The sequence below is a fragment of the Mya arenaria genome, chromosome 8 (genome assembly GCF_026914265.1).
Source record: "Mya arenaria isolate MELC-2E11 chromosome 8, ASM2691426v1".
Taxonomy (NCBI): Eukaryota; Metazoa; Mollusca; class Bivalvia; order Myida; family Myidae; genus Mya; species Mya arenaria.
In genome coordinates this window covers 45,687,699-45,742,022 of record NC_069129.1, presented here as the reverse complement: position 1 = coordinate 45,742,022, position 54,324 = coordinate 45,687,699, and the positions used below count along the sequence as shown (strand labels likewise).

The 54,324-nt window shown below is 39.3% G+C and overlaps 2 protein-coding genes across 2 annotated transcripts; both read left to right on the top strand.

Moving 5' to 3' along the window:
- The first annotated feature begins 21,638 nt into the window (after positions 1 to 21,638).
- On the top strand, positions 21,639 to 23,209 carry LOC128244249 (uncharacterized). Its single transcript, XM_052962269.1, has 3 exons — positions 21,639 to 21,863; positions 22,369 to 22,627; positions 23,004 to 23,209. The coding sequence occupies exons 1-3, from the start codon at positions 21,639 to 21,641 to the stop codon at positions 23,207 to 23,209; spliced, it is 690 nt and encodes a 229-aa protein (XP_052818229.1).
- A 5,178-nt stretch (positions 23,210 to 28,387) lies between these two features.
- Positions 28,388 to 28,991, top strand: LOC128244248 (uncharacterized). Its single transcript, XM_052962268.1, has 2 exons — positions 28,388 to 28,628; positions 28,861 to 28,991. Exons 1-2 carry the CDS (start codon positions 28,388 to 28,390, stop codon positions 28,989 to 28,991), a joined length of 372 nt encoding a protein of 123 aa, XP_052818228.1.
- The last annotated feature ends 25,333 nt before the right edge of the window (positions 28,992 to 54,324 follow it).

Here is a 54,324-nt window from a genome sequence, read left to right as displayed (position 1 = left end):
TAGGTGCGTGTGGGTAAGGGGAAAGAAATGTAGAAATGTTTTTATGTCAAAAGATGGCAATCAAAAACCTCCAAATAATTGCAGAATTTCAAACCGTCATGGCAGGTTTTTGTCAACATACATATAAATGGTCGTTCACTGGGGAACACCAGAAACTAACTCGCCTACTGGTAGGAAAAAGGTAGGGAGGAGAGAGCTCGTACAATCACCAGTTGGTACCTGAGGTTGCTCTTACCACAAGTTTGTGACAAGTAGTACTTAAAAAAGATTTTTTGTTGTGTGTCAGAATCTGGATGCTTTAAAAAAAGAATTTAATTATGAAAATAATTATACGAACTGAAAAAAATGCCATGCATGCAAATGAAAATTCTTCCCATACTTTGCATGATAACATTCCACAAACTTAATGATATTGCTATTTGATTCATTTTGCAAAAACTAAATGTCCTTGTTCCAATATGCTAACAAAAGTAATAAATGTTTGTAAACACTTCATTCTTAATTTATTTTGAATAATTTACAGGTTTACAATATGTTGCCTTAACAAAACTACTGCCAATGACACTACAGCTCGTACTAAGCTGTACTAAAGTAACTAATAGTCATGTGTAACCTTAAGCAGCGAAAAGAAAATGCATTTGGATATTCTCGGCTACATTCGTTAACAAAAACAATGGTGTTTGGTGAATTTTGATGGTGTTTGAAAATGTATGTTGTTTTAACAATTCGGAACGTGATTATTTTATAATATATAATGCAATTGATGTAAAAAGGATTAGTTTTAACAGGTAAAGTGTTCTTTTTTTGTTTTAATAGACTAAATTGCAATAATTTCAATAAATTTGCGACCAAATTCTGATCGGCATTTTGAACATGTTTACGAATTTTATTATGAATGACGTCCAGGCAAACAATCATTAAAAAAATGCCTGGACGGCATTTTAGAATGACTACCCAGGGACCCTAAGTAAGGCACATTCCCCGCTATATTTAAAGCGAAGACAAAATCACCGCATTCACTAGGCACTGCGGGGCCACCTGAAAGGTAAAAACACGGCACATTTCCCCGGCTATCCCCGGTATACCCCCGGACCTGGGGGGTCCGTGGTTTCAATTGACTGGTGCATAAATACTGAAAAACTTAGATACATGTATCACCGCGAGAATTTAAAATTATCTATGATCAAGTTTATTTATGTCGTTCAAATAATGACAAACATGTGCCTAGTGAACTGACAGTGTATAAGTCAATTTTTGACGGAAACTTTCAAGCCAAAACGCTTAAAAGTCAATGCATTCATGACTAAATAGTAGGTGTAACCCTGTCAAACGAAACGTCACTTTGGTGTGACCTAAATGCTTATACAATTCTAAATAATTGACAAAAAGCTTTTGTAATATTTGAGACAAAAATAAATTTATTTGGTTATCATTCTGCACGTGCAATTTTACTTTGACCTATATTTAGATCTCAGGGGTAAGATATTTCGTTCCAAACCAATCAAGCGATCTCAGAGGTAATATATTTCAGTCCAAACCAATCCAGAGATCTCAGAGGTAATATATTTCGGTCCAAACCAATCCAGAGATCTCAGAGGTAAGATATTTCAATCCAATGAACTCAGAGGTAAGAAATTTCAGCTCGAACGGAGCTAATGAACTCAGAGGTAAGATAGTTCAGCCCACATGGATCCGACAATGGCAGGGGTGAGCAAATTCAGCCAAAATGATCCAATGACCGCAGGGGTAGAAAGATCATTGCGTGAACTAAAATGTGTCACAACAATCAGTGTCATTTCAAAACCGCGGTCAAAAAAAGCTGAGGCGGTTTCACGGTTGTGTCCCCCGCCCCATCTCCCGGGTTCCCCCACTGACAATTTAGCTTGTAAGGATTCTGCGCAAACTATGTTTTTTAAAGGTATCCAATACACGATAATGTGAAAATTCGATGTCTGATTATTTTGGTATCACATGAAAGGTAGTTAGAGCCATCAAGGCATTCGTAGCAACTCGGCCATCTCCGGCAAGCTTCGTGATAGACAATTCCTGTTGGATACTGGACGAGGTGTTCCGATTGACAACGAGGTTTGACTGTATTTCAAAGATAAAAAAATGCGAATACACTGTTTTGACCTTTAAACATTGAAATATCGGTCAAAACACTTTCCGGATTTCACTCGAAATAAAGAATCAAGGTATTGACGGCCAAAATTTTACCTGTGATATATTTTCGGTCGTTTACTTTACGTAGAACTCTACTTGACGTTGTTTCCACCACTACGATGATGACGTAGACGTTATAAAAACAAAACGAGCCGAGACAGTCGCCGAAACTGCAGGGACGGTGGAAATAGCGTTGAAATCCGCCATAGCTTCAGAGTTCCCTCTGGTATTTGTTTTCTGGTTTTGAATAACAATTATTATTAACATCAGTTCCCATCAATTTAACGGATGTTACAAACTAAATGAGAAGTTAACGATTTATTTAATATGATTTAGCGACATACGAACACGTACAGGAGTATGGAGTTCTGTTAGTGTGGTGAAAATATTGCTGTACAATAAGAATGCATATCATGAATTATGTTAAATGTTCATAAACCTACATTCTTAGCCGATGAAATTGCAGATGGGTGTCCATTAATCATTAGGGATTTCTTTTTTGCGGATGTTTAAAGATTCGCTTACTGTCAATCATTCGATACACACTCGATCCTTGCGCCTGATTTTGCGTTTACTATGAGCCAGCCAATGAGATTTTATTCTAAGTCAGTAGGATGACCTGAAAAAAGGTTATAATGCTTATGGAGGGCTACTTCGATACGCATTCATAATCATTAAAGTCTTACTTCACTTTATCTGTCTATAATGTATACACTGTACACTCTTGCGCACAGTGGTCAGAATTCGGCTCAGGGAGAACAAAATTTGATAAGCATATAGATAGCTGTCTTATCTACGTTCTGTACCCTGTGCGTATAGGAGTGTACGTGCGGTATAGTTTTCAAATACAGACATACTGTAACAGATCATTGAGAGATTTCACGAGGTACCTCCGAGCTTCTGAGTCGGTACGAAATAACTGACCATTAATAAAGCTCTTATGTGATATATTGGCCTCTTTTATTGCTGTGAATTGACCCCCATTATCACAATAATTGGTATCGGCTGATCGAAGTCCTTTGCGGCGATTTCGATGGGAACAATGCTTCAATAAGGCGCATGTAGGTAAATCTGCAATGTTTATTGATCTATTAGATAGACTTGCTGAACACGCATGGAACCCTGGGGAACCGAGAAAGGTCGACACTCTATCGATACTGAGTCAATATATATGGCAGGAGCAGATAGGGTGCGGACAATTAGAACCTATTAATAACTTGTAACAAGAAATATATGACATGATTAAACATCGAGAATAAACACGAACACTCGCTCAAGTTGGGAACGTTCGCACGCAAGATCGCTTAAATGAAGAGAATAAAAGTCCCCATTTTCTTATCAAGAGTCTTTTTCATTCGTAGAAAGAATGCAAGGATTTGGTTTATGGATTTTCGTGTCTTTTCCTGGTATTGGTAAAAACTTGACGCTCCGGGCTCTTCTTAATTTTCTCTCTCTAAACAGATCAGTAAAGCTGCACTCTCACAGATTGAAATTTTTGACAACTGTTTTATTTTATTCTTGAAACGCGCCAATTTATGCCAAAATGCATGTACACCAGTCATATAAGACTGCTGACAAAGAAAAATAGATCGCAGATTTTTATTTTTTAGTTCCAAAGTCGATGTTTTATGCATTTTTCTTTAACCGTTAGTAACGGGTTTAGACATAAAACATAAATTTTGGAACGGAAACATGAAAATCTACGATCTGATTTTTTGTCAGCAATCTTATACCATTTGTTTGTAGATATTTACGCAAAAATGTGCTCTTTCCTAGACAAAAAAAATGTATACCTGTGAGAGTGCAGCTTTAACAATCCGAGCTTTTCATAAAATGCTCTCATTAATCCATCAAGCCGATGTTTAAAGCCCAATTTGGTTGTTGCGTTTCTAGATAACGGGCAGGTGCCTTTTAATTATCCATATCTTGTTCTCAGAATTTCACTTAATTAAATGCCACTTTATTCATTTATTATCTCTCAGCATGGAATAATATATCTTACATCACGCGTTTCCGTCTGTTTTGGCATTACTTATTATAATTATAAATTATGTAACAAACAATAATAGTTACTGTTTTAATTGAGACTATTATATGTCCAGCTCGTTCAAATTTCATACTTATCATCTTATCATTGTATATACATCTATGTTTATATTGTTTAACAATTTATGTCACGTAATTAAAATGAACACGCGTGTGATCAAATTACTTAATGAATGGTGACTCAGAGAAAAGCAACATAATTCAATTCCGTGTATGATGTCAAAATGGTGCAGTTTATAAAAATAGATACGCACATGTATACTATGATGTATCCATAAAGTCTTGTCGACATATTTTATGTAGACCTGCGAACTGGGACACGACATGTCACAGTATTTATGTCGACTTGTTGACTTATAAATTAGATACGTCGCCTTGGGAGTTAGATAAGTCGGCATAATTATTGCGACAGGTCGTATTCTAGCTCGCAAGTCGACACCAAACAATTCGACTTCATTTTTTGTCGACTTGCGAGTTATAACTAGATAAGTCGACATAATTATTGCCACCAATGTTTATTTGTAAACTCAAATCTATGGAGACAAGACACTAGATGGTCATAAATCGGCAAATACCGTATTAGCCTCGAATTATCAATACGAGCTAGTATGTGACAGATTTTACATTATTTTACTCGATTAAAATAATTTACCGACGCTATTTTTAAATTTACTGAGATGTACGCGGTAAACACACCCAATAAATGTCGCATTGGAAAATATGCAAAAACTGCGAAATAAGATGCATGTGTCGTAAGTGATACATCAGTAAGTTGTACACATCGATATAAATTTTATGGAAGTTTTTGACATTTTTTTCATTTACTTACAATGGCATTATCTGGTGTCTGTCCAAGTATTTTGTTGACATGTTGTTGTTTTTTTATTATTTTTTGTTTTATGAGTCACCCCCCCCCCCCAAAAAAAAAAGAAGAAAAGAAAAAAAAAGAAGAGAGAGAGAGTAAAACTTAAAGCCAAAACGAGCTACAAACATTTTTTAGGCCTTTAAATAGTGCAAAATTGGTGATTTCGTGTTAAACTTCAGTTGAAATAACAAATAAGAATTCATGTTGCACTCACTTTATCTTTGCGAATGTGTTTTTTTAATCATTTATTTTACATAGTAGGGCCACCTGGTTTCAAAATATCACATGTTGACGTTTTTTAACAAACACAACCGCCAGATTTATTTGACCCATGTAATAGATCACATGAAATCTTACTCATTGACATAAAATGTCTTAACCTTAGGCCAAATAAAAAATAGGTCTGTTTCAGGTTACCCGACCGACCCTAACCTATTTTTCCCTGAAAAAATGTGATTTGGGTACGAAAAGCATTTGTTACGAAATGTGTGTACGTAAAGTTGAAAATATTAGAGTTGGATTTCTGAATGTATTTACCGTACTTCACCTTAACAGTTCAGACACATTAAAACAATTAATTTTTCGCTCTCCGAATTCATAGAAAATAACCATTTTTACATTTTATCTACATGTATGGTAAACCTGCCTGTTTTCTTCATGTCTGCATTTTACCATTTATTACTTTATCCGTAGTTATCAATGTTTATTACGCCTATACGTGTAACTCCTTCATCAAGATAATTAAAATGCCATTCAACAGCATTTTATACATGCATTGAAATGAATTAACACCTTTTATCGGCTTCAGATCAAAGAGTCATATTGTGTGACGTCACATAACTCTCAGTTATACCCACGAGGATCTCATGGAGAACATGGATATTGTTATGCAGGATTAATGTGTCTGGGTGGTGTTTTCGATTGTAACTCAAGTATTGCATTTCTAACTTTAATTCATCACATTAAATAGTTACCTGTATCATTGAATGTGTTCACTTTTATTGTTCTATTGATGTTACAATGAGTATTACTGTACGATTATTGCTTCATAAAGTCTATATTAAAAGTGTGGTACAAGTTTATTGGCGGATCGTTTTACAAACATGTCATGTCTGTGTTTTCTTAATCTCTTGATCGCCCTTGTTGTTTCTTTAATCCTCCATTAAATATATCACACATCCTTTTCAACAGGCAATAAATCGTTTAGGATGGGTAGTCACTAACTAACTTGTCACAGTGATACGGTAAGGTAATCTAGCCAGGCATTGTAACGATAAAGATCAATAATTTTTGTCTGTGAGACTTAGTAACTGTAAAAGTTACAATCGATGTCCTTTGGGTGTCCAAAAATTAGGTACATAAAATAAATTATTTTTGAAAATAAAAATGGATGTCCGAATTTTTAGATTGTCCGAACTCTAAGGTGAATTACGGGTAGTTTGTTGTTGTGTGACAGGTATATTTCAATTCTTGAACTATATTTTCTTGTCAGATACAAATGTGTCAGATACTGACTTTCGGATTGATATGTCAGACTTAAGTGTGCAATTTTGGCAATAAAACCTGCATGCTACTTGTTCTTCAAACCTGAACCCCCAGATCCTCTTGACAGCATTGAGGTTTCCTTGGCTGATAGCTTATATGGTAAATTTGCTGTCCCACTCTTCATATAATTATGTTACAGGGAGGTAAGCATTCTACAGAGGGTGATTGAAAGCAAAAGGGTGCATAAAGAAAAGTAAACCCGTTCCTGGAAAGTCTTAAATAATAGCAGAGTGTTGTACCATAACTTAGTTGAAATCCAATCATCATTGTCAAAGTATTTAACCAGACAAATAAAGAATGTTTCCTTTGAAGCATGGAACATGTTTAAAATCTACTGATAAACCTGAAAATTGATGACTTTTATTTCTGTTACTTTCTGAGTTACTTTAGTTACTGAAATCAATATATAAAAAAAAACAAATATTCCGACCTACCTACCCTTTTTTTGGCAGCGTTACCTGAAACGCACCCATTTTTTTGTTTGGCCTTATTCTAAAAAACGCATTATTATTTACTTCCACGATGCTTTAAGAGATAAAATGCTGAAACATTAGGTTGAATACTAAAACATGATCGACTATGAACTATCTCATGAATGTGTTTTTGTGTAGGCATGGGCAAATCGCCTAATGTATTTGAAATGCACACTAACACTTCAATCTCCATTATACTTAAAGTGACACTCTTATTTAAAATTAATACATACATTCGAACCCCGTTGGCTCGAACTCGCATGGCTCGAATTACTCGTTGGCTCGAACTAGATGTAAAGGACCGATTTCTTGATATTGGAGGTAAACATTCCCGCTTGGCTCGAATTTTCCGAGTCTCGAGGTATTTTTACCGGTCCCTGGAAGTTCGAACCATCGGGGTTTGACTGTACACATACGTTTTTAGTGATAAACCTTTACCTGATTGCTAAATAATGTATTTATTGAAAAAAAAATAATTACTGATAACAAGATTGTAACCGTGCATTTAATGGCAGAAAACGCAAAAATATTAAATGATTGGTGAATGCTAAAAGATTTACTGTGGTCTACTATAGTCTCAAAAGGTAGAAATACCGTCTTCCATGCTTATTTCTTTCAAATTAAACTCACTATCATTCGTAAGAACTACTGTTTTCGACAGTTATTCATTATTTTGTAATATTAAAACAATTGTAATAATTGTGGTAAATCTTATTTGGGAGTAAGAGTGCATCTTTAAGCAGCTGACATTACTCTTAAGGTCCAAAAATGGTTTGGCTAGGGTTCCATCGTTTTCAAAAACAGGTAGGGTAGGTAGGCTTAATAATTTTTCCTATCATGCTTTATATAAGAATGTTGTATTCATCATTGGCGAATGGTTATAAAGTAATCCTTTGTACAGTCGAAACCCGTTGGATCGACATCGCTTGACTCGATATCCTCGTTGGCTCGAACTTTGGATAAAGGACCGATTGTTTTTTAATCTACGTAATCATTCCCGGTTGGCTCGATATTTGCGACGCTCGAAGTGTTTTGGCCGGTCCCTGAAATATCGAGCCAACGGGTTTCGCATGTATAAAGAGTTAAAGGTTTTAAACTACATATTAAACATATTTTTATATTATATTTTATATTGTTTGTTACCAAATAACTATACAAACGGTGGGGTCGGTGCCTATTTCTTAGGTAGAGTCGGGCTACCCGAACCAAATGTATTTTTTAAGGCCCTATTAAGTTTATTCCTACCCAACTTCCACGAAGAGGTCATGTGTTTTTGATAACAATCATGCCCATCTTTTATCATAATATCGGGCTCGTGCCCTCTCTGCCAATCATCAATACACTCGATCTACCATCCAGAATGATTTGCTAATTGGCTTTCATGAAGTCATTAATCAGTCAATAGTGAATTGACCAACGGCTGCTATAGCGCCATTGCCGCCTCTGTGGATTTGTGAAATATTGGCATCATACATGTATAATATGTTGTCTTGTGCAGTGCGGAATATTAATAGTATTTAAAGCTAATTTAATAACTCAAAAGGATACACTTATTATCGTTTCTTATATGATTAGGTATGTACTATCTGAGTTTTAAAGCTGCACTCTCACAGATTTACCATTTTTACAACTTTTTTATTTTTTGTCTTGGAAAGAGCAATTTTTTGCGTAAATATCTGCAAACCAATGATATAAGATTACTGACAAAATATCAGCTCGCAGTTTTTCATATTTACGTTAAAATTGGCTCATTTCAAGACAAAAATTTTTTATGTCAAAACGGTCAATATGTGAAAGTGCAGCTCTAAATATAAAAAATAACGTTGTTTTTGTTTTGATTATCAATTTTTATTACATGCTTTCCGGTAAGTCATAAAAATGTATTAGTGAAATAAAAATGATATTTCTCTGTTTCAATCAGTGATATTTCATTGCTTTGAACTTTAGCCCGCTTTACGTCGAAATCAAACGTCATCGCACGAAGGGTTGGGACCCAATTCCAATGACATCTATTACAAAATTATAACGTGACGTTCTTGTACAAGTTGGAGCGTTTTTCTATGAATCTTCAATTAAGTCATTGTATATCCTTTGTATGCATATAAGTAAAGAGGTTTTTTTTCAATACAATATCGCATAAAAATTCATCTCCTGAACACCAAAAATGTTCGCTACGCCACTCGTGAAACATAACATTTGGTGCTCACTGAAACAAACAATTATCCTCTACACCCGTCCGATATGCTTTCAGGATGGTCACCAACAAATATTACATTCACCATCGGGGGTGGGGGTTTGGGTTGGGGTTAGGGCGGGGTTCGAGACAACATGTGTTAAAGCAATTTTTTGGAGTCTGCATACTTGACGTGCGCACGTTCGATATGTTTTCAGGATGGTCACCAACAAATATTACCTCCACCATAGGGAGTTGGGGTTGGGGTGGGGCGGGATTCGGGTCTGCATATGTTTAAGCGATCTTTTTTAGTTTGCACTCTTGACGTGCGCACGTTCGATATGTTTTCAGGATGGTCGCCAACAAATATTACCTCCACCATAGGGAGTTGGGGTGGGGGTGGGGCGGGATTCGTGTCTGCATATGTTTAAGCGATCTTTTTTAGTTTGCACTCTTGACGTGCACACGTTCGATATGTTTTCAGGATGGTCGCCAACAAATATTACCTCCACCATAGGGAGTTGGGGTGGGGGTGGGGCGGGATTCGGGTCTGCATATGTTTAAGCGATCTTTTTTAGTCTGCACACTTGACGTGCGCACGTTCGATATGTTTTCACGATGGTCGCCAACAAATATTACCTCCACCATAGGAAGTTGGGGTGGGGGTGGGGCGGGATTCGGGTCTGCATATGTTTAAGCGATCTTTTTTAGTTTGCACACTTTACGTGCTCCCGTTCGATATGTTTCAGAATAGTCACCAACAAATATTACCACCACCATCGGGGGTTTGGGTGGGGTTGGGCGAGTCTCAAGTCTGCATATATGTTAAAGCGATCTTTTTTAGTCTGCACACTTTACGTGCTCCCGTTCGATATGTTTCAGAATAGTTACCGACAAATTTTACTTCCACCTAAGTCGTACTAATTGTAAATATCTCATTATTTAGTCGTTTGTTCGTTTCCAGATGGATGGTCGCTGCACTGCTCTCCTAAGAGTCCGTCTACCCGTCCGTCCGTACGAGCATTGTCAATCACAGGTTATCTGCAAATTGTAAGTATTAAACTCATTATTTTAAAAGCAAAGTACGTTTATAAAATGTTCAACATTTCTGTATTCAATATATTTAAACTTCTGCGACGTTTGATATTACAATGATATATATATATAACATTTTGAAACAAGAGCTGTCACAGTATGTGACGAATGCCCCCGAATGTGACATTGACCTACGAACAAGGTCAGTACATGAAAAGTTGATCTTGCCTTTACGTGTCAAATACATATGGCAAGTTATTATAAATTGCCTCTAAACATAAAAAATACCACCCATACTTGACAACCTACACTGTTATGTCCTTATATTCAGAATCCCCTTGTGAATAAACACTTAGTGTATCTTTTACCTTAGAGGTAGGGACATGGGTCTTGCACACGACACGTCGTCTTGGTATGTGGAACACATGTAGCAAGTGATTTTAAAATCTGTCCATACAAGGGAAAGTAACAGCCCTGACACGACAACCTAAACTCTATGTCCTTATATGCAGCACTCCATTGTGAATAAACACTAAGTGTGACCTTGACCTTTGAGGTAGGGACACGGGTCTTGCAAACGACACGTCGTCTTGGTATGTGGAACACATGTGGCAAGTTATTTTAAAATCTGTCCATACAAGGGAAAGTTACAGCCCGGACACGACAACCTATACTCTATGTCCTTATATGCAGCACTCCATTGTGAATAAACACTATATGTGATCTTGACCTTTGAGGCAGGGACACGGGTCTTGCACGCAACACGTCGTCTTGGTATGTGGAACACATGTGGCAAGTTATTTTAAAATCTGTCCATACAAGGGAAAGTAACAGCCCGGACACGACAACCTATACTCTATGTCCTTGTATGCAGCAGTCCATTGTGAATAAACACAAAGTGTGACCTTGACCTTTGAGGTAGGGACACGGGTCTTGCACGCGACACGTCGTCTTGGTATGTGGAACACATGTGGCAAGTTATTTTAAAATCTGTCCATACAAGGGAAAGTTACAGCCCGGACACGACAACCTATACTCTATATCCTTATATGCAGCACTCCATTGTAAATAAACACTAAGGGTGACCTTGACCTTTGAGGTAGGGACACGGGTCTTGCAAACGACACGTCGTCTTGGTATGTGGAACACATGTGGCAAGTTATTTTAAAATCTGTCCATACAAGGGAAAGTAACAGCCCGGACACGACAACCTATACTCTATGTCCTTATATGCAGCACTCCATTGTGAATAAACACTATATGTGATCTTGACCTTTGAGGCAGGAACACGGGTCTTGCACGCAACACGTCGTCTTGGTATGTGGAACACATGTGGCAAGTTATTTTAAAATCTGTCCATACAAGGGAAAGTAATAGCCCGGACACGACAACCTATACTCTATGTCCTTGTATGCAGCAGTCCATTGTGAATAAACACAAAGTGTGACCTTGACCTTTGAGGTAGGGACACGGGTCTTGCACGCGACACGTCGTCTTGGTATGTGGAACACATGTGGCAAGTTATTTTAAAATCTGTCCATACAAGGGAAAGTTACAGCCCGGACACGACAACCTATACTCTATATCCTTATATGCAGCACTCCATTGTAAATAAACACTAAGGGTGACCTTGACCTTTGAGGTAGGGACACGGGTCTTGCACACGACACGTCGTCTTGGTATGTGGAACACATATGGCAAGTTATTGTAAAATCTGTCCATATAAGAGAAAGTTACAGCCCGGACACGACAACCTATACTCTATATCCTTATATGCAGCACTCCATTGTGAATAAACACTAAGTGTGACCTTGACCTTTGAGGTAGGGACACGGGTCTTGCACGCGACACGTCGTCTTGGTGTGTGGAACACATTTGTCAAGTTATTTTAAAATCTGTCCATACAAGGGAAAGTTACAGCCCGGACACGACAACCTATACTCGATGTCCTTATATGCAGCACTCCATTGTGAATAAACACTAAGTGTGACCTTGACCTTTGAGGTAGGGACACAGGTCTTGCACGCGACACGTCTTCTTGGTATGTGGAACACATTTGGCAAGTTATTTTAAAATCTGTCCATACAAGGGAAAGTTACAGCCCGGACACGACAACCTATACTCTATGTCCTTATATGCAGCACTCCATTGTGAATAAACACTAAGTGTGACCTTGACCTTTGAGGTAGGGACACGGGTCGTGCACGCGACACGTCGTCTTGGTATGTGGAACACATTTGGCAAGTTATTTTAAAATCTGTCCATACAAGGGAAAGTTACAGCCCGGACACGACAACCTATACTCTATGTCCTTATATGCAGCACTCCATTGTGAATAAACACTAAGTGTGACCTTGACCTTTGAGGTAGGGACACGGGTCGTGCACGCGACACGTCGTCTTGGTATGTGGAACAAATTTGGCAAGTTATTTTAAAATCTGTCCATACAAGGGGAAGTTACAGCCCGGACACGACAACCTATACTCTATATCCTTATATGCAGCACTCCATTGTAAATAAACACTAAGTGTGACCTTGACCTTTGAGGTAGGGACACGGGTCTTGCACGCGACACGTCGTCTTTGTATGTGGAACACATGTGGCAAGTTATTTTAAAATCTGTCCATACAAGAGAAAGTTACAGCCCGGACACGACAACCTATACTCTATGTCCTTATATGCAGCACTCCATTGTGAATAAACACTAAGTGTGACCTTGACCTTTGAGGTAGGGACACGAGTCTTGTAGCCACACGTCGTCTTGGTATGTGGAACACATTTGGCAAGTTATTTTTAAATCTGTCCATACAAGGGAAAGTAATAGAGCCGGACGGACGGACGGACGGACGGACGGTGCGATTTTAATATGCCCACCTTCGGGGGCATAAAAATACTTATATATAAGATCATTAACTTTTTTTAAATATTCTTAAAATACGGTATAATCATGATGTACATTTCGACTATCATGCTAATCCATCGGTGCACGTAAATAACAATTAATTAACACAAATGTAAGGTATCTCCAGGAAGACGACTAGTATCTTTTTAGTGGTGCGGCGGGGAATCGAACCTGCGACCTTGGATGTGTTACTACTAGAACAGGGGTCCGATTTTGATTGATGTTGGGTGGTGGTAGTAGTTTATACTCCGGGTCCCGGCGTGAGCACATTGAGGGGTCCCAGAGTGACAGATCAACCACAGCACACCTATCATGGGCGGTGAACCAGTACTAGGTGCCTTCACTTCTGCAAGAAACTGACAACTTTTGTACATGCCAGGGGCAGTGGAACAGTGCGAATGGTCGTAGAAAGGATTTCATAACCAATCAAAACAGAAGTGACCTGGTCCGCCCGGGAATCGAACACGGGTTGTCCGATTAACAGTCCAACGCTCTACCGACTGAGCTAACCGGGCGGATTGCTGTTGTTGTTGTTGTTGGGTTTATAAAGGTCTACCCGCGCCCTATGGCTGCATAATGGCGTGACCCCGTCTCATCCCCTAGTGCGACTGAAACATATTTTTGAGGCCAAAGGAGGAGTTTTATTCCCACCGTTTTGTTGGATATTCGCCAAACGAAAAATTTTGATCTCCTAATGCCGCGGCCCCTACGATGAAGGACACCTAGAGTGGTCCCAATTGATGCCGAAAGGAATGCTGTTTATATAGTAAAAGAAGCCCACGTGATCTAAACTGGCCAATGGCGGCCGGACCGGTGACATGTTAATCAATCATCAAAGGACCGCCTTGACAGAACAGAAGGACCGGTAAGGCGATACTCCCAGTGTTGGGCGGTCCGGCAGCCTTGACAATTTGTTTACAATATTTAAGATGCACTCTTACTCCCAAATAAGATTTATCACATTTAATAATATTGTTTTAAAATTCCAAAAAGGATGAATAAATGTCGAAAACAATGGTTCCTATGAAGGATACCGAGTTTGGTTTGAAAGAAATGAGCAGAAATGAGCATAAAACACGCTATTTCTACCTTATGAGACTATAGTAGATCACAGCAAATATTATAGCATTCACCAACCATTTAACATTTTTGCGCTTTCTGCTATTAAATGCACGGTTACAATCTTGTTAGCAGTAATTAATATCTTCCATAAATGCATTATTTAGTAAGTAGTTAAAGGTTTATCACTCAAAAATTATGTTTGTTATACTTGTGTGTGTATAAATTTTGAATAAGCGTGTCAAATAAAAGCGCATTTAAGTGTCTAGATAAAGACAGTGGCTAGTTCAGCCTTAAAGACATCAACTGAGGCCGCTAATACGAAGCCAAGTGGAAGGCTGTTCCACTCCTTACAAGTTCGGAGGAAAAAGATTGCGCCGATAGCTTGTTGCACATTGTGGTATCTTGAAGTAGTGTGTTGATGCTTGTTGAGAGAGATGAGACTGTGGTAGAAGACGGTTGGTTTAGTTGATGGCAATTAGTTTTAGTTATCCTACGACTAAAATCCTTTCTTTAACAGGGGCCCTATTTTTACTTTTAAAAAAATATGCACAAAAAAGCAAAATTTTGTCGTTTAGATATATAATATTGTTAACGCTATGATCATTATACAGTCGAATACCTTTGGCTCGAATTCATCGTTGGCTCGAACTGGTTGTAAAGGACCAATTTCTTTGTACTGTATGTAAGCATTTCCCTCTTGGCTCGAATTGTTCGAGGCTCGAAGTATTTTAGCCGGTTCCTGGGAGTTCGAGCCAACGAGGTTCGACTGTATCCTCAATGTTATTACGTATTGTGAGTCGGAGATGATCAAATGTTCAGTTATAGTTCTTGAAGGAAATTTGACAAAATATCTTTCACATTTCCGCCCAGGAGTTTTCTTGGTAATTTTCAACGCCATTGCTTATCATTTAGTTTCATCATTGAGTACAAAAGTGGCAATATCAAGATTTGCCGAAGGGTAACACGAGTGCATCCGGTTGATTTTATACCTTAAGCATGTCCTGAATCACGATCAAGTGCATCTATAGGTCTAGACAAATATGTTCAAACATCGATCGTAATTGATTAAAATATTAAGAAAACTGAACAGCAATATATATATATATATATATATATATATATATATATATATATATATATATATATATATATATATATATATATATATATATATATATATATATATATTTATATATATATATATATATATATATATATATATAATGCGCTCACAGGGGGTACTTCGAATGATTGGGGAATAGCACAGTAGACTGGAGCCCCTGTGTCTCTTTGTTTTCAGTCCCTGCTGATCGACAGCCACTGTTGGTAAGCCTTAGAGTATTTGAGGTTGGCTGTTGGCTGATGTAGTTTTTTCAACATTCAGAGACTTTTGTTCAAGTTTTCCATTCCTTTATTCTGTGAATAATGTTCCTTTCAAATCAGAGATAACAAATAACATAAATCCAATTGCAAATCCAGTATGATTTAAGTTTATTTCATGTATAGTCATATGAAATCTTCATATGTGGCAGGACTATTAGAAGTCTTTTGTTTATATGCCACTGTGGCTGCGGTTATTCCACTTTGAAGAATTCAATTGAAAGTGTAAAGTGTAGTCCTGATCCTGTTGCTGTTGAGTTCATAAAGGTCTGCCCGCGTCCTATAATGGCTGCATTATAGCTTGACCACGCCACTTACCCAAGTGTGACTGAACAAAATTTTGAAACCAAAGGGGGAGTTTTACCCCCATCGGTTGATGGTATATTCGCTAAAGGAGTATTTTTGTACCCAAAATGCTGCGAAACCTGCAATGAATAACATCGAGAGTGGTCCCATAGGTTAATATCTTAGCTACTACTTGAGGTATCGCATTGATACTTGATACTATGGTACTCAACCAGCCAACCTACTTAAATAACCAAGTTAGATAACTCTACTTTACATATAATGCATAAAATAGGCCTTCATTATTCAACTTAGAAATTCTGGTTAAGGTTTTGCATGCAAGCTAGGACACATAGGTTAAGCAACTACTTGGCTGAGAAAGACAGTGATGAAATCTTCAAACACATAAAATGATGTATTATCAGTCTGGTAATAGTTAGTATGATTTGGCTAGGCTTGTTTTGAGGTAATACTGAATATCTCGTTTTTGGATCATCTGGGGTGTCAAAGTCCCTTTAATGTGTGTCTGGGTGGGAATCAGCCACCGGGACTGAGTAGGGGACAATGCTAGTACAATGTCTATCATGGGTATAATCCCCATATTGGGTGCCATTATGTTTAACCAACCCTTTAACAGTCAGTATGAAACATTGTGTACACAAAGTATAGATTACAATAGAATTACATTAGTATTAAATGGGTTGTGTATGGGGGTAGGGGTAGTACTTCACCATTGAATTGGATATTTGTAACATTTGGTTATGCCAAAAAAAAATTGTAGTCATTAAAGGTATTTTACCTAGGCAATAAAATCATTCTAGAAATATTTTAAAGCTGCACTCTCACAGATTGAATGTTTTGACAACATATTTCTTTTTGTCATGAACGTGAAAATGCATTCAAACCATTCATATAAGACTGCTGACAAAAAATAGTCACAGATGTTTTCTTTTTAAGTTAATTTTTTTATGTTTTATGCAATTTTTTTTAACCGTAAGTAACGCTTTAAAGAGATAAAATATTAGTTTGCAAACTGAAATTTAAATATCTGCGATCTTATTTTTTGGCAGCAGTCTTTGATCACTGGTTTGCAGATATTAACGCAAAAATTTGCTCATTCAAAGACAAAAAATCTGTTAAAACGGCAAGTCTGTGAGAGTGCAGCTTTAAAATGTTTAGTGGTAGTGGAGGGGAGGAGGGTGTAGTTATCCATTAATTAAACGAAATTATATATCACTTGGTAGTTCTTAAATGAAATTTTAAAGCCTTTAATGAAAGTTCTAGCAATTAATAAACTGGAAGATCACTAATGGTGACAAGGCCATAACATAACTAGATTTTAGGACGTCTGTATATCGACGATGCCGACAGTTACATACAACTAATTATTAAAATCTGAAGTTAAAAAAAATAAATATAACTTTAACTTTATATCATTTACTCAATATAAATATGTTTAACAACTTTACATCTAAAAAACACCCAACCGCTGGAAGTTGAATTTTAAAGTGCATTTATCGTGCTATTTTTTGTTAAATGGCATACTTGATTTTTGCTTTGTTTTTCTCCCATAAAATATATTTTACTGCATTAAATTCAGGAATTCTCAAATGAAAGAAATGACTCTAAAATAGTCCATCAAAGAGCTATTTACTTAAAAGTAATGTAAATAATCTCAAAAACATAAGGCTTGAATTGATTTTTTTTTTGCTAAAATCTGGGAAATTTATCCCGCAGGAGAAAAACCCCGTACTGAAAATATTTTTTTTGTTTCGCGTTATTTCACTTCCGGTCAAAGCATAATGCTCCTTTTGGTATAAGATGTTGTTTTGAGCTAAAACAACTTTAATCTGTTATCCCATAGAGGTTAAAAAAAATCCCCGTGTTTTTCTGCAAAAAAAAGTACTGGGGCCCGAAGTTGGTGGGTCAATTAGACAAACTTCCAAAAACATTTCGCAAACAAAAAACACCAAAATCATACTTAAATGAAGCCTTTTAGGCCAGTATTTGATTACAGCAACTTGAATGTCCAATGGTGTTTCTTGTTATAGTAATGCGACGTTTATTTTTTTATTAGCATTGAATAATATTAGTTAATTAACACTAAATATGTTTAATATGTGTTTGTTTGATTAAGCTACTTGTTTTAATTTTACGTATAAACTCTTTATTAAAATAAATGACTGCATCAGTTCAATGTTTCAGTGTCTACTGTACTGGGAAGTGCCCAACTGTCCACTTGATGTGATGACACATGCATTCTGGTTGGTTATGGGACATAACTCACTGATGGCAGTAGCTTGACAGCTGGATTGAAGCGGACGTGATCAAAGTGTATGAAACTTAGCACCTTTAGGTAAATACATAGATAATGCTAGTATTGACAAAAAGTGATCAAAGTGTATGAAACTTTACATCTATTGGTAAAAATGGTATAGATAATGCTACTTTGAATTTTTAAATGGCTTATGAATATAAAGTACAAAACAATAAAAGAAATAATTCAAATACTATGATTATTTTTGTGTCAAAAACATACCTGATTTGATACTTGTTTTGATTATGCATACATTCTTAACTAAAATAAGAGACTCCAGCTGTTCACTTTTTCAGCTACTGCATTACGGGAAGTGTCTAATCATCCAACCAGAAGAGATGCCTCTTGCAGTGGAGATGGCTATGGGTGTACAGGCAATGAAGACGCAATGGCTGAACTTGACCAGGTAAACAAAGTCATACAATGAGTATGAAATGGATTGTGATAATGGTAGTGCATTTAGATGATGATTGTAATGTTGATGATGATGATGCTGATGTTGCTGGTTGTTGTTGTGATGATGATGATGGTTATGATGATGATGATGATGATGATGATGATGATGATGATGATGATGATGATGATGATGATGATGATGATGATGATGATAATGAAAATAATGATTACCTTAGCTTACCTTTGAAGCTCTTTTAATGTCTTGTCCATAGTACCTAAGCTGTTTTATTTAGATTGGTGGTATGGAGCTACATTGGCATGGTGGTGATGGTGGTGGTTGCTGTCATGTTGATGGTAAATGTTGTGATGGGAATGCTTTGGCAGTCTTGTTCGCACAATATGCTGTGGACAACATCATCAACAAAGATATGTATTAAAATTTGTTCAAATAAAAATAATCTATTATGCATTTAAAATTTTGGAGAAAGTTCAATGATATGCACTATTTGGATCCATGTCAAATCAATGTTGTTATTTTAAAGAAAAAACAAAAAAGTTTCTGTTGAAAAAATCCTTTCACTTAAATCAATTATTTTGATTATTCTTAAATGTTTTTCGAATTAACAAATCAGATTTATTTTTCAAGAATAACACGAAAACTGAAAAAGGCATTTTCTGGTGGTTTTTTAAATCTTAAAGTGAAAATGCTAAAAGGCACCAGCATTCTTTCCCAAGATTTTCTTAACCAAACATGGGTACCAGAAAAGGTTTATTTCATATTCGTGTATATTCCTATTTAATATTGTTTTTTAAAAAAGTTGCACATTTATGTGGCCTCATATTTATAATTTTGCACATGGCTTATAATAGACTGGATGGAAAGACTCATGAATTGTAAAGTGAAAAGCAGTCTACAGCTATGTAGATCTATACATTAGTGTATTGAACATATTTTAAATTATTTTTAAACAATATTTTTAATATAAGCACGTTTTTGAATATATTTGATTTTTGCTTCTTTAATTATGATATTCGTTTCTAATACATATAAGAGTTTTATGGCAATAAGTGACTGCATTGGTTCCATGTTTCAGTAACTGATGGTGGTGAGCAATGTACTGGTGATGATGGTGGATGTGCTGATGGTGGTGAGCACCGTAGTGGTGATGATGGTGGATGTGCTGATGGTGGTGAGCACATAGTGATGGTGATGGTGAATGTGCTGATGGTGGTGAGCACCATAGTGGTGGTGGTGGTATATGGGCTAATGGTGGTGAACACAATGGTGGTAGATGTGCTAATGGTGGTGAGCACAATGGTGGTAGATGTGCTAATGGTGGTGAGCACGGTTGTGGTGATGGTGGTGGATGTGCTAATGGTGGTGAGCACAGTTGTGGTGATGGTGGTATATGTGCTAATGGTGGTGAGCACAATGGTGGTAGATGTGCTAATGGTGGTGAGCACGGTTGTGGTGATGGTGGTGGATGTGCTAATGGTGGTGAGCACAGTTGTGGTGATGGTGGTGGATGTGCCAATAGTGGTGAGCACGGTTGTGGTGATGGTGGTAGATGTGATAATGGTGGTGAGCACGGTTGTGGTGATGGTGGTAGATGTGCTGATGGTGGTAAGCACTGTGGTGGTGATGGTGGTGGTTGTGCTAATGGTGGTGAGCACAATGGTGGTAGATGTGCTAATGGTGGTGAGCACGGTTGTGGTGATGGTGGTAGATGTGCTAATGGTGGTGAGCACGGTTGTGGTGATGGTGGTGGATGTGCTAATGGTGGTGAACACGGTTGTGGTGATGGTGGATGTGCAAATGGTGGTGAGCACGGTTGTGGTGATGGTGGTGGATGTGCTAATGGTGGTGAGCACAGTTGTGGTGATGGTGGTGGATGTGCTAATGGTGGTGAGCACGGTTGTGGTGATGATGGTGGATGTGCTAATGGTGGTGAGCACGGTTGTGGTGATGGTGGTGGATGTGCTAATGGTGGTGAGCACGGTTGTGGTGATGGTGGTAGATGTGCTAATGGTGGTGAGCACGGTTGTGGTGATGGTGGTGGATGTGCTAATGGTGGTGAGCACAGTTGTGGTGATGGTGGTGGATGTGCTAATGGTGGTGAGCATGGTTGTGGTGGTGGTGGATGTGCTAATGGTGGTGAGCACGATTGTGGTGATGGTGGTGGATGTGCTAATGGTGGTGAGCACGGTTGTGGTGATGGTGGTGGATGTGCTAATGGTGGTGAGCACGGTTGTGGTGGATGTGCTTATGGTGGTGAGCAAGGTTGTGGTGATGGTGGATGTGCTGATGGTGGTAAGCACTGTGGTGGTGATGGTGGATGTGCTGATGGTGGTAAGCACTGTGGTGGTGATGGTGGATGTGCTGATGATAGTAAGCACTGTGGTGGTGATGGTGGATGTGCTGATGGTGGTAAGCACTGTGGTGGTGGTGATGGTGGATGTGCTGATGGTGGTAAGCACGGCGGTGGTGGTGGATGTGCTGATGGTGTTAAGCACAGTGATGGTTGTGGTGGATGTTCTGATGGTGATAAGCCCTGTGGTGGTGGTGGTGGATATGCTGATGGTGGTGAGCACATTGGTGGTGGATGTGCTGATAGTGGTAAGCACGGTGGTGGTGGTAGAGGTGCTGATTGTGGTAAGCATGGTAGTGGTGTGGTAGGATGTACCGATGGTGGTAAGCACAGTGGTGGTGGTGTTGGTGGTGGTGGTGGATGTGCCGAAGGAGACGAGCATGGTGATGGTAGATGGTGATGAGCTTTGTGGTGGTGGTGGTCATGTTGGTGATGGGCAAGAGGGTAGTGGTGATTTTCATGATGGCTATGAGCACGGTGATGGTGGTGGTGGTGATGGTGGTGGTGGTTACGATGGTTATAAGCATAATGGTGATGAGCTCGGTGGTGGTGTCATAATGGTTTTTAGCACGGTGGTGGTGGTGGTCATGATGGTGATGAGCTAGGTGGTGGATTGTGATGGTCATAATGGTTATAATCACGGTGATTGTGATGGTCATGATTGTGATAAGCACGGCGATAGTGGTTGTGATGACCATTATGGTGTTAAGCACGTTAGTGGTGGTTATGTTGGTGATGAGCACAGTGGTGGTGGTGATTGTCATGATGGTTATGAGCACGGTGGTTGGTGGTGATGGTGATGATTGTGATAAGCACCGTGGTGGTGGTGATCATGATGGTGATGAGCAAGATGTTAGTGGTGATTGTCATGATGGTTATGGGAACGGTGATGGTTGTTATGTTGGTGATGAGCACAGTGGTGGTGGTGATTGTCATGATGGTTATGAGCATTGTGGTTGGTGGTGATGGTGAGGCGATAAGAACGTTAATGGTGGTGGTCATGATGGTGATTAGCAAGATGGTAGTGGTGATTGTCATATTGGTTATGAGCACGGTGATGGTGATGTTGGTGATGAGGACAGTGGTGGTGGTGATTGTCATGATGGTTATGAGCACGGTGGTGGTGGTGATGGTGATGATGGTGATAAGCAGCATGGTGGATGGTGGTGGTGGTGGTCATGATGGTGATGGTGGTGATGGTGATGATGGTGATAAGCATGGTGATGGTGGTTGTCATGATGGTGATGTGCAAGATGGTAGTGGTGATTATTTTGATGGTTATGAGAACGGTGATGGTGGTGATTATCACGATGGTTTTGAGCATGGTGATGGTGGTGATTGTTATGATGGTTATTAGCATGGTGATGGTGGTGATTGTCAAGATGGTTACGAGCGCAGTGGTGGTGGTGGTGTTCGTGATGGTGATGAGCGCGATGGTGGTTGTCATGATGGTGTTGAGAGCGGTGGTGATGGTGGTCATGATGGTGATAAACACGTTGATGGTGGTAGTTATGATGGTGATGTGTATGGTGGTGGTGGTTGTCATGTTGATGATGAGCATGGCGATGGTGGTGGTCATGATGGATATAAGCATGATTGTGATGATTGTCATGATGGTAATGAGCTCGGTGGTGGTGGTGGTGATGGTTTTGATGAGCATGGTGGTGGCCATGATGGTGATAAGCAAGGTGGTGGTGGTGGTGGTCATGATGGTGATAAGCAAGGTGGTGGTGGTAGTGATGGCCATGATGGTGATGAGCTAGGTGGTGGACTGTGATGATCATGATTGTTATAAGCACAGAGGTTGTGGTGGTCATGATGGTGATATGCATGGTGATGGTGGTTGTGATGGCCATGATGGTAATAAGCATGCTTGTGGGGGTGGGGGTCATGTTGGTGATGAGGACAGTTGTGGTGGTGATGGTCATGATGATGATAAGCACGGTTGTGGTGGTGAATGTCATGATGGTGATAAGCTTGTGATGGTGGCAGTGGTGATGGTGGTCATGATGATGATGAGAACGGTGGTGATGGTTTTGGACATGATGAGGATGAACAGGATGATATATGGTGATTGTCTTCGTGATGATGAGCATGGTGGTGAAGATGGTCATGATAGTGATAAGCACTGTGGTGCCCGTGGTGATGGCCATGATGGTAATAAGTATGGTGGTGGTGGTGGTTATGTTGGTGATTAGCACAGTGGTGGTGGTGATGGTTATGATGGTGATGAGCATGGTGATGAATGGTGTTGGTCATGATGGTGATGAGCACAGTGGTGATGGTGATGATGGTGATAAGCACGGTGGTTGTGATGGTTATGATGGTGATGAGCAAGATGGTAGTGGTGATTGTTTTGATGGTTTTGAGCACGATGGTTGGTGATGATGGTTATAAGGACGATGGTGGTGGTGGTGATGAGCATGATGGTAGTTGTTATTGTCATGATGGTTATGAGCACGGTGATGGTGATGATTTTGATACGAACGATAATGGTGGTGATGGTGGTGATGGCAATAAGAACAGTGGTAGACGGTGAAGGTGAGGATGGTGATAAGCACGGTGGTGGTGATCATGGTGATAAGAACGGTGGAGGATGGTGGTAGTGGTCATGATTTTGATAAGTACGGTGGTGGGGATGGTCATAATGGTGATGAGAAAGATATTAGTGGTGATTGTCATGATGGTTATGAGCACGGGGATGGTGGTGATGGTGATGATGTTGATAAGGACGGTGATGGTGACAATCATTGTGGTGGTGGTGACCGCCATGATGGTAGTAAGCAAGGTTGTGGGGGTGGTGGTCATAATGGTGATGAGCACAGTGGTGGTGATGATAAGCACGGTTGTGGTGGTGAATGTCATGATGGTGATGAGCATGGTGATGGTGGTAGTGGTGATGGTGGTAATGATGATGATGAGCACGGTGGTGATGGTGGTGGACATGATGATGATGAACAGGATGATATATGGAGATGGTCTTGGTGATGATGAGCACAGTGGTGATGATGGTCATGATGGTGATAAGCACTGTGGTGCCGGTGGTTATGGCCATGATGGTAATAAGCATGGTGGTGGTGCAGGTTATGTTGGTAATAAGCACAGTGGTGGTGGTGATGGTTATGATAGTGATGAGCACGGTGATGGATGGTGTTGGTCATGATGGTGATGGTGATGATGGTGAAAAGCACGGTGGTTGTGGCGGTTATGATGGTGATGAGCAAGATGGTAGTTTTGATTGTCATGATGGTTTTGAGCACGGTGATGGTGTTGATAGTGATGATGTTGATAAGCACGTTGATGGTGGTGGTGATGGTCATGACATTGATAAGCACGATGGTGGTGGTGGTGGTGGTCATGATGGTGATGAGCAAGATGGTAGTGGTGATTGTCATGATGGATTTGAGCACGGTGATGGCGGTGATGGTGATGATGTTGATAAACACGTTGATGGTTGTGGTGGTGGTCATGACAGTGATAAGCACGGTGGTGGTGGTGGTCATGATGGTAATGAGCAAGATGGTAGTGGTGATTGTCATGATGGTTTTGAGCACGGTGGTTGGTGATGATGGTTATAAGCACGATGGTGGTGGTGGTGATGAGCAAGATGGTAGTTGTTATGTGCACGGTGATGGTGGTGGTGGTGGTCATGATGGTGATGAGCATGGTGATGGTGATTATGGCGATGAGGCCAGTGGTGATGGTGGTCATGACGGTTATGAGCAAGATGGTACTGGTAATTGTCATGATGGTTTTGAGTTCGGTGATGGTGACGATGGTGAAAAGCACAGTGATGGTTGTGGTGGTGGTTATGATGATGAGCAAGTAGGTAGTGGTGATTGTCATGATGGTTAGGAGCACGGTGATGGTTGTGATGGTGATAAGCACGGTGATGGTGGTGGTCATGATTGTGATGAGCATATGGTAGTGGTGATAGTCATGCTGGTTATGAGCACGTTGATGGTGATGATTGTGATAAGAACGATGGTGGATGATGATGGTGATAAGCACAGTGATGGTGGTGGTGGTGGTCATGATGGTGATGAGCAAGATGGTAGTGGTGATTGTCATGATGGTTTTGAGCACGGTGGTTGGTGATGATGGTTATAAGCACGATGGTGGTGGTGGTGATGAGCAAGATGGTAGTTGTTATGTGCACCTTGCTGGTGGTGGTGGTGGTCATGATGGTGATGAGCAAGATGGTATTGGTGATTGTCATGATGGTTATGAGCACGGTGATGGTGATTATGGTGATGCGGCCTGTGATGGTGGTGATCATGATGGTGATGAGCAAGATGGTAGTGGTGATTGTCATGATGGTTATGAGCATGGTGATGGTGATTATGGCGATGAGGCCAGTGGTGATGGTGGTCATGATGGTTATGAGCAAGATGGTACTGGTGATTGTCATGATGGTAATGAGCACGTTGATAGTGATGATTGTGATAAGAACGGTGGTGGATGATGATGGTGATAAGCACAGTGATGGTGGTGGTGGTGGTCATGATGGTGATGAGCAAGATGGTAGTGGTGATTGTCATGATGGTTATGAGCACAGTGATGATGTTGATGGTCATGATGGTGATAAGCACGCTGAAGGTAGTGGTCTTGATGGTGAGGAGCACGGTGATGGTGGTGGTGGTGATCATGATGGTAATGAGCAAGATGGTAATGGTGATTTTCATGATGGTTATGAGCACGGTGATGGTGGTGGTTGTTATGGTGGTGATGAGCACGGTGGTGGTGGTTATGATGATGTTGAGCGCGGTGGTGGTGGTGTTCATGATGATGATAAGCACGTTGATGCTTGTGGTTATGATGGTGATGAGCACGGTGGTGTAGGTGGTTATGTTAATGATGAGCATGGGGATGTTTGTGATCATGATGGTTATAAGCATGATGGTTATGATTATCATGATGGTAATGAGCTCAGTGGTGGTGTGGTCATGATGGTGATGAGCACAGTGGTCATGGTGGTCATGATGATGATAAGCTCGGTGATAATGGCAGTGGTGATGGTGAGATTTTTCATAATGATGATGAGCACGGTGGTGAAGGTGGTGGTCATGATGATGATGATGAACAGGGTGATATATGGTGATGGTCATGATGATGATGAGCACGGTGGTGATGATTGTCAATATGGTGATTAGCACGGTGGTGGTGGTGGTCAGAATATTGATATGCACAGTGATTATGTTGGTGATTATCATGTTGGTGATAATCACGGTGTTGATTATGATGGTCATGCTGGGGATGAGCACAGTGGAGTTGGTGGACATTCTGGTAGTGGTCATGATGGTGGTGAGCTTGATGGTTGTGGTATTGGTCATTATGGTGATGAGCACGGTGGTGTTGGTTGTCATGATAATTATGGTGATCGTCACGATGGTGATGAGCATGGTGGGGGTGGTGATGATGGTCATGGTGGTGTTAAGCATGGTGGGTGATTGTGATGGTTATGATGGTGATATGTGCGATGGTAGTTGTAGTCATGATGGTGATACGTACGATGGTGGTTGAGCTCATGATGGCTATAAGTACAATGGTGATGGTGATCATGATGGATATAAGTACGATGGTGGTTGTGGTCAGGATGGTGATGAGCACGGTGGTAGTGGATGTGTTCATGATTGGGATAAGTACGACGGTGGTTGTGCTCATGATGGTGATAAGCACGGAGGTAGTTGTGGTTATGATGGTGATAAGTACGATGGTGGTGGTGCTCATGCTGGTGATTGTGATGATGGTGAAAAGCACGGTGGTTGTGGTGGTTATGATGGTGATGAACAAGATGGTAGTGGTGATTGTCATGATTGTTTTGAGCATGGTGATGGTGTTGATGGTGATGATGTTGATAAGCACGTAGATGGTGGTGGTGATGGTCATGACATTGATAAGCATGATGGTGGTGGTGGTGGTGGTCATGATGGTGATGAGCAAGATGGTAGTGGTGATTGTCATGATGGTTTTGAGCACGGTGGTTGGTGATGATGGTTATAAGCACGATGGTGGTGGTGTTGATGAGCAAGATGGTAGTTGTTATTGCTATGATTGTTATGAGCACGGTGATGGTGATGATGGTGATATGCATGATTATGGTGGTGATGGTGATAAGTACAGTGGTGGATGGTGAAGGTTATGAAGGTGATAAGCACCGTGGTAGTGATGATGGTGATAATAACGGTGGTGGATGGTGGTAGTGATCATGATGGTGATAAGCACGGTGGTGGTGATGGTTATGATGGTGATAAGCAAGATGGTAGTGGTGATTGTCATGATGGTTCTGAACACTGGGATGGTGGTGATGGTGATGATGGTGATATGCACGGTGATTGTGATAATCATGGTAATGGTGGTGAGGGCCTTGATGGTAGTAAGCACAGTGTTGGTGGTGTTGGTGATGAGCACAGTGGTGGTGGTGATGGTCATGATGGTGATGAGCATGGGGGGTGGTGTTGGTGGTCACGAGGTGATAAGCATTTTGATGGTGGCAGTGATAATGGTGATGGTTGTCATGTTGATGATGAGCACGGTGGTGATGATGGTCATGATGGTGATAAGCACAGTGGTGGTGGTTTTGGTTGTCAGGATGGTGATATATACAGTGGTGATGATTGTCATGAGCATGATGGTTGTGGTGGTGTTGGAAGTGGTGGTTAGGGCTTATGGTGATGATGGTGATAAGCACGGTGGTGGCTGTGGTCATGATGGTGATAAGCACGGTAGTGCTGTTGGTAATGATGGTGATGAGCACCGTTGTGGTGTTGGTAATGAATGTGATAAGCACTTTTGTGGATGATGTTGGTGATGAGAACGGTGGTGGGGGTGGTGATGGTCATGATGGTGATAATCATGGTAATGGTGGTGATGGTGATGATGGTGATAAGAACAATGGTGGATGGTGATGGTGATACACACGGTGGTGGTTATGATGGTGATAAGAACAGTGGTGGATGGTGGTGGTGGTCATGATGGTAATAAGCACGGTGGTGGTGGTGGTCATAATGGTGATGAGCAAGATGGTAGTGGTGATTGTCATGATGGTTATGAGCACCGGGATGGTGATGATGGTGATAAGCACGGTGATGGTGAAAATTATGGTGGTGGTGGTGATGGCCATGATGGTAATAAGCACGAGGTGGTGGTGGTGATGATGGTGGTGTGCACAGTGATGATGGTGTTAAGCATGGTGATGGATGGTGGTGGTCATGATGGTGATGAGCACAGTGATGATGGTGATAAGTAAGGTGGTTGTGGTGGTCATGATGGTGATGAGGAAGATGGTAGTGGTGATTGTCATGATCGTTTTGAGCACGGTGATGGCGTTGATGATGATGATGTTGATAAGCACCGTGTTGGTGGTGGTGGTGATCATGACGGTGATAAACACGGTGGTGGTGGTGGTCATGATGGTGATGAGCAAGATGGTAGTGGTGATTGTCATTGTGGTTATGAGCAAGGTGGTTGGTGATGATGGTTTTAAGCATGATGGTGGTGGTGGTGATGAGCAAGATGGTAGTTGTTATTGTCATGATGGTTATGAGTATCGTCGTGATGGTGGTGATATTGATACGTATGGTAATAATGGTGGTGGTGATGATGGGGATGAAAACGGTAGTGGATGGTGATAGTGGTCATGATGGTGATAAGGACGGTGATGTTGGTGGGCATGATGGTGATAAGCATAGTGATAATGGTGATGGTGGTCATGATGATGATGAGCATGATGGTGATGGTGGTGGTGGTGGTGGTGGTGGTGGTGGTGGTCAGGATGGTGATATACACTGCGGTGTTGGTGGTAATGGTCATGTTGGTGATAAGCACATTGTTGATTGTGATGGTCAAGCTGGGGATAAACACGGTGGATTTGGTGGTAATGATGGTGGTGAGCACGATGGTTGTGGTATTGGTCATGATGGTAATGAGCAGTGTGGTGTTGGAGGTCATGATAATAATGGACACGGTGATGGATGGTGATGGTCATGATAGTGATGAGCGAGGTAGTGGTGGGGATGGTCATGATGGTGTAAAGCACGGTGGTGGTGGTGATGGTGTTAAGCACGGTGGTGGATGGTGGTGGTGATGGTCATGATGGTGATGAGCAAGATGGTAGTGGTGATTGTTATGATGGTTCTGAGCACACTGATGATGATGAGCAAGCTGTTAGTGGTGATTTTCATGAAGGTTATGAGCACGGTGATGGTGATGATTGTGCACGGTGATGGCGGTGGTCATGATGGATATGAGCAAGAAGGTAGTGGTTATTGTCATGATGGTTATGAGCACGGTGATGGTGGTGGTTATGATGGGGATGAGCAAGATGGTAGTGGTGATTGTCATGACGGTTATAAGAACGGTGGTTGATGGTGGTGGTGATGGTCATGATGGTGATAAGCACAGTTATTGTGGTGGTCATGATGGTGAGAAGCACGGTGATGGTGGTTGTGATGGCCATGATGGTAATAAGCAAGATGATAGGGGTTATGGTTATGGGCACGCTGATGGTGATGATTGTCAAGATGGTGATAAGCACGGTGATGGTGTTGTTCATGATGGTGATAAGCAAGATGGTAGTGGTGATTGTGAAGATGGGGATCAGAACCGTGGTGGTGGTGATGGTGATGATGGTGATAAAAACTGTGATTGTTGTCATGGTGGTCATGATGATGGTGAGCAAGATGGTAGTGGTGATAGTCATGGTGGTTATGAGCACGTTGATGGTGATGATGGTAGAGGTGATTGTCATGATGGTGATAGGCACGGTGATGGTGGTGATGGTCATGATGGTGATGAGAACGGTGGTGATGATAGTAGTGGTGGTGGTGGTCATGATGGTGATGGGAAAGATGGTAAAGGTGATTGTCATGATGGTTATGAGCAAGGTTATGGTAATGATGATGAAAAGCACGGTGATGGTGGTGGTTGTGGTCCTGATGTTGATAATAATATGGTAGTGGTGATTGTCATGATGGTTATGATCACGTTGATGGTGGTGATTGTGATGATGGTAAAAGCAAGGTTATGGTGATGGTTATGATCATGATGGTGATGAGCAAGTTGGTAGTGGGGATTGGCATGATGGTTATGTGCACGGTGATGGTGGTGGTGGTGGTGGTCATGATGGTGATGAGCAAGATGGTATTGGTGATTGTCATGATGGTTATGAGCACGGTGATGGTGATTATGGTGATGCGGCCGGTGATGGTGGTGATCATGATGGTGATGAGCAAGATGGTAGTGGTGATTGTCATCATGGTTATGAGCACGGTGATGGTGATTATGGTGATGCGGTCGGTGATGGTGGTGATCATGATGGTGATGAGCAAGATGGTAGTGGTAATTGTCGTGATGGTTATGATCATGTTGATGGTGATTATGGCGATGAGGCCAGTGGTGATGGTGGTCATGATGGTTATGATCAAGTTGGTAGAGGTGATTGTCATGATGGTTTTGAGTTCGGTGATGGTGGTGGTGGTGATCATGATGGTAATGAGCAAGATGGTAGTGGTGATTTTCATGATGGTTATGAGCACGGTGGTGGTGGTGGTTGTCATGATGGTGATGAGCACGGTGGTGGTGGTTATGATGATGTTGAGCGCGGTGGTGGTGGTGGTCATGATGATGATAAGCACGTTGATGCTTGTGGTTATGATGGTGATGAGCACGGTGGTGTAGGTGGTTATGTTAATGATGAGCATGGGGATGTTTGTGATCATGATGGTTATAAGCATGATGGTTATGATTATCATGATGGTGATGAGCTCAGTGGTGGTGTGGTCATGATGGTGATGAGCACAGTGGTCATGGTGGTTATGATGATGATAAGCACGGTGATGGTGGCAGTGGTGATGGTGAGATTTTTCATAATGATGATAAGCACGGTGGTGAAGGTGGTGGTCATGATGATGATGATGAACAGGGTGATATATGGTGATGGTCATGATGATGATGAACACGGTGGTGATGATGGTCATTATGGTGATTAGCACGGTGGTGGTTGTGGTCAGGATATTGATATGCACAGTGATTATGTTGGTGATTATCATGTTGATGATAATCACGGTGTTGATTATGATGGTCATGCTGGAGATGAGCACAGTTGAGTTGGTGGACATTCTGGTAGTGGTCATGATGGTGGTGAGCTTGATGGTTGTGGTATTGGTCATTATGGTGACGAGCACGGTGGTGTTTGATGAGCATGGTGGGGGTGGTGATGATGGTCATGGTGGTGTTAAGCATGGTGGGTGATTGTGATGGTTATGATGGTGATATGTGCGATGGTGGTTGTAGTCATGATGGTGATAAGTACGATGGTGGTTGAGCTCATGATGGCTATAAGTACAATGGTGATGGTGATCATGATGGAGATAAGTACGATGGTGGTTGTGGTCATGATGGTGATGAGCACGGTGGTAGTGGATGTGTTCATGATGGGGATAAGTACGACGGTGGTTGTGCTCATGATGGTGATAAGTACGATGGTGGTGGTGCTCATGATGGTTATAAGTACAATGGTGATGGTGATCATGATGGTGATAAGTACGATGGTGGTTGTGGTCATGATGGCGATGAGCACGGTGGTAGTGGATGTGTTCATGATGGGGATAAGTACGATAGTGTTTGTGCTCATGATGGTGATAAGTACGATGGTGGTTGAGCTCATGATGGCTATAAGTACAATGGTGATGGTGATCATGATGGAGATAAGTACGATAGTGGTTGTGGTCATGATGGTGATGAGCACGGTGGTAGTAGATAAGTTCATGTTGGGGATAAGTACGACGGTGGTTGTGCTCATGATGGTGATAAGCACGGTGGTGGTTATGGTTATGATGGTGATAAGTACGATGGTGGTGGTGCTCATGCTGGTGATAAATACGGTGGTGTTGGTGGTAGTCATGTTGGTGATAAGTACGATGAGGTTGTGCTCATGATGGTGATAAGTACGATGGTGGTTGTGCACATGACGGTGATAAGTTCAATGGTGGTGATGCTCATGATGGTGATAAATACGATGGTGGTTGTGCGCATGATGGTGATATTTACAATGGTGGTGGTACTCAAGATGGTGATAAATACGATGGTGGTTGTGCACATGATGGTGATAAGTACAATTGTGGTTGTGCTCATGATGGTGATAAGTACAATAGTGGTTGTGCTCATGATGGTAATAAGCACGGTGGTGGTGGTCGTGATGGTGGTGGTGGTGGTGGTGGAGATGATGGTGAAGGTGATGGTAGTGGTGGTGCTGATGGTGATAAGCACGGTGGTGGTGATGGTCATAATGGTGATATGTGCGATGGTGGTTGTAGTCATGATGGTGATATGTACCATGGTGGTTGTGTTCACGATGGTGATGAATACAATATTGGTTGCGCTCATGATGGTGATAAGTACAATGGTAGTAGTGGTCTTGTTGGTGATAAGTACAATGGTGGTTTTGCTCATGATGGTGATAAGTGTGATGGTGGTTGTGCTCATGATGGTGATAAGTGCAATGGTGGTTGTGCTCATGATGGCTATCAATACAATGGTGATGGTGATCAGGATGATGATAAGTACGATGGTGGTTGTACTCCAGATGGTGATAAGTACGATGGTGGTTGTGCACATGATGGTGATATGTACAATGGTGGTAGTGGTCTTGTTGGTGAAAAGTACGATGGTAGTTGTGCACATGATGTTGATAAGCACGGTGGTTGTGGTGGTGGTGATAGTGGTTGTGGTGTTTTTGGTGATGGTGGTGGTGGTAATAAGCACAATGGTGGTGGTACTCAAGATGGTGATAAGTACAATGGTGGTTGTGAACATAATGGTGATAAGTACGATTGTTGCTGTGCTCATGATGGTGATAAGTACTATGGTGGTTGTATTCATGATGGTAAAGCACGAAGATGGTGATGGTGGTGGTGCTGGTGATGATGGTGGTGGTGACGATGGTGGTAGTGGTGGTGCTGATGGTGATAAGCACGGTGGTGCTGATGGTGGCGGTGGTCATGATGGCGATATGTGCCATGGTGGTTGTAGTCATGATGGTGATAAGTACGATGGTGGTTGTGCTCATTATGGTGTTAAATACAATGTTGATTGTGCTCATGATGATGATTCGTTGGATGTTGGTGGTGCTCATGTTGGTGATAAGTACGGTGGTGGTTGTGCTCATGATGTTGATAATTACGATGATGTTTTTGCTCATGATGGCGATAAATACGATGGTGGTTGTGCACATAAAGGTGATAAGTACAATGTTGGTGGTGCTCATGATGGTGATAAGTACGATTGTGGTTGTGTACATGATGGTGATAAGTTAAATGGTGGTGATGCTCATGATGGTGATACGTACGATGGTGGTTGTGCAAATGATGGTGGTGGTACTCAAGATGGTGATACGTATGATGGGGGTTGTGCTCATGATGGTGATAAGTACGATGGTGGTTGTGGTCATGCTGGTGATAAGTACGGTGGTGATGGTGGTGGTGGTTGTCATGTTGTTGATAAATACAATGAGGTTGTGCTCATGATGGTGATATAAAGTACGATGATGGTTTAGTTCATGATGGTGATAAGTACGATTGTGGTTGTGCACATGATGTTGATAAGTTTAATGGTGGTGATGCACATGATGATGATAAGTACATTGGTGGTGGTACTCAAGATGGTGATAAGTACGATGGTGGTTGTGCACATGATGGTGATAAGTACAATTATGGTTGTGCTCATGATGGTGATAAGTACAATGGTGGTTGTGCTCATGATGGTAATAAGCACGGTGGTGGTGATCGTGATGGTGGTGGTAGTGGAGATGATGGTGATGGTAGTGGTGGTGCTGATGGTGATAAGCACGGGTGTGGTGATGGTGGTGGTGGTCATGGTGGTGATCTGTGCGATGGTGGTTGTAGTCATGATGGTGATATGTACGATGGTGGTTGTGTTCACAATGGTGATGAATACAATGTTGGTTGCGCTCATGATGGTGATAAGTACAATGGTGGTAGTGGTCTTGTTGGTGATAAGTACGATTGTGGTTGTGCACATGATGGTGATAAGTACGATGGTGTTTGTGCTCATGATGGTGATAAGTACGATGGTGGTTGTGCTCATAATGGTGATAAATGCAATGGTGGTTGTGCTCATGATGGCTATAAGTACAATGGTGATGGTGATCATGATGGTGATAAGTACGATGGTGGTTGTGGTCATGATAGTGATAAGTACGATGGTGGTTGTGATCATGATGGCGATGAGCACCGTAATAGTGGATGTGTTCATGGTGGGGATAAGTACGATGGTGGTTGTGCATATGATGGTGATAAGCACGGTGGTGGTTGTGGTTAATGTGGTTGTGGTGGTGGTGGTGATAAGAACTGTGGTGGTGGTGGTCATGATGGTGATATGTACAATGGTGGTAGTGGTCTTGTTGGTGAAAAGTACGATGGTAGTTGTGCACATGATGTTGATAAGCACGGTGGTTGTGGTGGTGGTGATAGTGGTTGTGGTGTTTTTGGTGATGGTGGTGGTGGTAATAAGCACAATGGTGGTGGTACTCAAGATGGTGATAAGTACAATGGTGGTTGTGAACATAATGGTGATAAGTACGATTGCTGCTGTGCTCATGATGGTGATAAGTACAATGGTGGTTGTATTCATGATGGTAAAGCACGAAGATGGTGATGGTGGTAGTGCTGGTGATGATGGTGGTGTTGACGATGGTGGTAGTGGTGGTGCTGATGGTGATAAGCACGGTGGTGCTGATGGTGGCGGTGGTCATGATGGTGATATGTGCCGTGGTGGTTGTAGTCATGATGGTGATAAGTACGATGGTGGTTGTGCTCATTATGGTGTTAAATACAATGTTGATTGTGCTCATGATGATGATTCGTTGGATGTTGGTGGTGCTCATGTTGGTGATAAGTACGGTGGTGGTTGTGCTCATGATGTTGATAATTACGATGATGTTTTTGCTCATGATGGTGATTAATACGATGGTGGTTGTGCAAATAAAGGTGATAAGTACAATGTTGGTGGTGCTCATGATGGTGATAAGTACGATTGTGGTTGTGTACATGATGGTGATAAGTTAAATGGTGGTGATGCTCATGATGGTGATACGTACGATGGTGGTTGTGCAAATGATGGTGGTGGTACTCAAGATGGTGATACGTATGATGGGGGTTGTGCTCATGATGGTGATAAGTACGATGGTGGTTGTGGTCATGCTGGTGATAAGTACGGTGGTGATGGTGGTGGTGGTTGTCATGTTGTTGATAAGTACGATGAGGTTGTGCTCATGATGGTGATATAAAGTACGATGATGGTTTAGTTCATGATGGTGATAAGTACGATTGTGGTTGTGCACATGATGTTGATAAGTTTAATGGTGGTGATGCACATGATGATGATAAGTACATTGGTGGTGGTACTCAAGATGGTGATAAGTACGATGGTGGTTGTGCACATGATGGTGATAAGTACAATTATGGTTGTGCTCATGATGGTGATAAGTACAATGGTGGTTGTGCTCATGATGGTAATAAGCACGGTGGTGGTGATCGTGCTGGTGGTGGTAGTAGAGATGATGGTGATGGTAGTGGTGGTGCTGATGGTGATAAGCACGGTGGTGGTGATGGTGGTGGTGGTCATGGTGGTGATCTGTGCGATGGTGGTTGTAGTCATGATGGTGATATGTACGATGGTGGTTGTGTTCACAATGGTGATGAATACAATGTTGGTTGCGCTCATGATGGTGATAAGTACAATGGTGGTAGTGGTCTTGTTGGTGATAAGTACGATTGTGGTTGTGCACATGATGGTGATAAGTACGACTGTGTTTGTGCTCATGATGGTGATAAGTACGATGGTGGTTGTGCTCATAATGGTGATAAATGCAATGGTGGTTGTGCTCATGATGGCTATAAGTACAATGGTGATGGTGATCATGATGGTGATAAGTACGATGGTGGTTGTGGTCATGATAGTGATAAGTACGATGGTGGTTGTGATCATGATGGCGATGAGCACCGTAATAGTGGATGTGTTCATGATGGGGATAAGTACGAAGGTGGTTGTGCATATGATGGTGATAAGCACGGTGGTGGTTGTGGTTATGGTGGTTGTGGTGGTGGTGGTGATAAGAACTGTGGTGGTGGTGGTCATGATGGTGATAAGTACGATGGTGGTTTTGCTCATGATGGTGATAAGTACAATTGTGGCTGTGCTCATGATGGTGATAAATACAATGGTGGTTGTGTTAATGATGGTAAAGCACGCAGATGGTGATGGTGGTGGTGCTGGTGATGATGGTGGTGGTGATGGTAGTGGTTTTGCTGATGGTGAATAACACGTTGGTGCTGATGGTGGTGGTGGTCATGATGGTGATTTGTGCCATGTTGGTTGTAGTCATGATGGTGATAAGTACGATGGTGGTTGTGCTCATTATGGTGATATATACAATGTTGGTTGTGCTCATGATGATGATTCGTTCGATGGTGGTGGTGCTCAGGCTGGTGATAAGTACGGGGGTGGTCATGTTGGTGATAAATAAGACTGTGGTTGTGCTCATGATGTTGATTATTACGATGATGTTTTTGCTCATAATGGTGATAAGTACGATGGTGGTTGTGCACAAAATGGTGTTAAGTAAAATGCTGGCGGTGCTCATGTTGGTGATAAGTACGATGGTGGTTGTGCAAATGATGGTGATAAATACATTGGTGGTGTTACTCAAGATGGTGATACGTACGGTGGTGGTGATGCTCATGATGGTGAAAAGTACGGTGATGGTGGTGGTCTTGTTGGTTATGAGTACGATGGTGGTTGTGCCCATGATGGTGATAAGCACGGTGGTGGTGGTGGTGGTGATGGTGGTTGTGGTGATTGTTGTTATGGTGGTGGTGGTGGTGGTGATGGTGATAAGTACGATAGTGTTTGTGCTCATGATGGTGATAAGTACGATGGTGGTTGTGCTCATGATGGTTGTGTTCATGATGGTAAAGCACGGTGGTGGTGATGGTGGTGGTGGTAGTGGTGGTGCTGTTGTTATAAGCATGGTGGTGCTACTGGTGGTGGTGGTCATGATGGTGAAATGTGCGATGGTGGTAAGAACGATGGTGGTTGTGCAAATGATGGTGATAAGTACAATGGTGGTGGTACTCAAGATGGTGATACGGACGATGGTGGTTGTGCTCATGATGGTGATAAGTGCTGTGGAGATGGGGGTGGTGGTGGTCATGTTGGTGATAAGTACAATGAGGTTGTGCTCATGATGGTGATAAGTACGATGGTGGTTTAGTTCATGATGGGGATAAGTACGATTGTGGTTGTGCACATGATGGTGATAAGTTTAATGGTGGTGATGGTCATGATGGTGATAAGTACATTGGTGGTGGTACTCAATATGGTGAAAAGTACGATGGTGGTTGTGCACATGATGGTGATAAGGACTGTGGTGGTTGTGGTTATGGTGGTGATGGTGATGAGCACGGTGGTGGTGGTGATGGTGGTGGTAGTGGTGGGGGTTGTGATATTGATTGTGGTGATGGTGATAAGCACGTCGGTGGTGTTGGTGGTTGTGATGGTGGTGGTGGTGATGGTGATAAGCACTGTGGTGGTGGTGGTGGTGGTGGTCATGATGGTGATAAATACGATGGTGGTGGTGGTGGTCATGATGGTGATAAGTACGATGGTGTTTGTGCTCATGATGGCGATAAGTACGATGATGGTTGTGCTCATGATGGTGATAAGTACAATGGTGTTTGTGCTCATGATGGCTATTAGTACAATGGTGATGGTGATCATGATGGTGATAAGTACGATGGTGGTTGTGGTCATGATGGTGATAAGTACGATGGTGGTTGTGGTCATGATGGTGATAAGCACGGTAGTAGTGGATGTGTTCATGATGGTGATAAGTACGATGGTGGTTGTGCTCATGATGGTGATAAGCACGTTGGTGGTTGTGGTTATGGTGGTGATGGTGATAGGCACGGTGGTGGTGGTGGTAGTGGTGGGGGTTGTGATATTGATTGTGGTGATGGTGATAAGCACGGTGGTGGTAGTGGTGGTGGTTGTGATGGTGGTGGTGGTGATAAGCACTGTGGTGGTGGTGGTAATGGTGGTGGTCATGATGGTGATAAATACGATTGTGTTGGTGGTGGTAATAGTGGTGATAAGTACGATGGTGGTTGTGCACATAATGATGATAGTGATAAGTACAATAGTGGTGGTGCTTATGATGGTGATAAGTACGATGGTGGTTGTGCAAATTAATGGTGATAAGTACATTGGTGGTGGTACTCAAGATGTTGACAAGTACGATTGTGGTTGTGCACATGATGGTGATAAGTTAAATGATGGTGATGCTCATGATGGTGATAAGTACGGTGGTGGTGGTGATGGTCTTGTTGGTGATAAGTACGATGGTGGTTGTGCGCATGATGGTGATAAGCACGGTGGTGGTGGTGGTGGTGATGGTGGTGTAGGTGGTGGTGTTGATAAGAACAATGGTGATGGTGGTCATGATGGTGATAAGTACGATGGTGTTTGTGCTCATGATGGTGATAAGTACGATAGTGGTTGTGCTCATGATGGTGAAAAGTACAATGGTGATGGTGTTCATGATGGTGATAAGTACAATGGTGATGGTGCTCATGATGGTGATAAGTACGATGGTGGTGGTGGTAATGATGGATGATAAGTTCTATGGTGGTTGTGCTCATGATGGCGATAAGCACGTCGGTGGTTGTGCTTATGATGGTGATAAGTACGGTGTTGGTTGTGGTGGTGGTTGTGATGGTGGTCTTGGTGGTGATCAGTGCGATGATGGATGTGCTTATGATGGTGATAAGTACGGTAAAAAAATATTAAACGGAAATAGGTATCGGCGATACTAGTTACCATTTCCTACCTTCTTCTGAATGGACAAAGTGAGCCTGTGGCCAAACATTTGCTTCATTACCCAATGATGCATGTTTGAAGGTGAACTCAGTAGTTTTTGCATAGATAAAATGCGAAATAAATCTACAGAGTTTTCAAGCCTGACTGGTGGTTTAAGTACATGATGTTGATTGAGTATATCCCTTCATGTATCTTGATCGTCAGTTTGGCGTTATGCCCATAAAATACCAGTGTGGCCCCGTAGAAATAATCCGAGAGGCCCAGTACTACTCCTCGCTAGGACTTCTACAGTAGATAAATCCGCCTGGGAGGACTCTTAAGGGTGCTGGCAGAGTTATGGTGTGTAACATTTCCTCCTTTGTCAAGTGTTTAACCTGACCTAAGCCAGTCACAAGTCTGGTTGAAAAACAGGGAGTGACCACTTTCATGGCAAAAAAACACCTCTTTATAAAACAAGAGCTGTCGTAAGACAACACCGCTTTTACTTAGAAGTGAACACATTAACGATGTAATATGTGCTTGTCGAAAGCAATAAAAATCAAATTATTAAATGGAACAAGAATCGTGATGTGACCGGGTTTTTTTTAATGATTGGCAGTAGAGATTCAGTTTCAACTGCTTTCTTCTATTTTTAGCACCAGTGACCTTGAACCTAAAGGGCCCCAAACACAAACCCAATGAAGTCCTCCTTTAACTCTTCATACTTATCAAGTTTGGTCACAGTATGTCAACCATAACTAAAGTTATTCAGTACCAAACAGTAATCTATTTTTAGTTACAGTGACTAATACTACCAATAGTCTATAAATGGCAAAGGTGACCTTTACCTAGACCATAACTCATGGGGCCCAAAACACAACCTCAGGAAAGGTCTCTATAAACTCTTCCTATATATATATTTGGTCTCCATATATAGACCCTTACTTGTGTCATTCAATACCAACAATTTTTCTATTAATAGGAACTTTGACCTTGACCTTGATCCAAGGTGCCTCAAAGGCTTTCCCTTGAACTGCGTTCATAAACTCTTCGTATATACCAAGTTTGGTCACTTTAAGTCAAACCTAACTTAAACTTTTCGATAGATAAGGTGACTTTGACGCTGCACTCCCGCCATGCAGCCCGCCCCGAACAATGACGCAAGTCATTTTTATAACTTGTTTTGTTTTTCTTGTTGTGCAAACCTGGTTAAGAATATAAATATGTGCCTGTCAAATTTAAAAAAAAATCAATCAAGGGCCATAATTTACGGTTAAAATGGAATTATGTGAATGTATTGCAAGATGGTCGTTATTAACCTGCAAAGTATTAAGTGTTTTAATTGAAATCCTAACTTGCCCTGAGACTTTACGTCAATCAGGTCCCATTACTTGTATTAAGGATAATATGGATTTGTGTAACCTCATTGTTTGATGGTCTTGAACAACTGTGTGAATTATTAAGTCTTTTGAATGAAGGGTAAAGAAGTTATTAATAAATATCCCAACCTGCCCTGAAACATCATCCTAACTTCCATAGTCAATCAGGGGCAATCATTTGTATAAAGGATAATATTGAGTTATCTAATCTCATTATAATTATGGCCCTGAACATCTATGTGAAGTATTAAGTGAAATGAATGAAGGGTATTAAAGTTATAAGTGGAAATCCGAACTAGCACTAATATTTAAACCGGTCGCGGATGTTGGAGCGAGTAGTTAAGACCTCCTTATTCTTCAAATAGTCTGGCTAAAAACTATTCTCATATTGATTTACTTTGAAATTTTGACGTTTTAGCTCTTGTATTTTTTGCTTCTGATTGTGTTTCATGAATCAAATTTCTTATACAAATGTATATTGTTATGTTTCTATTGATTATGCATATTTGTACTTTGTTATATCTTGCCTTCTTTTAAATAAATCTAAAACTGATATTAGTTGTACATGTATATGAGAAATGACCATTTGCTATCCAACAACCGAGTGAAACAAATTTTAAACATCATGAAAACATTTGTCTTTTCAATTGGGAGTGATCACTTCACTTTAGCGAGAAAAGCAAAACAGAAACGAATGATATCGGTGTTCCTATTGCATTATAATTTTAAATTCTCAGTTCTTGTGTCTGATTAGTTCAGTAGATGTCTGATGTGTTTAATACAACTTTAACCCATTTCATTCAGGAAACAATGGTGACACAGAGGCCTTAAGTTATAAAGTTGTGGCCACAATTGACTAAGTTGTTGCCACAAGTTACTATTTTTTGCCACACAATTTACTAAGTTGTGACCTCAATTAAGTTAAGGCCATTTTATATTTTATAAATAAAGCTGCTGCTCATGGAATAAAATACTTCTTACTCTATGGTGAAGAATTAAAAGAATGATTTACAAAGTTACAAAAGTAACCTTCCTAGAAAGAATTGAACGTGCAAAAGAGAACAGAATCGGAGATTTGCAGTAGTGTTTGATCACCTATTCAGTTGGTATAAATATATATATAAATAACTACAGAACATATCCAGCTTAAAAGGTAAGGGCAATGAGGGTTTTTCACTAGCATGATGTTGATGTATTTTCACAGCTATGACAAATTTTATGAAAGAATAACCAAAAAGTAGGAAAAATAGGAGACCTTTCAAGTGGGAAGAAAGTGGGATAAGGATGGAAATGTGGGAGCGCTGAAATGCACACTATTCAGTCTAATTCCATTCACTCGGTATCTCATTTCAAACCCCTTTACAACATCACACCATATCAGTTTTATTCCAAATAGTGATTTTATAAATTACAAACATTTTCCAGGCATTTGATGAAAGTTAAAAAGGCACACATCAACAATATTGCAAAATGCGAAAGAGAAGCAAACACGAAAAAAATGTAACAGAATCTGCTCGTTCACAATTCATAGGTCATTCCGAAAAATATTTCATTTGAAAGGCAAACATAATGCTTGTAACAATGATGAAATATCATCAAAATTGAATAAGAGCTCTTTTTTGTCAGCTATTAAAATAAATAATATAAATAAAATATTACAGAGGACATTTTGCTGTAAAGCATGAGTTACGCTATGATTAACACATTTTTTCACATGAGTATCTGCACGCTGTTGGCAAGCGATCGATAAAAAGTATGTATGTATGTAAAATAAAATATAGAACAGATCTAAAAACAAATGCTTACAATCTTTGTGTCCCTTTAAAAATAAATATTTATAATTATTATCATTAAGAACATAATTAATGTGAACTAAAAGTGTTTGAATTCCATACAACTGTAGGCCTACATAATTGCAAAATAAAAAAAAGCCAAAATAAGCAGCAAGTTAATTAAACATTTTTAAAGGGCAAAAACATCATGTCTGTTACTACGTTGTCAATGACCCTATAGACACGTGTGTTTTAGTATGTCACTGGTCCTGTTTCAAAGATTTATGCTTTCCAAAATATTTCATTCTGGCCACGAGTTGTAAGCACAATACATGTACAAAAATTTAGATTTGAAATGTAAAGACATATTTTACTTTTGCTGTTTTGTTCAAGAGTCCTCTTCAAACAAATATTCACATTTATAAATTTCAATCTATATCATGACAGAACACTTTCTGTATAAGTTTAAATATAATATTGCACAACAGTTTAGTATTTTCAATATCCTGAAACATTAATTACATTGATGTAAAAAAATAAAGTATATCTTATGTAAGCGGCAACTTCAAAAGGCTTTTATCTCGTTGGACTTTAAAGCAGCATTTTGGTTAGGTCAAATAAAATAGGTTTAATTAGGGTTACATCCTTTTTAAAAACAGGTAGGGTAGATAGGCATAAGGTTTCATATAAGAACATTATTGTCATAATTTGAGAATTGATGTTAAAGTAATCTGTATAAAGCTTTAAGGTTTTAAACTCCATATTCATACATACACTGACTACCAACCGACTAAAAACGGTAGGGTCTGTGCCTTTTTCGTTTGTGGCGGATCCGTGGTCTAGTGGTAACACACTTGACTGTCAATCCAGTGGTCGCAGGTTTGATTCCCCGTTGCATCACTAAAATACTAATCGTAATCCGGGAGGGACGTTAAATGGGGATCCCGTGTGACAGTGCTATACACTGATGCACGTTAAAGAACCAGGGGTGCGTTTCAGATAGATTTTACGATCTGCCATTATCGTAAATTTACGATCATAATAACGACCAAGTTAACGATAATCATAAAGGCGTTTCAGAAACGTCTCGTAAACTCTCCGGTCGTACGTAAAAAATTAGCGTTAAAGCGAGTGACCCAGTCTGAAGTGAAATGACGTTACGTCATATTAACCTGATGAGCGCACCTGTCTTTTTTATTGATAATAATAATAATAATAATAATAATAATAATAATAATAATAATAATAATAATAATAATAATAATAATGATAATCTCTTGAAGGGAATCAATTAATGTAACTCTCCTTTTTATAATGATTGACACAAATGATACAAACTCGTGGTCCCTATTCTGATTAACCATCTGCTATTTATGTTACAATAGTATCTTAAGTACATATCATCCGGGATTTTTTGTGATGGAGGCAGTGGCGGGTTCCGATCGACGTTCCCTTTAAAATTTGTCTAATTATAATGAAAATTGGACAACAACAAAATGCGTTTTTTTCAGGCTGGTGATTTTACTTTGATAAGTAAAATATTATAGCTATGCGTATTATGAATGTTCTGTAAAGTAAATGCAAACGTGCAGCATGGTGCTGATGATGATAGGTCACGATGATGCGACGACAACGGCAATGATGATTTAATAATAATAATAATGCGACGACGACACTATAATCATAATAATGGTGATGCGAATGACGACGATAGTGATAATGCGGCGACGACGAAGACGAATATTATGATTATTATAATGATAATGCGACGACGACGATGACTAAGATGATGATAATAATAATGATGATGCGATGACGGCAATGATACTAATTATGATGTGACGATGACGACAATGACCATGACGAGATGATGATGCGTAGATGTTGCTGATGATTGATGATTTGGATGATGATGAAGGTTGTGAAGTTGTTGTTGGTGGTGTGGTGGTTGTGTATGTGTGGTGGATGATGATGATGATGATGATGATGATGATGATGATGATGATGATGATGACTGATTCCAATCATCAACAACCGGCCTTAGTTTAGATAACGAGTAAAGTTCATACGTTTATGCACCAAAACTGTGACTGAGACTTATTGTATTGGGAAACAGTTCGAAAATACAATTTTGACTGGTTGGATTTTTTGTATGAAGACAATTCATAAATCCATCTTTATTGTGTCAATCGTTGTTATAACAGTTAAATAAACAGTATTTCAGATCCATTCAAAATACATGATAAAATCTTCATTTGCAGACATGCTTCAAATACACAAAATGACTAAAAGAAATATAGCTATTTTACATGCTCGTCTCATCAAAACACATTATTCAACAAAAAGTATCTTAATAACTGGTGCAGATTGCCATAGTGGTTAAGTGTTCAGAGTTTCATGTAAATATAATCTATTATCTATTTCAATCATGTTATGATATACACTGGAGTATACACTTTATGTAACATTCTGTGTTTATACATGAGCCAGTCAAAGTAAAAATAAATGTATTCAGAAATATCAAAAGATTCACTTAAATTCTATAAAAAGATAGTATGAAGGTTTACATGATTAACCATGGTAGTGTGTGTTTTATATATTATCATAAGTTTGAATAAATGTGTCATTTAAATTGTCCTATATAATTCAAGTGTTAAAATCCTTAGAGGAAACATGTACAACTGGATATACATCACAATTGAACCTGTATAAAAAAATATATATTTGGAAAATTGGCTTTTAAACGAAACGTCAAACTTAAAAAAAATCAATAAAAAAATCATTACAAATAATGAGGGTTACACACAAATGCCTCACTGCCTATTTAACAGTTTAAAGACTAATGTTGTGCTAGGATATACAAATAATTTCATGTTCTGTGTCAATACATCTGTAGTTATCTGCTGGGTCGGGTATCTCCAGTGTATGTAGGTATAAAGTACTGTTCTGACAAAGTCTCCTAAAACACACTGGAACCTTTAAGGTGAGTATCTTGAAGACTGACCGTGAGCATATTCTAGATGTTTGAAACCTTGTGATTTCTCAGTGTCCTGAAAAAGATAAAAAGTTATGAAATATTGTTTAATACAGCACAATATAATACATTTATGAAAACGCCTTTTAATGGTTAAACTAAAAGTAACACATAATTTACATTCCCAGATTTTAACTGAAATAGTTTGCATATTTATGAAAATTATTGTCTTTTTAAAAAAAATAAGTAGGGGATTTAAGAAAACATGAAAAACACCATTCTGGTCACATTTTATATCTTGTTTAATATTCATATAAGTTAAATAACAATCATGTCATACCAGTTAACTGCTCAAAGTAAGATGCCCAACATTGTATCAATATAAAATTCATCTAATTGTATTATTCATAAAATTGGTTTATATCCTATTGCATTTTATCATTTCCTACCTACTTTTACATTTCCCTACATTGCCAGCTTGAAGCATTCCTGAAACTTTTCTATCACCAGCCTGAAATAATTAACTTAAACAAATATTTAACAAGCAAAAAAACTAAAAAAACTGAAAACATAGAATATCAATAAGCATCTGTACATAGCCTGTGCATTAACTGCAGATACATATTACGGTTTTGCAGTTTAGTTTCTACATTAGTCCTAATATGACAATGTGCTCATATGTTGAATATATCCTGTATTATTATTTATAAAACCAACATTAGAATTTAATTCCCTTTTCCATACCATTATCAAACAGAGGTCAATAAAGAGCACAGCATTTTCCACCAAGACCATGACACTTCTGTTGTCAATTTTCATTTAAGTTTTTATTGTACACTTGGCATCAAATGGTATGACTGAAAAAGACAAGATTTAACCTTTGTCAGTTGAATGCTCACATACACAAAGTTCTACATAAACCATATGATACCTTACTAAAACAAGTTTCAATTACAAGTAAAGGTGAACTAAAATGATTACATTGTCACCTGATAGTGTCCATGGTATTAAAGTAGCCAATAATCAACTTATTTGTTGTGACAGTGTTGTTTACATATTTAGCATCGGTTTTAGATGTGTAAAAATAAGAAAAATAATCATGTTATTTCATGACATGATAAAATGGTAACACTGTTTAATAATTCACTGACTACATGCCACAAAGACCGGCATATTTACTAAATATAACAAAAAGCTTACATCTTCTACAGTTAAAATCCTTTTTTGACAGAAAGGCGGAAATAGAACATTTTCGTACAGTTTTCAGCTATTTTTAGACATAGTTTGAAAATTCCACTCCAGCGAACATGCTACACGAAATATTTAACTCTCAAATGATGATAAAAAGTAAAAGTATACTGAGAAAACCTTCATCCGACATCTTGATCGTTAAGTTAACGAGTGCCTCTTACCGGTCGTAGGTTTACGAGCAAAATTAACGATAAAGCAGGTGCACGTTGCGTCTCTGAAACGGTGCCGATCGGTGAGAAAACCTTCATCCGACATCTTGATCGTTAAGTTAACGAGTGCCTCTTACCGGTCGTAGGTTTACGAGCAAAATTAACGATAAAGCAGGTGCACGTTGCGTCTCTGAAACGGTGCCGATCGTTTCTTTAACGATCGTCTCTGAAACGCACCCCAGGGTAGCTAAAATGACTAACAATCTTAACGGAGCACTCGCCGATAAGGCAAGGCCCGATGGCGAGTATAAATAAGCTTACACACCACCACCACCCTTTTTCGTAGGTAGGGTCTGGTAACCCGAACCAAATGTATTTTAGGCCTATCGGGATATCTTAATGTTAAAACCATTGTAATATTCAAATACATTAACGTAGCATACCGTTAAAACGTTTCTAGTTTAATTGCCATGATGACTTTTGCGTTATATCCAGATAAGCAGTTCAAACATTATATTGTTTCCTTTCAGTGTTAATTAAAATCGAAACATAAAAACCTGACAAGTTAACATTACAAAATGTCAAAACATCAGCATACATGTAGAAATAATTAAGGTTAAAACAAGTGTATTCTATAACTTGACTAAACTCACTAAATAAGAAAACATTTCTATAAATGACAAAAGCAGGTGTAAATCACATAAAAACCAAACATCCCTCGAATTCAATTGCGAAAAATAAAACTATTTAGGAAATACCACCGTTTTTTTATACTACAAAACAGTTGATAAGGCACAATGTACATGTATCATCAAGAGTCTGAACCACCAAGCATATCTTTCCCATTACGAACATTATCAGATTCTACAATATCATTTACGTTGACCCCAATCCTTGTAGTGTTTGCCGAGTCTTATATGTCAGCATTGTCTAAAACATGCTTAGATATATCTTGTATTGCATCACCTGTTTCCACTTCAGCTCTCGTTTCAACACTTGAAGAATTATTATGAGTGGCAAGACCAGTGTCTATTTTATTTTCTGCAAACTCTGTCTCATCATTTTCTACCGTTCCCATTTCACTATCAAGTGCCTTTGAATTAAATATATCTCAACATTTTGCTTAACATCATCTGTCCTTTCTTTACCTTAAGATCTAGTTGCGGTATCTTCACTTGCTTTATTACTTTGTGCATCAGATTCACCATCATTATCACCAGCCCTTTCAAATACAATGTCTTAAACCCCTTTGTCACCTTCAGACTCTTTATGATATTTCTCTAAACCATTATTTACACCCGTGCCCCATTTACAACCCCTTTCTTATCTCCAGTTTCGTCAGCTTGTTGCTTGTCCTCAATAACATTGGTAACTGAGTCTCCACTTTTACTGAAACTATGCCCACTCTTGTCAGTTATTTTCTGGTCCTCTATGACATTAGTTCCCGCTCTCCGGGCCAGTTCAGTCCGATATTTCTGGGAAGTCATGGCTGCAAGCTTGGACTTCTTTTCATTAATCAGATTTTTCACATTTGCATTGCTCACTGGTTTCCAGTCAGCAGGGAAGAACGATTTGGACTGAAATATAAGAAATGAGTACAGTATTACAGACATTTTCCAATCTGAACAAGACATTTGGTGAAGAAACAAAGACAGTAGAATCTATGCAGTGAGGAAGTTGACATAACTTGTGACATAACATTAAATAACGAGAAAAAAGAAGGAAAACGACACACATATTGAATAGATGATCGATTATGACCAAATAAAATCGATTGTCGCCACCAACAAGGCCCAACCAATCAATTTTCAATTGTAATCGATTAACGGAACATCAATAGAAAAAATAGATGTAAAATCTTGGATAATCAAGTTCTCCATATTTGATCTTTTCAATGTGCACTACTTGAAGGAATCAAAAAGAAGATATGTTTAGTATTTGAAATACCGGTACTATCAAACCATTTTATGTTGAAATGAACCTTACAGAATCATTGATTCAAAATTATTTTATTACATAATTATCCAATAAATGACAAAAAGGTGTCTATTAAAATCAATACCTTAAAGTTAGCATCACAGGCAGGTTTGTATGTTGTCGCTGGTTTAGAGACAGCTTTGAGTGTCTGAAGTATACGGTTGGTGTTGACCACATTCATCTCTTTGTGAATGTCGATGGCCGTCTTGAGTATATCTTTCATCTGGTCAGACCTGACCCTCTCCAGGGCAGTCTCACCTCTTTGAAACAGAAAATATAAAGAGTCTAACTTAGCACTGGGAGGACTGTGGTAAAGACTGTGACTCCTTTTGACCGATTACAAAAATAAATCATCAAAAAATATGCTTGTTGTCGATTTTCAGTACCGATTTTGGCAGATTTCCATTGCGTTCTATCTTTATTAAATAATATATTTAGCGTTTTTTACCCGTTTTTTTCACCAATTGTTTTGTCTGCACCCTATGTATGCTAGCATCCTATACAAATTATAAAAAAATGTTTATATAAAATATGGGAGGAACTGTCTAATTTTGCTTTACATGTATGAATGACTTTAAATCGGTGTTCAAATAATGGATACATGTCAAATTATTAACACCTACATTTAAACTCCGCTATTCTAAGCACGGTTTATTTAAAAAAAATGCTATTTCGAATTTATTTTTTGGTCCCAATTTGATTCCTTCATTGTTTAATTATTGTTTTTATCAATTATCTGAGATCACTTTCTCGAAATAAACGTTATTTCGAGGTAAAAATCACAGTCCCTATTTGGTTTTTCACACCTATTTATCAATCCTTGTTTCAACATGAATATTTCATAGTTTTCACACCATTCTACGATTGTCAAATGTAAATAATGTAAATGAGAACCAGCTTAACCATATCCCTGATTGTTGGATTTATCCCTGGAGAATATACACGAAAATATATATGTATGAATCTTACAATGATAACAGTGCTAATAAAAAACTTTTGGTGTATTGTATGAAATTTATAATAGGTTTAATTATTTTGATATTTTTCCATATTAGAATGCATACATCTAACGGGTTTAATATACAAATATATATATATTATATATATGAATTTCTACTTATTTATTTATTTGGTTTTGAGATGATAGTGCATGTATTATTGGCTGATTTTAGTTGAATAAATGTTTACTCTTGGAATTTGATAAGTTGGGCTTTGGGTTGCGGATTTAAAAGTTTCTGGTTATTTAATGAACAAATGTTTAATTATATTCATTTTATGGCACGACAAATGAGCAAAACATATTGACTATCATTTGGTGTTGTTTATTCTTTTCCTTTATTAACTGAAAAGAGAGTTAGCGCCCTCATGTTACATAGAAGAGCCGAGAATAATAATAAAGATTCATATCCTCATTCTTCTAAGTAACTGTTAACCGATGCATGTAGGTCTGAAACCTATGACCATTTACCATTCGAATACTATGACCATTTACCATCCGAATACTATGAGCATTTACCATCCGAATACTATGAGCATTTACCATCCGAATACTATGACCATTTACCATCCGAATACTATGAGCATTTACCATCCGAATACTATGAGCATTTACCATCCGAATACAATGAGCATTTACCATCCGAATACTATGACCATTTACCATTCGAATACTATGACCATTTACGATCCGATTACTATGACCATTTACCATCCGAATACTATGACCATTTACCATCCGAATAGTATGACCATTTACTATCCGAATACTATGACCATTTACCATCCGAAAACCATGACCATTTACCATCCGAATACTGTGTAAATGAATGCATAAGTTGAGACGGCGTTTTATTTATAGAATGTCAATTCAATTTTGTTGTTGATTTCATAACTTGTACATACGATATACCAGAGTTTTACATTAAGTTCTTAAGACAGTGTAAATTCAAAGACAAATATGTTAAATTGTGGAGTTTTTTTCCTGAATTCCTCTAAGTACTGTAAACGGGTGATGATTTCTAATGTGGTTTTACCTTTCAGGTGGCCCCGCAGTGCCGGTTAAATCCGGTTTTGTCTTCGCGCAAAATAGTGCGGGGAATGGGCCTTACGTAGGGTCTCTGGGGTGCGTGGCATTTGGCGGGGATTTTTCCATCAGTTCGTCCCCGGCGGGGATTTTACCCGAGGTTGGCTGGACCGAAAGTCAATGTCCCCGTTATTCCCCGGACCTGGGGGGGGGGGCTTTGTTTACAATTGACTAGTGCATAACATTGTTGACACTTTGCCAACACATCCAAAATGTATCTGTATAGGAAATTGACGGAAGCAGGTTAGAGGAGATGTCGAATATTTCTGTGTATTTGTCAAGTAAAAATATTATGATTACAATGTAGGCCTGATTCGGCCACCTTTTTTTTGCTAAATTTTACGCGGCCATTCTCAAACAATATTCATGTATGGAAAAATTGTATTCCGATTAAGCTAATTATGTCGTGCGCACAACTTTATTATCTCAAAGCTCGTGCGCACAGCATAGTTTCTTGTGCGCACGCTGACTTAGTAACCCGTGCGCACGACTGAAGTATCTCGTGCGAATGCTGACTTAATTTGCCGTGCACACAAACACATGTCACCTCTGTGCCACCGTATCGGAGAACAAATTGATAATACACATATAATTTTTTTCCGGTCAGGACTCATGGCGCTGTCTTATATCCCCCATATGTCCACGCTTTTCGCATTGGGTAGAACGTTGATAAGTGTAATCTCTTGTATGTTTTTTCCATGCTTTGTTAGACACAAGTACTTTAAAGATGCATTCTTACTTCCAAATAAAATTGACCGCAATTAAAACAGTTGTTTTAATATACCAAAAACAATAAACTAATGTTGAAAAAATGGTTCTTATGATGGATACCGAGGTTGATTGGAAAGAAAGGTGCAGAGAAACCGGTCTTTCTACCTTATGAGACCACAGTAGATCACAATATATCTTTTCGAACTCGCCAATCTTCTTTTTTTGAAATTTTCACCAATTATATGCACGATTACAATCTTGTTATCATTTATTTATAGTTTAATTTCTTAAATGCATTTTTTAATAAGTAGTTAAAGGTTTATCAGTCTAAATTTATGATGGTAATACATGTGTAAGCATTTATTTTGAATAAAGTGTCACTACAAGGTCCATGTCGGGCTTCTTAAAATGAGGTAATTTCCTTGCTAGATAGTGGTTGCGCGCAACCATCTCTCCTGTAGGGTAACCAATTCACATTTGGACCTTACTCATTATCTTTACTGGGTATTCCCAAAAAACTAAAATATAAGGTCATCAAAGAATTAAACATAACGAAAAAATAATTTTAATATTTATTAAGTTCATACAAAATCAATATAGTTTGATACACTAAAATACTGTAAAAGATATTCCAATTGTTTATTTAATATCATGTAAATGTAGATTAGTTCATACATTCATTATTATAGTATTGTAATCAATCATTTTCTAACATGATGACGTGTCTAGCGAACAATAACAACACATATAAAATACCAGACGGAAAGTTTATTAAGAGATAGAATGCAGCCAACAAAGAAACACATGTTAAGATAGGTAAAACAGGAACACTATAGCACTGTAGAAAACACTAGCTACAAAAGTTCTGAGCTGTGCACATGTCAGGAAAGGTAAAACAAGCACACGTTAGCACCGAATCAAACACTCGTAATAAAAGTTCTGAGCTGTTAACATGTCAAAATAGGTAAAACAAGCACACTATAACACTGAAGCAATCACTGGCTGCAAAAGTCCTGAGCTGCTCTACCGATCGCCCAAGCAAAAGCAGGTACGGTTAAAGTGTCCGCTAACAAAGTATGAATGTCGAGCCTCATCCATTTTTCTGGTTTCAAGTTTTTGATTCACATACAACATCAAATATAAACACTGTACAATATGAAAAATAAGGGTGTATACATCATGCAGTTGAATGACAACATAACACTTTACACCTGTATCTTAACGAACTCGCGCAATAACTTACTGTTAAACTGACTATGGAAGAATGCCACATCACAATTAGAAGGTTAGATCAATGTATGGCTGAACCATCAACATAAGAGCGTCACATCGATATAAGAATGCCTGATCAGTATAAGAACGTCACATCGATATAAGAATGTCAAATCAGTATAAGAGCATCACATCGATATAAGAATGTCAGATCAACACCTTAATGTCACATCAATATAAGAATGTCACATCAATATAAGAATGCCAGATCAGTATAAGAGCATCACACTGATATAAGAATGTCAGATCAGTATAAGAGCATCACATCGATATTAAAATGCCTGATCAGTATAAGAACGTCACATCGATAGAAGAATGTCAGATCAGTATAAGAGCATCACATCGATATAAGAATGTCAGATCAACACCTTAATGTCACATAAATATAAGAATGTCACATCAATATATGAATGTCAGATCCGTATAAGAGCACCACATCGATAGAAGAATGTCAGATCAGTATAAAAGCATCACATCGATATATGAATGTCAGATCAACACCTTAATGTCACATCAATATAAGAATGTCACATCAATATAGGAATGTCAGATCAGTATAAGAGCACCACATCGATATAAGAATGTCAGATCAGTATAAGAGCATCACATCGATATATGAATGTCAGATCAGTATAAGAGCATCACATCGATATATGAATGTCAGATCAACACCTTAATGTCACATCAATATAAGAATGTCACATCAATATAAGAATGCCAGATCAGTATAAGAGCATCACATCGATATAAGAATGTCAGATCAGTATAAGAGCATCACATCGATATAAGAATGTCAGATCAGTATAAGAGCATCACATCGATATAAGAATGTCAGATCAGTATAAGAGCATCACATCGATATATGAATGTCAGATCAGTATAAGAGCATCACATCGATATATGAATGTCAGATCAACACCTTAATGTCACATCAATATAAGAATATCACATCAATATAAGAGCATCACATCGATATAAAAATGTCAGATCAACACCTTAATGTCACATCGATATAAGAATGTCAGATCAGTATAAAAGCATCACATCAATATAAGAATGTCAGATCAGTATAAGAGCATCACATCGATATATGAACGTCAGATCAACACCTTAATGTCACATCAATATAAGAATGTCACATCAATATTAGAATGTCAGATCAGTATAAGAGCATCACATCGATATATGAATGTCAGATCAACACCTTAATGTTACATCAATATAAGAATGTCACATCAATATAAGAATGTCAGATCAATATAAGAGCATCACATCGATATAAGAATGCCAGATCAACACCTTAACGTCACATCAATATAAGAATGTCAGATCAGTATAAGAGTGTCACATCAATATAAGAATGCCAGATCAACACCTTAATGTCACATCAATATAAGAATGTCAGATCAGTATAAGAGCATCACATCGATATAAGAATGTCAGATCAGTATAAGAGCATCACATCGATATATGAATGTCAGATCAACACCTTAATGTCACATCAATATAAGAATGTCACATCAATATAAGAGCATCACATCGATATAAGAATGTCAGATCAACATGAAAGAATGAAGCGCGCACATTTGATACTTTCTCTATCAACTTTTATACAAACAAAATAAGTACAAAATTACTTAAACACAATTTATCGATCAAATGCATTTCAAAAGTTTTGCTGACTGTGTTTATTTTATTATTAATCTCTTGATGATTTTCTGCTTAAGTTTTGCCTTGTGTCATTTAACAAGAACACAACCAGGGGCGTACCTTAGACTTGTACGCCTATATTATTGAGCGAGTCGTATTTTCGTCATTTTTAAGTTGGAGCAAAAGGGGTTCCCCAACCATGGAAACAGGTTGAGTAATAA

Excerpts from the sequence above, each read along its gene's own strand:
- LOC128244249 (XM_052962269.1), top strand. The coding sequence starts at position 21,639 with ATGGTTATAATCACGGTGATTGTGATGGTCATGATTGTGATAAGCACG. Across the intron at positions 21,864-22,368 it reads ATGATGGTGATGAGCAAGAT|CATGGTGATGGTGGTGATTG; the intron begins GTTAGTGGTGAT and ends GATGGTTATTAG. Across the intron at positions 22,628-23,003 it reads TTGTGATGATTGTCATGATG|TGGTGATGGTGGTCATGATG; the intron begins GTAATGAGCTCG and ends TGATGGTGGCAG.
- LOC128244248 (XM_052962268.1), top strand. The coding sequence starts at position 28,388 with ATGACGGTGATAAACACGGTGGTGGTGGTGGTCATGATGGTGATGAGC. Across the intron at positions 28,629-28,860 it reads TGATGATGGGGATGAAAACG|CTGGGGATAAACACGGTGGA; the intron begins GTAGTGGATGGT and ends GTGATGGTCAAG.